The sequence below is a fragment of the Amblyomma maculatum genome, unplaced genomic scaffold (assembly GCF_055883805.1).
Source record: "Amblyomma maculatum isolate TAMU_Amacu unplaced genomic scaffold, ASM5588380v1 scaffold_13, whole genome shotgun sequence".
NCBI lineage: Eukaryota > Metazoa > Arthropoda > Arachnida > Ixodida > Ixodidae > Amblyomma > Amblyomma maculatum.
The window spans coordinates 2,918,384-2,990,472 of record NW_028146738.1 but is presented as its reverse complement, the minus strand read 5'-3'; the positions used below and the strand labels follow the sequence as shown (position 1 = coordinate 2,990,472).

Sequence of the window (72,089 nt, the reverse complement as noted above, 5' to 3'; positions counted from 1 at the left end):
TTTTTCCTTAACAGCTCAGTGTTAGCACCTACCATGAGCTGGCACTGGAGGGCAAGTGCCCTATGACTAGATTTCTTCAGCCGACAGCAACAAGTCTGGAGGACTTGTTCCACCTTATAACAAATCTGGAAGTCTAGATATATTTGGGTGTTATCTCCATCTTGTTTATATTGTTACGCCCTTAGCGTCGCGACGGAGACGTTCTAGTCGGTTCAGTACGCTAGGTACACACGGCTAGCGGGAACGACACAAGTGCCACCAGACAAAGGTCGAACGGGCGCGCACACTTCTTCCTCTTCCTTCTTTCTTCCTCCGTGCTCTGTTTGAGAACAAGTCCGTAACACTTCCCCCGTCGCAGGCGAAGCCCTCCGGGCGAGTCAATCGTCAGCACGAGGATGACAGGGTTTCAGACGCGCGACGTGGGCAAGCTCAGTTCGTGAAGAACGTCGGCCACTTTTTGTAAGGTGCGCAATCCGATAGGTGAGGTCACTAATTGCCTCGAGGATAACATAGGGACCAATATAATGCGCGAGCAGTTTCTGACTTAAGCCACGCTTCCTTAGTGGACGCCAAAGCCAGACCATATCTCCAGGGAGGTAGGTGACATGGCGATGGTGGTCGTCGTAGCGGGATTTCGAGCGCTTTTGTGAGGCGAGAGTTCTCAGGCGGGCTATCCGGCGGGCTTCTTCAGCCCGGCACAGGATCTCAGCAATCTCAGGTTCGTCATCTGTGGAGAACGGGAGGATGGTGTCGAGGATGTGTCGAGGAGACCGGGCATAGAGGAGAAAGAATGGACTGTAACTTGTTGTTTCCTGTTGGGCGGTGTTGTATGCGTATGTTATAAATGGTAGCACAGTGTCCCAGTCCTTGTGGTCGGCGGCGACGTACATCGAAAGCATGTTGGTGAGTGTCCGGTTGGTTCGCTCGGTCAACCCATTTGTTTGCAGATGATACGGGGTAGAATGTCGGAAATGCGTTTGGCACAAACGAAGGAGTTCTTCGACAACATCAGCGGTGAACTGACGCCCTCGGTCGCTGATCAACACTCGGGGAGGCCCATGGCGCAGTATAACAAAGTGCAGCAGGAAGAGGGAGACTTGGTGTGCAGTAGCCGATGGAAGGGCTGCCGCCTCACAGTAACGAGTGTGGTAATCAGTGCAGATGACGATCCAGCGGTTGCAAGAATGAGACTTGGGAAAAGGTCCCAAGAGGTCTACCCCGACTTTCTCAAAAGGGGATCTTGGAGGCGTCACCGGATGAAGAAGACCAGGAAGAGTGCCGGCGGGGCGTTTGTGACTCGCACATTGAGCACAGCTAGCCACATACTTCTCAGTGGTTTCGCGCATCCGGGGCCAGTAGAAACGTTCTTGGATGCGATAGAGCGTCCGCGCAGATCCCAGGTGTCCCGAAGTGGGGTCGTCGTGCATAACGCGCAAAACAGAGGAGCGTAGGCTGACGGGCACCACCAGAAGGTAGCGGAGACCAGTGGGAGAATAGTCCTTTTTGTACAAAAGACCACTCCGTATACAATAGGGAGTGGAAGCTGTAGGGTCCCTTGCAGCGGTAAAGAATGGTTGGAGATTCTCATCTTTCCTCTGCTCAGTGCGGAATGTACGGGTATCGGGGATTGGAGGTAAAACCGCAGCGATGTAATGATCAAAATTGTCGGCGTCACATTCCGTTGTGGGAAGCGGTAAACGTGAGAGACAGTCCGCGTCAGCGTGCCGGCGTCCACTCTTGTACGAAACTGTATAATCAAACTCTTGTAAACGAATTGCCCACCGTGCAAGACGGCCAGATGGGTCACGGAGGTTTATCAGCCAGCACAGGGAATGATGATCAGTGACCACTGTGAAGGGCCGCCCGTATAGATAACAGCGAAATCGCTGAACGGCGAAAACTACAGCGAGGCATTCTTGCTCAGTGATTGTGTAATTGCGTTCAGGTTTGCTTAAGGAACGACTGGCGTAAGCAATAACATGTTCCTTGTCGCCGTAACGCTGAATCAGCACAGCACCAATGCCAACACCACTGGCGTCCGTGTGCAGTTCCGTTGGAGCAGAAGGGTTGAAATGCCGGAGAATCGGATGTGACGTTAGTAAAAACTTGAGCTGGCAAAAAGAAGAGTCACACTCGGATGTCCACTCGAAGGGAGCGTCTTTGTGGAGAAGGCACGTAAGCGGGTTAGCAATGTCAGCAAAACGGGGAATGAAGCGGCGGAAATATGAGCACAGTCCTAGGAAACTTCGGAGTTCCTTCACGTTCTGAGGTGTTGGAAACGATGCAACGGCCGCAGTCTCTTGAGGGTCAGGTCTGACGCCTTCACGATCGACGAGGTGTCCTAGTACCAAAATCTGGCGCTCACCGAAGCGACACTTCTTCGAATTAAGTACTAGACCGGCGTTGTTGAAGCAGTCAAGCACGAGAGCGAGGCGTTCGTTGTGCTCTTCGAATGTCCGGCCAAAAATGACGACATCATCGAGGTAGCACATGCATATTTGCCATTTTAGTCCCCGTAGGATAGAGTCCATAAATCTCTTGAAAGTTGCAGGAGCATTGCAGAGCCCGAAAGGCATTACATTAAATTCAAACAGGCCGTCGGGTGTGATAAATGCCGTTTTTTCCTTGTCGTCAGGGTGCATAGGGATCTGCCAATATCCCGATCTCAGATTGACAGATGAAAAATATGATGCCGAGAACAGACAATCTATGGCGTCATCGATCCGCGGAAGGGGATACACATCCTTCTTTGTTGCAGCATTGAGACGGCGATAGTCGACGCAAAAGCGAAATGTACCATCTTTCTTCTTCACCAGAATTACAGGGGCGGCCCAGGGACTTCATGACTCTTGAATAACACCCTTTTCCAGCATATCCCGAACCTGCTCACTGATGACCTGGCGTTCTGTTGGTGACACTCTGTACGGCTTCTGTCGAATTGGGTGTGAGTAGCCTGTGTCAATGCGATGCCGGGTACGTGTCACGGGAATGCACCGTGAGCCGCTAGGCTCGGAAAAATCAAATATGGAAGAATACTTGACCAGTAAGGCCTCCAAAGCGTCACGCTGGTCCCTGGTTAGAGAGCGGCTGATCATCCGATGTAGTTGCGAGTCAGGGGCTGGAGCGGCAGCACTTTCGCCAGGTGCATCAGTAACCAAAGCCACCGACGGGGCGTCGTCTTGGCTACAGGTCGCAATCTTCATATTCACAGGCAAAACTACTGGTTGCGAAGAACAATTAATGGCCCACAGCCGTGAGCAGCCCTTGACCACCGACAGTAGGCAATGAGGAACCAGAATGTATTTCTTTGCACAGTTAGAATGAAGCGGTGCCACTGTAGCGTCGAAGGTGTCGGAAGCACGGCTGGGGCACAAAACTGGGACGCACACCATAGACAAGGCTGGCACATTGGTATCCTCTGTTACACAGAACACATCCTCACGGACGGGCGGCTTCTCTAAGAGTCCAGAAGGAAGGGAACCATCAACGCAGAGTTCTCCAGAGCGGCAGTCGACCGTAGCGCCACACATTCTCAAAAAGTCAATACCTAGAATTATGTCATGCGTGCATCGCGAAAGCACTGCAAACTCCGCTGCGAATACCGTTCCACCCAGGGACACCGAAGCACTACACATTCCCAGGGGACACAACACCTCACCACCCGCGCCATGAAAATTCACATTTCTGTCCCAAACAAACATAACTTTGCGTCCTAACCGCTTCTTAAACGATAAACTCATTATTGAAATGGTTGCCCCGGTATCCACTAAAGCCATTGTCGCCACACCATCCACAAGCACATAGACCGTGTTCTTTAACATAACAACAGATGGAGAAATTTCTTCAGGCAGCGCAGTCTCCAGCGGCCTGACCTCCAGCAGCCGCGCTGACTAGTTTTCCGGCAAAGGCGATGCCGACCGCCTTCGTGGCCGTGGTGACGGAAAGCAGCGCGCAGAAGAGGCAGGTGGTGGTGAGACACTTCGTTCGGAAGCAGGAGAGTTGTTGCGCGGTCCATTGGTCTGGGGATATTCATACGAAGATGGGGGCCATTGCCAATTAGAGTCGTAGAAACGGTTACGTGGCGGAGCATTTTGGACGGGCCGATCGTAACGGGTGAGTGGGCGGCTGCGGCAGTATCGAGCTATGTGCCCCTCAATGCCGCAGCGTCGGCACACGGGGGCTGTGCGACGAAAAACTTGTTCCCTGGAGGGCTCCGAGGAGACAGGGTGCATTGGGTAGCGAAACTCATCTTCAGGTCTTCGGGTTGGACGCCGGAAATAGCGAGCAGGTGGTGGTTGAGGATGGTACTCATAGTGCTGATCATAGGGCGACAAGAAGTTAGTCGGGCGCGAGTCGTAGCGAGGCGGATGACCAGGGCTATCGAACCTTGGCGTCGGGCTGTTGGAGTAAGTGTCCGCCTGTGCCGTATTGATAGAATTCACAACAGGCATCGACGGGAGCAAGGAGGGAGGCCCTCGAGAGCCGACAACGTCAGAGGGCAAAGATGATGGAGACCGTACAGGGGGCTCAAATCGCTGCAGTTCCTCACGAACTATTTGCCGGATCGTCGACGACAAGTCCATGAAGTTGTCTTCAATGCTCGCCACAGATGGAACGTTGGCGAGCCGCCCAAATTTTGGCGTTATGCGACGAGTCTTCAATGTCTCGAATGTGCGAACATGCCGAATGACATCACAGACGGCGTTCAGGTCACCTTTGGAAATTAGAAAATTATAAACATCATCTGCGATGCCCTTCAGAAGATGTCCTACTTTATCTTCCTCGGTCATATTAGCGCTTGCAGTTTTACATAGCTTCAGGACCTCCTCTATGTAAGTTGTGCATGTTTCCCCAGGTAGCTGAGCTCTGTGCGTAAGCGTGTGTTCAGCTCGCTTCCTTCGTGCAAGACAGTCACCGAAGCACTGCCGCAATTCAGTAACGAAACGGTCCCAGGTGGTAAGAGAGTCTTCGTGGTTTTCGAACCAAACAAGAGCGGTATGGGTTAGGAAGAACACCACGTTTGCGAGCTTAGCGGCGGCGTCCCATCGATTGTAGCGGCTCACCCGTTGGTAGTGGGTCAACCACTCGTCAACGTCCTCGCCTGCCGCTCCCGCGAAAGTCCGGGGCTCCTGATAGTGATGCGAATAACTGTTCGCTGCGCCCGCAGGCCGATCTTCAGCCTGGATCACCGCGTCACCACGGGCTGCTTGCGGGTTTGCTATAAGCAAACAGCAAAAGCCAAACATCCTTAGGAAAGTAAGGTTCCAGACATGCTCCTCACCAACATTGTGCAATATCTGTATGCACTCTGGAACGGCATTCCAGACAATGTTGCTCTAATCACTTGTTCACATCACTTCGTTGCAGATGTAAAAGCTTTCCTGAAGCTGTGGATATGTATTTTTCAATTTAACTATCGGGTTTGTAGGGTTTAATGTCCCATAATTTTACTATCTCTTTTAGGGTATTTAATGAAATGAAGTCTAGTACTGCACACCAACAGAAGATATGCAAAACTGGATATGCCAGGGCATCCCATCATAAAGGGCCAGTGAGCCTTTTTTTACATTTAAGCCTTTTACAATTTCACACCACTTTACAATAATATTGCAGCTTTCAAGACTTCCATAAGACTTTTTTGCAAGCCCTTGATGAACAGTATCAAATTGTCGATAAGGACATGAGCTGCATCGACCGCACTGCTGATGGATAGCTTTCTTCCTTCACTTTCCTGTATGCTTTAAATTCTGGCTAAGCACTGTGAACATCAGTAATACTGCATCAGAAATCCTGCTCATGCTAAAGACTACCGTTGCAATGGGCGCACAACACAGACGAAAATAAAACAAGTCGAGAGAATAACACGCAGCCAATCCTGACATGTCAACAATTCTGCACACATTCCTGCTTGTCAGCCGGTCAAGGTTAGGCAAGTAAGGAAGGCTAAATAAGTCACTCGCTTAGCCAAAGCATCTGAGGCAATGCACCTGGTGCCAAATGATACTAACCAAAGCCATTTACCATGTGAGCACACTAAATGCATAGCAAAGAGGAAATTCACAAAAAAAAAAAAAAAACTGATGAATACCGAGAGTAAAACACAGACACTTGCCAATCATGAATAAAGATAATCTCGTGGCACAACAAAGAAACCAAACATTTGTTAATACATGATACCACCTCAGTCTTCATATGTAATAATGCATACCCAGGAAATTTTTCATGTCCATGAATTGAAGTAGTACCTCAGCGTACATCACATTGTTGAAACAGGTCGCTGTTGAGGGCAATGCAAAGGGCATCTTGCATTACCAAACCTTCAATTCCTTTCTTTTACCAGAACATTGCCCAGCTTGATACATAAAAGACAGGTCTCTGTTGCACTCTTGGTCTTGATTTTGTTTTATTTTTGTGTTTGCTCATTTCATATGCATATAATCATGCTCCAGAAACATATGCACTTTGTTGATAGCAGTCTTCCTACCTTTGCGATTTGTCCTGCACTCTTGGTTCAGTATGCTTCATCACTAACTTGAGCAGCCGCACACATTGATAGTGTGGCAGAGCAGGGCCCACAAATTCTCTAACTTGCACCCTTTTCCAAAATGTCCCCTTCGGTGAAACCTTTGGTGAAAATGTTGCTCTAATCACTTGCTCACATCACTTCGTTGCAGATGTAAAAGCTTTCCTGAAGCTGTGGATATGTATTTTTTAATTTAACTATCGGGTTTGTAGGGTTTAATGTCCCATAATTTTACTATCTCTTTTAGGGTATTTAATGAAATGAAGTTTAGTACTGCACACCAACAGAAGATATGCAAAACTGGATATGCCAGGGCATCCCATCATAAAGGGCCAGTGAGCCTTTTTTTACATTTAAGCCTTTTACAATTTCACACCACTTTACAATAATATTGCAGCTTTCAAGACTTCCATAAGACTTTTTTGCAAGCCCTTGATGAACAGTATCAGATTGTTGATAAGGACATGAGATGCATCTACCGCACTGCTGATGGACAGCTTTCTTCCTTCACTTTCCTGTATGCTTTAAATTCTGGCTAAGCACTGTGAACATCAGTAATACTGCATCGGAAATACTGCTCATGCTAAAGACTACCGTTGCAATGGGCACACAACACAGACGAAAATAAAAAAAGTCGAGAGAATAACACGCAGCCAATCCTGACATGTCAACAGTTCTGCACACATTCCTGCTTGTCAGCCGGTCAAGGTTAGGCAAGTAAGGAAGGCTAAACAAAGTCACTCGCTTAGCCAAAGCATCTGAGGCAATGCACCTGGTGCCAAATGATACTAACCAAAGCCATTTACTATGTGAGCACACTAAATGCATAGCAAAGAGGAAATTCACAAAAAAATAAAAAATACTGATGACTACCGAGAGTAAAACACAGACACTTGCCAATCATGAATAAAGATAATCAATCTCGTGGCACAACAAAGAAACCAAACATTTGTTAATGCATGATACCACCTCAGTCTTCATATGTAATAATGCATACCCAGGAAAGTTTTCATGTCCATGAATTGAAGTAGTACCTCAGCGTACATCACATTGTTGAAACAGGTCGCTGTTGAGGGCAATGCAAAGGGCATCTTGCATTACCAAACCTTCAATTCCTTTCTTTTACCAGAACATTGCCCAGCTTGATACATAAAAGACAGGTCTCTGTTGCACTCTTGGTCTTGATTTTGTTTTATTTTTGTGTTTGCTCATTTCATATGCATTTAATCATGCTCCAGAAACATATGCACTTTGTTGATAGCTGTCTTCCTACCTTTGCGATTTGTCCTGCACTCTTGGTTCAGTGTGCTTCATCACTAACTTGAGCAGCCACACACGTTGATAGTGTGGCAGAGCAGGGCCCACAAATTCTCTAACTTGCACCCTTTTCCAAAATGTCCCCTTCGGTGAAACCTGACTGAATAAAACACTCGATCTGTGTGTTTCCACCTGCTCTGGCCTGCACTGCTGGAGCTGTACACCATATAACAAAAAAGCACCTGATATAAAAATGTGATGAGGCACAATGTATAGCTGCACTTGCCTTCCTGCCTGATCAAATTTTACAGCAACAATATCCAATGTTATATAATATTCGACAACTTGTAACTACCAGCTGCGCATTCTTGTCCCATGAGTGCTAACATGCTAGCAAAATGATGATGTATAGTAAGATTTCCACAGTACATAATCTTTATTGATTTGTTTTCTGATAGGGGCCTTTCATGGGTATTTTCTTCAAATTTTTTAAGTTAGGCTCTGCTGTATGTGTATAGTACTAGTATAGTACTGGGTATAGTATAGTATAGTACTACAGTCGAAACCCGCAATAACGAAATCGCCGGGGACAGCAAAAAAATTCGCTTTCGCGAGAATTTCGTTGCCGCGAAAATGAGACAGAAAAGATAGAAAACAGCCCGCAAAAAGAAAATTTATTGCCAAAAGTCAGTCAGCTTAGTTTGCCGAGCCTTGCCTTGCAGCAACTTCATGGTTCTATTCTCACACTGCAAGAAGTGATCCATTGCCACGTCGTCGTCGTGTGCGCCTAAGAATGACCAGATCGTGTCAAAGGCGTCCAACACATTCCTCGGGTTCGGGTTTACCGTCTCTCCATGTTGTGCACCTTGGTCCTCGGTGTCGTCAGTTTCGCACACGCTGCTGATGATAGCCTCATCAGTCATTTCTTCATGGACAACTACGTCGTCATCAGCGCGAACGAAATTATCGACACTGAGGCCATCTGGAACAACATAGGTGTCGACAGCACAAAGTGCACCCCATGCGTTGGCCAGCAATTGTGGCACTGCACTGGCAGCACAGTCATCGTGAAGTGTCTCTTCAAGCACGCTTTCATTTGGCGACTCGTTCACGCATGATGTCTGCTGGGTGGGGGCGAAGCTCGCATGCTTGAAACAGTGCTCAATCACGGTCGGAGGCGTCGCAAGCCATGCAGTGGCCAGCATCTCAAGCGCCATGAACAAGTCCACGTTGGTGGGGCGCTTGTGATGGAGGTTAAGAATGAGACGCTGAATTAGCCTCTCTTTGTAGGCGCACTTCACACTTCGTATGACGCCTTGGTCGAGTGGCTGCACAACAGAAGTGCACCTGGGCGGAAAAAAAAACAAGCGCATGTTTGTGAGCTAAATATCAACATGATGGGCGGTGCAGTTGTCTAAAAAAAGGCTCACCAACCTGCCTGCCTTTCTCATGTCCGCATCGAAGGCCTCAAGCCAGCTGGAAAATATTGAACGGGTCATCCATGACTTCCCGTTCGAGGTGTACTGGACAGGCAGCGTGCGGTTCCCCTTGAAGCAGCGGGGCTTCTTGCTCCGGCCAATGACAAGAAGCGGCCGTTTGTCACTGCCGTCCATATTGGAGCACAACAGTACTGTTACGCGCTGCTTGCTGTGCTTCCCTCTGTGGCATTTTTTACCTTTCAGGTCCAAGGTCTTCGAAGGCAGCATCTGATAGAATAGACCCGTTTCGTCCGCATTATACACGTCTGAGGGTTCGTACTGCCCCAGGATTTCTTCGGCAGTCAGCTGCCACAACGATGTTGCCACCGGGTCCACTCCTGCTGCTTTGCCCGAAATGACCTTGGCCACAATATCGTGACGGGCTTTAAAGCGGCCCAGCCAGCCAGCGCTTGCTCTGAATTGGTCATGCCCGAGCATGCAGGCAAAGTCCAGAGCCTTCTGTTGCAGCAGTTTGCCAGACAGAGGCACTTCGTTTGCGCGCTGTTCACAGAACCAGGCAAACACCGCCTTGTCAACGTCCGGGAACACCGCAGCCGTCACTGTTTTATGCTGTGCTCGAGCACCATTCTCAAGCGCACCGAGAATAGCTGCCTTGCTTTTCAAAATTGTCGACAGTGAGCTGCACGCAATCCCGTACTCGTCGGCGATATCCATTTTTTTCCTGCCTTTTTCTGCTTGAGCAATGATGGCAGCCTTCTCTTGCAGAGACAAAAATCTTCGTTTTTTGGCTGGCGGAGACATCTCAAACGCAAACGTGCGGACTGCTGCTCATACACACCGCCACCACACACAACGAACACATGTGCACCGCTCGCAGGCCTAAAAGTGCAGCGCTGATGATCTAGTGTCGCCCCCTGATGGTGTCGCTGCGAGGCTGCCTTCCCTGAACATAGCCTCCGAGATAAACAACCACACGGACACGCGGATCACAGAGGACATGCGTTGCACCGGTATGGTGGCTAGCGCCGGATCGACGCTGCAGCAAATTTCGTTATCGTGGGATTTCGGTACAAAAATGTTTCGTTACCGAGAGATACGAAATACATTGGCCCCTATGGGCATTTGCCGGGATCTCGGAAATATTTCGTTGCGGCGAGAATTTCGTATTCTCGAGATTTCGCTATCGCGGGTTTCGACTGTAGTAATGTCCCTACTGAAGGTGTCCACAGTAGACCTTCCGGTGAGATACCCATAAAGCTGGCAACGAGTTGGCCCGATTATGGGGTTTAGTTATTGCCCTATAGCGACTGAAGCTATGAGGGACACGCCGCAGTGAAGGGCTCCGAATAATTTCAACCAAGTGAGGTTCTTTCATGTGGACTGATATCATACATACAGGTTCGCACTGCATTTGGCCAGGATCAAACCCAGATTCCCTGATAAGTGGGAGGCTTAGCGCGGAACAGACAAGGACAAGAGAGGCACACAGGACGAGCGTTAACTTACAACTGAAACTTGGAAGGGAAAATGTACGAACTCGAGGAAAAATATGTGCGCATGCTCTATAAAGCCCTGAATTTGCATGACTGGAAAGATAATTCAAGATAATCTAGGGCCACCCAAAGGCAGATAAAACAGAAGAAATAGAGAAGAAATACCGGAAGCATACAAAAAAACTTACACAGCATTTAAAAACAATGCTTCCTTTATCAACAGAATAACCGACGTTTCACTAACACACTTAACACACTTATCGGTTCCTAATCTATGGATGAATGACGCCTCAAGAAGCTCTCTTGCTAATTGCACCCCAGATTCCCTGCCCTATAGTAGCTGAGTGCCCTATGCAACAAGCTTAGCAGCATGCCTTGGGGTTCAGAACAATGGGGAATGTACAATGCCTAAAAGCACTAAAATAGAATGAGTCACTGTTGTCATTGGTGTCACACCGTTTTCTTGAGCAGGCTGATCAGTCTTGTCACCAACACCATTACCATCTCATAGACTGTAACAGCTGTTCTGAGCAAGGCACAATGTAATTTAGGATGAATTACTGCATTCATTGGAGGGCTTCCGTACAAGAAATCGTTTCGGAAACTTCTAACCAACATCAGTGCCCCAGTTAACAGCGATCATTTAGCCCAATTAACATGCACACAACACATGCAGTCATTATCTACAATGCACCATTTTGAGTTCCATACAAGATTTTTACTCAGGAGCTCCTATCATATATATGGTGAAATAAATGAATTGTTAAAGCAGTATTGTTTTTGCTCTATACATATTTACTTCAGTGCTACTATCAAGCAGCGGTACAATTGATACAGAGCACAGTCATTTCCAGTCGCTGTCTTTAAATGACATTATTTGCGGTAAACGCTTCCGCGTTCTCCATAGAACTCTCCGCAACAATGCACTGCAGCTGATCCACAATTTGGAACGCACATATGAATTAAATGAGGCGCCAGTGTCGCAGCAATATTCCGTTGCACACATGGTCGCGTCACGAAAGGCTGAAACAACTGCGCCTCAAAGTTTTGTGCATTTCTCGAAATTGCATGTTCATCCCGCATTATATCCCAGCAGCCTTGTTTACAACGCCGCGAAAAACGGTTTAACTAAGCCAACACTTTACGACTGTCAAGTGTATCGCTCGATCTAGCGATAACCCCTTCACGGCGGCTGGCCCAGAAACGGGGCAATGTTTGCCACCAGAGTTATTTATTTAGAAAGGTCCTAACGCACACTAGTTGGTTATTCCCACATGTATTTATGTTGTCAGCGTAAGAGACTGGCATTTCTCAAATCTCGCTTACACTGGTTAGAGCCGAAAAGCACGCGCTTTAGTAACATACTCACCTTGTGAGACCCATCAACAGCTGCAAGCACGCTGTTTGCTGCGTTGTGCATCGTGTGCGTGTCGTTCATCGTTGCTGGTACGCCGACGCCAAATGAACCCCATTCCTCCAGTCCGAGGCAGACGACGAACATGCGTGACGCCATATGCATTTTGGAACGCCTAGCTGTTGCCACGGCAACCGAGAACGAAAGAACTGACGTCGCGTGACGGCGACGATGACGTTCTGCCAGTTCTGCTTTCATTTGGGCTGGGAACGGAATGTCCATGAATGTCTACTGTGTCTACTATACTTCAGTATCTTTCGCACCCCGGTGCAGGATCATTATCATGGAGGAAGGAAGTTTCCTCCGTGATTATTATTCAGTACGGCGTGTGTAGGATGCTGTGAAATTTGTGTCACCCAACGTGGGCAATCTGCTGTCTGGCCAAAACCAAAACCAGCTTTTACAGCATATGTCTTGCGTCTTGCAGTGGTGGTGACTGTTTTCTTGCTTGTCGTTTTGTTGCCGTGAACATTACGTCATACGCATTGTTCCAAGGACGGTTACCTCAGCCATTCCTAAGCGTGTTGCGCGTGCACCTTGCGCGCGAAAGGTGCTGCGCTACGTGTACACGTTTGCGCATTCCATCTACGTGTCACAACGAAAATGACGACAGTTGTGCAAGTCATGAGTTGTTGCTTCCCGCAAGCTGCGTGCTGTAATGAATTCGTTGTTACGTAAGTTGTCTTGCTGCATACGGTCTAGCGTTGTTTTTTGTTTTCTTTTTTCCTAATGACTGCCTACATTCCCGCACACCATCGCGTTCGCATGCTGGCGCTATGTCGGGTACGTCTCGTGGCTGCCGATAGTCGGTCGAAGCACTCGGCCCAGTTCGCTTATGCCTGCACAGGTCGCTTTACTGTTGATGGCTATGTCCATTCATGTGCTACGGTTTTCAGCCATGAATATCTTTCTATAACATGATGCTGTTCTGGACACTTCGACGATTTGCTGAATACATGATCAGACTTGTGTGGCCCGATCGCGTGCATCTTCATGACTGTCGTCTGCTGTTCTGCCAAAGTGCAGCGGTGGTTAGCTTAATTAGGTCTAATTCCATTGCATAAACTGGCGGGCGTTTGTTCTTTCTTGGAGGCACGTGCCAGTTTGGAATGATGACAAGTTTTGGGGTTAAGAGTGTAATCCGTTCAATGTTCCAAATATTTCTTCTTGTATGTGTGGCTCGCCCGCGTGTTTCAAGTGATCCACTTCGTCGAAAAGTTGCGGCGAGTCGCAGTGACTGAAAAACGTTATTACATATGCGCAAAACTGGTCAAGTTAGCTTTGCATTGAAATAGATGCAAACATGTTTGCATTGCAAGAACAAAAAAAAAATTATTGTCCGAACGTGAGCCAGACACCTTTGTATCCATCTCACTGCATGCAAATCAACAACACATTCTGAGCACACATGTATTCTGGGTTGCCATAACACCCTTGCGTCATGTTTAGTTTAATATTTGATGCTTCTGAATTGCATATTATTGCCTTGTGCTTTCTTCATGTCTCCATGCAGTAGACATATAAACCAGTGTTCTCCTGGCTCGCTGCTCTGCTTAATTTCTTGCATGTGGTGTTTTGTGCGCTGGTGAAGAGAAATTTTGCTTCGCAGAAAGACTGTGAATTTCCTTTAAGAACCTTTGTACAGAAAGGGGGGCGCAAATAAGTCTTCTGCCTGAAAGCACTTAGAAGCCCAATGCTTTTTTTTTTTTTTAAGTGCAGAAATAGTTTAGAGCATGGATGGAGAATAAAAATGTTTTGTAACATTTGTACAATAACAACTGTGTCAAGGCAACCTGACACAAATAAACCACAGGAGCAGTAGTTCTGAAGCATAAACTTGGAATTTTTTTATTTTTTTTTTCACATTTGTGCCTTCTTGAGTCAAGGAGGTGAATCAAAGAGTGGCTACAAAAATAGATATCGAAAACCAGCAGAGGGGCCATTAAGGCATAGATGCTCTGTCGAGACCTGTTGTCAAGCCTTCTTTGGCAAGGATGCAACAAGAATGGTAGCTGTGGTTCATTTCTTCAGGAAGTAAGAGCTACATCTGATGAATACCGACAGGGAGGGAAAATTTGTCGTGCTCGCACTCATCCTGTACCCAGTCTTGTGTGTGTTCTTTTGCACAACTACCATGTCTGAAGTCAACCTCGCTGTATATACGAATGCCACATACGGGCATCTCAAGAAAAGTATTGAAGTCACGAGGACTGGAGCTAAACACCTTATCTGTTTCTTTGTTTTCAAAATCCATACAGTGGAGATGTGAACGCAGACTTGCCTAAGAGTGATCTTCTGAAGAACCTTTCTGTTGAGATGTGCCTAAATTTAAAAAGTAGCTGTTTTTATAGCGCAGTGTAACGTGCATAGAGCTCTTTTACAGGTGAGGAGATTTAAGGTTCTTTCCTCTGTATGCCTGCAGTTCTTATCTTTGAAAATTGCCTGTAGCTTCAGTTCATATAAGAAACACCCATGCAAGGCTCTACAGGAGAAGCGATTTTGCATTTAGAACAGGTAGACATTGTTCTTTCAGTGTTTTTTTTTTGCACACCAGTAAAATCAAATGCTATAAAATGTGTCGGCTTGTAATTGTAATGGCTCGTAATTGTTGATGTGATGTGCTCGGTTTCCTTAATCATTTTAGGTGCAATTCTACTTCCGGAAATGTGGGAGGAATAATTACCTCAGTCGCTGTAATTGATGCGAAAGAGCACATGAGAGATCTTTAGTTATTCTGCATTTTGTTTGCTGGTTAGCTTAATGAGGACATTATCATAGGTTGTACAAGACAGTTATTACAAGCTCCCATTCCCGCTAGATGACCTTCTATGTGACAATCATGCTAACGCATAACATTCCATGTCCGCTGCTGTGGTATATACTAAGTGTCCCTGCACTTGGTATATTCCGACTGATGATGAGGATGATGACACTGTTCAAGGCATGCTAAGAGTAAATAAGAGAGGAGGAGAGTTTGGCCTGACTTTGTGTGAGCTGTCATGTTTTTAGGGCTTTCCATATACAGTATATAGGCTTACTTGTAATCCAGTATGTACAGTACACGAGCTATTCAGTTGCATGCCATGTGGTACTGTTACAATGATGCACGCATTATAACAGCTCTTGTACCGGTGCTCAATTTCCAAACTGATCCAGCTTTCACTGCCATTGTTCTGCCAAGCACTGGCAAATATATTTAATATCTGCGACCATGTTAAATGCATATTAGTTTGCAGTGTCCAGACATGGCTGAGAACGGAGATAAGGACACTTTTAAAAAGAATATTTCTGCTGCTCATGCTCGTGGTGATCATTCTGCACAATAGCTAGGTGGGCGAGTTAGTGATATATTTAAAAATAAAAGTAATAGAGCGAACAACGGGGATGCTTGTCCTGTGTTTCTCTAGCCTTCATCCCCATTGTTCGCGCTGTTATTTTTTTAAAGAGCTTTCTGCTTTTACACAGCATCAAGGCTCTTGTTATCAGTGCAGTTCAGTCGTTCTGTCTTGTCCGACTCTTAGTGACCCTATGGACCATATCACGCCACGCTTTCCGGTCTCTCTCTATCTTCCTAACATGACATAACTTCATCTGCAACGCCTCGAAGATGCCATCTAACCATCGTGTTTGCTGCCTACCCCTTTTCTGGTGACCCTCAACCTTTCCCAAAATCAAATCTTTCTCCAGCGATTTCTCTCTTCTCATCAGATGACCAAAGTAGTTGAGCTTTAACATTAGAATTTGACCCTCCAATGAGCAGTCAGGGTTTATGGTCGACGATATCAACTGATTTGATATTCTGGTCGTCCAAAGAACTCGCAAGAGTTTCTGCCAGCACCACAATTCAAACGCGTCAATTCTTCGGCGGTCAACCTTCTTCACAGTTCAACTCTCGCATCCATACATCACAACTGGAAAGACCATAGCGTGAGTTATACGGATCTTGGTTGGCAGTGTAATGTCTACTCTCATTATTGGGCGGTCAAGGCTAGCCATGGCTCTCTTTCCCAGAAGCAGGCGTCTCCTAATTTCATGGCTGCAGTCTCCTTCCAGGGTAATCTTGGAGCCCAAGAGAAAATCTATCGCAGCTTCCACTTCTTCTCCCTTGATGCTCCATTACTTGATAGAGCAAGACGCCATAATCTATGTCTTTTTAATGTGCAGTTTAAGCCCGAACTTCTCACTGTCTTCTTGTACGCGCATCAGAAGTCTCTTGAGTTCCACTTCACTTTCTGCCATTGAAGTGGTATCATCCGCATATCTAAGGTTGTTGATACGTTTCCCAGCAATCTTCACTCCAGCTGAAGACTTGTCCAGACTGGCCTTCCTCATGATGCACCCGGCATATAGGTTAAATAGGCAGGGCAACAGTATGCAGCCTTCTCTCACTCCTTTCTCAATCGGAAACCAATCAGTAAGACCATGCCCAGTTCTGACTGTGGCCTCTTGCCCTTCATATAGGTTCCTGAGGAGACAGATGAGGTGAATTAGAACTCCCATCTCTTGGAGAGCTTGCCACAATCTGCTGTGATGTACGCAGTCAAACGATTTCGCATAATCAATAAAGCAGAAGTAGATGGGTTTCTGGAACTCTCTTGCTTTATCCATGATCCAGCTAAGGTTGGCAATGTAGTTTCTAGTTCCTCTGCCCTTGCGAAACTCAGCTTGCATGTCCGGAAGCTTGCGATCCACATACTGCTGCAGCCTACCTTGGAGGATTTTCAACATCACCTTGCTAGCATGCGAAATAAGTGCGATCGTGCACTAGTTGGAACAATCATTGGCACTGCCTTTCTTTGGAATGGGGATGTAAACTGACCTCCAATTATGTGGCCACTGCAGGGTTCTCCAAATTTGTTGACATAATGTATACAGAATGTTAACAGTGTCGGCATGGTTGAGGTTTTGAAGCAACTCAGCTGGAATGCCATCAATTCTGCTAGCTTTGTTCTTAGCAAGGCTGGCTAAGGCCCATTCAACTTCACTCTTCAGGATGCCCAGCTCGAGATCAGTAATCACAACAGTCTTATGTTGTGTTTGTACGTCCGGGTCCTTCTTGTACAGTTCTTCTGTGTATTGATGCCACCTTTTCTTGATCTCTGAGGCTTCAATGAGGTCCCTGCCTTGTTTTTCCATTATCACGCCCAGCTTAGCGCAGAAGCTTTCTTTGATATCTTTGATTGTCGTATACAGAGCTCTTGTGTTCCTCAATTGGCTGTTGTTCTCAACTGCTTGGCACTGTATGTTCAGGAAGGCATTCTTATCTCTTCTTGCTATTTTCTGAAAATCTGCATTGAGAACCTTGTATCTTTCTCTTTGCTCCATAACTTTTGCCATCCTCCTTTCCTCAGCTATTTGCTAAGCCTCTTCAGATAACCAGTTTGCTTTCTTGCATTTCTTTTGCTTTCGAACTACCTTAGTACCAACTTCTTGTATTATATCACAAACATCAGTCCACATCTCTTCAGGCTCTCTGTCTTCTAGATCTAATTCTTGAAATCGATTCCTCACTCCCACAGCATATTCTGATGAAATTTGATCCAGATCATACCTGAAAGGCCTTCTAGTTTTCTGTGTTTTCCTCAATCGAAGCTTAAATTTGGCAAGAAGAAGCTGATGATCGGTGCCACAATCGGCCCCAGGCCTTGTTTTTACTGCTTGTATAGCACTTCTCCATCTCTGCCTGCAAAGAATATAATCAATCTGATTCGTGAACAGACCGTCTGGTGAAGTCCATGTGTACAGGTGCCTTTCGTGCTGTTGAAAATGAGTATTAGCTATGGTTAGGTTGTTTTCTTGACAGTTATTAATTTGGCACTCAGGGCACCTCGCCAAATTTGTTTTGTACTCATGGCAAAATAAAAAAAAGAAATTGATGTTATAGAGTTTTGTGTAACTTAAATTATGCTTGGGTAATCAAAGAAATTAGTAATGGAATCTGTTTAGGGGAAAGATAATTAAACTGAAAGTAGAAGAAAAAATGTGCCGATGGTGGGAACCGAACCCACAACCTCCGAATATCGCGTCCGGTGCTCTTCCAACTGAGCTACATCGGCCGCTGTCCCCCCTGCAACTTTCTTGATTATTAATGTTGTCTGTATACGAACCTTGAGAGTGTTCACCAGGGCCACCCTCAACCATAGCGGCGGACGTGGAACGTCCTGTGTTACCGCCAGCGTCACATAGAACGTGATCAAGAGCGAGGGCGAAAGCTGTGCTAGAACCCTCTTATGCTACCAATGGCTTCAAGACTGCCAGAACCGAGACCCCCGTAAGCTACAAGCACATAAATGAAGGGGAAATGAGGGTGTTCGTTATAATACATGAAGGAAAGAAGCCAACAGTCGGCGAGGCCAAGGAAAGCATTGGGGATTGTACTTTATATCTTTCTATTTTTTAATTTTTACTTGGGTAATCACAGAAATTAGTAATGGAATCTGTTTAGGGGAAAGATAATTAAACTGAAAGTAGAAGAAGAAACAATGTGCCGATGGTGGGAACCGAACCCTCGACCTCCGAATATCGCGTCCGAGCACCGGACGCGTTATTCGGAGGACGCGTTATTTCTGTGATTACCCAAGTAAAAATTAAAAATAGAAAGACAAAGTACAATTCCCAATGCTTTCCTTGGCCTCGCCGACTGTTGGCTTCTTTCCTTCTTAAATTATGCTTAAAATTTGAACACTTCTTTTTCTTTTCTGCCACGGGATCCAAGTTTGTGATCCCTATCATCATTTAGAAATGATGCAGTGACCTTGCATCAGAGATCTGGAATGAAAAAAACTGCAGTAATGTGATCGTAGTTTCTTGTAAAAAGTGGTTTTGGCAGGTGATGCCACTGTCTCTCTTTTTTCACATTACCTAGCTTAACTAATCACTGCTTTCTATGACAGCAATCTGTTTGTCAGCTGCAGCTTCAGTCTTTCTTTGGTGTCCCTAGAAAGGCTGACAGTTTGGCTGACCGGTTTGACATTACTCCTCACTCAATTTTGTGCTGTGATTTCTTGTTGCTTGTGCAGAACACCGTCGCAGCTGAAGCTCCAGCTGTCGTTGCTCGTCTCGGATAAGGAGGAGAGTCATGACTGGCATCTTACGGCACTACAGGCACCCTTGTGTGATGTAGAAGCAACATTTGTGCTCAGTGATGTGTACAGGAAGGTGGTGGAGAACCTCTACGAAGAGCCCATATACCAGATGGACTGCATAATTGAGTGGCCAGCTACGATGTGGTTCAACTGGCCTTACAATACCACCAGGTAGGGGTTTAATTTTGAACTGGTCTGCACGTGGCTTAGTTACTTCATTTTTACCTTAACTGCTAACCTGATGCACACGAGATATTTTGGGAGGGGTATGCAAAAGAAAAGTCTGAAAGGTGAATGTGAAGAGAATACTTTGTAAGTACTCGCACAAGAAGAGCGAAAAGAAGAAAAGTAGCTAATCAAACACAGCTTGGGTAGTACCAAGGTGTAAAATATGAAAAAAGGAAGTGGATTACAAAGGTTTGAAGCTGAATATAGGAAAAAAAATAATGTTTAAAAATTCAAAAATGAATATCGTGCAACTGAAAAAGTGATCAGAGGAGCACATAGAAGTATTGCGTGTGGCGTTTTGAAATTAAGAATAGGCTACATATTTATGGTTGTGGGGATTTTAGTTTCACTGAGAGCTGATGCTTTTCGAAATGCTGGTTCCAGTCATGTTTAGTTATAGCCCATTTAAGTCCGTAAACTAAAGTGCACTTTTGGGGAGTGTCTCTCACGAAAAGTGCACTCTGACTTTGTTAAACAATATAACATAAGTGCACTCGAGTAAGAGTACGTTCGCAGAATAAACTTCGAGAGCAGTCTGTAGCCTTGCGGGCAGTGATTTCTTCGTCACAGAATGTATTGTGTAAATGATATGCATACCGGTTGACATACGTGTTTTGTATGTATCTTTATTTGAGTAATTGTTTTAAGATAGCTACAAGTAAGACATCACATAACAAAAACATGATGTAAATATGTATGCAACTTTCAAATTAGGCTTTGTTCTGGCACTGTGCCGAAGTCATTTTCAGTTGTATCTGATGTTTATTGATATGCAGTCTCCGATTAATGGGACGATATCAAACTTTAGTCATTTTTTTGTGTTCTGCTATATTAGAAAGCAGTATTCTGAACTTTAGACCTGGAAGTGCACATATTTCTTTTTAAATATTTTATATAGTTGCCAATTTCTTATCTGCAAGGGCACTCTGCTCTCTCATTTAGCACTGTGCAGCGTAAAGTGTTTTGAGATGTAAAGTGCACTGCCCGTAATAACTTGTATGTTTCTCGAGGGTATAACTCCTGGTATTTGTCCGAGCGATGCCTCATGCACGAACATGCGTCCATGTGTCACAAGCATTCAGCTTCATTGCACATGTTCCCTCATTTGTCCATGTTAGGCGTCACTTTACTCTGTTGGGATGAATCAGTATCCACCTGCTTTCTCCCCTTCTTACTTACACCAACATCAGTGTCGCATAAACAAGCAATGTGACCTTCCAGCCCTTGCTGTTAAAGAGGGTCCTGCCAATCTTATCTCCCTTTTGGACCAAAGAAGTGAAAGCAGTGTCAGTAACCCTGTTACAGGAGGGCCCACAATCTTGCTTGTGTTAATGGATGGCATCTTCATTATGTCCACCGTCAACCTTCATCACAGAAAGTTTAAATGTACAGCAATCAGTTATCATCTGCCACCGCACGTTCCACTGCTCATACCCAGATCCCCTTGACTCCATAGATGGCGCACATGCTGGAAGTCAGTATATAGACCTGTTGCATCGGGACAAGTGAGCACGTATGCACTGGCCACGCACAGTAGTGTGCCACGGCAGAGTCTTTCAATACTCTAACGGTCATGAAACTGCCGCCCAAGACAAGAGCGGCTGCCAGGGGCGCCATCGCTGATCGAGGTGTCAGGAGATCGCGCCGGCGCCATGCGATAGGGTTGCACCTGGGACACTTTCATTCACACTCATGCAGTTATTTCCTCTTCTCATTACATTAAGCGAAATTGATCGCGATTTTCCAGTATCCGCTGAAGGTTCATAATAGTAGTCTGCCTGATGCTTATAGGAAAAGCACTGCCAGCAGATCCACAGCCCACTCATCACCTGTGATTTTCTGGTTGAGGTCAGGGACTTCATGCTTATAATGCGACACTGAAACTGTGCTGAAAGGTGTGGTGTGTTCTTTAACCTGAAACATACAGGTTACTCCTGCATAATACGCGGTAAGGCAACGGCCGCGTTAGCAGGTGGTTCTCGATTGATTCGCTCTGCACTTCGGTTGTTCGCGCAGCTTGTGTGCCTGCCTGTCCTAGCCATAGCATTATCCATGTTTGAACCTTTGGATTGCTCGGCAGTAATCGTCGTGTGCTTTCAATGGAAGGTTGAATGTATAACTGCTGTTGTCGCTGCTGGAGCACCGCAGCATCAGACTAAGATTACCAACTTTTGCAATGCAAAATAAAAGCTGCATTTTTTTTTAAACCTACTGCCTGTTTCCACTTGTTTTTTGGCTGGTAAGTGGATAATTTTACGCTACTCCTGTTAAGCCATAGTACCGTTTAGTACATACTTTTTCTGAGTTCCGGCCAACTACGGCTTAACAAGGTTTCACTGTAATATGAGCAGTGTGATACCACTTGGTTGGTTTCCCATAGAACTGAATGTAAAAAAAGAGTGAGAGAAGCCACATATGGTGAACTGCTTTGCATGTATATCAGTAAAGACTGAACTTTCTCATTGATAGGAAACTGCGGTGACCCTAAGTAACGGCCAAGCTCGGACCATGTTCTTGACTTGCACGTATCTCGCGTGCAACACGCTACCGATGACAGACTGTGTACAACATGCTGCCTCTGTTTTGTGGCTTAAGAAAGCTCTGGGGGCGCATTTTGAACCGGCAGTGTTGCATCGGTTAATGCTCATCATTGTGGAGCAAAGGTGGCCAGATATTTCCACAGCATGCATTGCTTGCAGCACATGGATAGGCATGTGGTGTGCACCCATGGAGAGGATAACAGCTCTGCTACAAATGGAGCAAGGTTAGAGAAAGACATGTGGCTATCCTGCCGGGCAATTTCAAAGCACTCGGAGAGGGTGAAAATCTGAAAACAAAAATAAAAACAAATGGCAGCCCCTACGTTTAGCGGTGTGAAGTGATCTGATGCCTGCATTTAGGAATGCCAGCAAGGCAAAAGCCGGCTTTGCGGTGTTGGCAATTTTTTATAGGCCCAGGTAAGGAAAGGGAATTCGGAGAATCTTCAAAATTCAACATGCCTGTAAGAAAGGCTTTGCTATCACACTACAGCAAACGTTCAAACATTTGTCTTACTCATTTGTCACTATTTCATGTAACAATGATTGTTAAACTGTGTGAGGCAGAATAAAGCCTGTAATACACTAAATCTTACAATATCATTGCCTTGTTGATCCTCGTGCTCTCAGTGGCACCAAAGCACGCCTACCACGCACTGATGCTACCAAGACAAGCACAACGTGGCTGCACATTGTTTTGGCTGCAGGTAACGTTTCAATTGATGCAGTGAAATTAATATTTTTTTTCTTTAATATTGTTCTGAGAAACTACACGAACAGTTGGTTGAATGGACCCATAGCCTTTACGGCTAGTTATGGGTGCAAATACAAAACAAGTACTATGTTTCTCCAGACCTCGTAATGAAAAACTTTAAAATTAGCACACACAATGTAATTCATTCCGACATTCCCGTGGAAATTAGTGTTTTAAAGATGCCGGAAAGTTATAACTTCATTTGGGACTTCATTCCACACATGGGCTCCACAATATTGTAGGAGTCTCCGGCCGTACATACTATAACAAGGTGGTTGTTATTTGTTAGGTTGTTATTTGCAGATCTTGTTTGTTTCTTTGGTAATCTAAATAAACTAAGGGGCAGGGGTTAGATTTTATTACAATGTTTGCTATTTCAGCTATCTTCAGTTTATATGCCATTGATAGCGGTAGGATGCGGAGCTGCTGAAAGAGTGGCTTACTGGGGTATGTACTATTTGAATAAGTTATTATACGAATGACTCGTTTTTGAAGGCGAGAAACAGGATCTAGGTATGTTTTATATGTACCACCCCATGTTTCCAGACAATAGGACAACTGACTGTGCATAAAGGTGAAACGGACCCCAGCACCCACGCTTAGCCGTGCGTGGCATCGCCGTGTCTGGGGAAAAGGGGATCCTGGTGGTTGAGCCGATGCCGAGTGTTCGGACCGTTAAGGCCCCTCGGCAGAGGCAACACACCACTTTGGCCCACGCTTCCCATAGACGGCACCTCCGGGCTGACCCACCCTGGGGAAATCGGCAGTCGCCTTTTCCTGTCCTCCCCTCCATCTTTCACTTTCCTGTCATCTATCCTACAACTCTCCTGTCCTCTACTCTCTTCTTGGTTTTTTTCCTTACTTCCCTGCGGCGAGGGTTAACCTTGTGTGGCTGACTACCCTGAGTTGAGCCATATTAGGTTATAGTTAAGGTATACAGCTGGCGTGGGCAGGGCTTTTTTTAGGCACCTGTCTCGTCCCCTTGTTGGACTCAATGGTGGGTGGCTGGTACCATAACCGTACAATAAAATAAATTTTATGGCTTCTTCCTTTTCTGCAACTGATCGCCCTCCCGCCAAGAGAGGGCGCACCGATGTGACAAACAAGTTTTTCACTAAAAATGTAAACAGCTTCCCCCGCTTTCATGTCATTCACTCTGAACAAGCAGAAAAAACTGCCCGTCAAGTCTCACCGTTCCTTGTGACAAAGACTCTCACAGACACAATAGGTCCAGGCTACAAAGTCAAAAAGCTACCAAATGGTGACCTCCTCTTAGAAATGCTGTACAACCACTAGTGCGAAAAGCTAGCAGCTGTTACATCATTCGGTGACGTCCCTGTCACAATCTCACCACACCGCTCACTCAATACAGTTCGTGGGGTCATTTCAGATAATGACCTCAAGTTTCTGACTGAAGAAGAATTGCTCGAAGGACTCAAGGACCAAAATGTCATCAACGTTTATCGAATCAAGATCAGGCGAGACAACAAAGAGGTCCAACTAAGCACATCATTTTGACATTTGCACTGAGCACCCTTCCCGGCTCCGTTGAAGTAGGATACACAAAGCTGCAACTCAGACTGTACATACCTAATCCACGTCGCTGTTATAACTGCCAGAGATATGGCCACAGCTCCCAGAGCTGCCGAGGCCGACTCACCTGCGCAAAATGTGCCTTAAATGAACATGCCACTGACAACTGCCAAACTGAACCAAACCTTTGCGTAAACTGTGAGGGCAACCACCCAGCATACTTAAGATCCTGCCCAACATGGAAGAAAGAAAAAGAAATTGTAACCTTAAAAGTCACTGAGAACATTACATTTGGAGAGGCGAGAAAGCGGCTTTCATTGGTCCAAAGCCCAACTTACTCCGTTGTGACGCAACAGGGCGCAGCGTCACAGCATGCTTCGGCACCCGCCCAGGTCACGGGTAGTGACCCTGGTGTGGAGCCATCCGCGCCCACAGTGGCTGCAGCTGGCACTGCTCCACCACCCCCAAAGCAGGCTTCGCGATCTTCCAGGTCTGCGGGGCCCAAGGCCTCTTCTCACACGGGGAGGCCTACTTCAAGCGTTCCGGTGTGTTGTCCGCGGTCATCCAGCGTGTCTGAGGACGCGATGGACACGACAACACGGGTAGTCCTGTGCCGTCATGTGAAAGACGGCGGGACTCCTTAGAGCGTACAAAAAAGGACAAGCCCCGAATCACGGGGCCAAAAACAATGTAGTCTCTATTTTACTCGTATAGCTTAAGATGGCTTTTGTAATAAACTGGAATTGCAGGGGACTGCTTAATAACTTAAGCGACTTAAAAGACATTTTAGCAACATATTCACCTGTGGCCTTATGTCTGCAGGAAACAAACCTGAGTCCTCTACATGTGAATATTCTTAAAAAATACAGTCTTCCGCCGCGATCAAGAGCAGGCATGCAGGCTCTCGGGCGGTGTTGCCATCATAGTTAAAAACAATATTGCAGCTCGTGAACATAGGCTCAAAACTCTGCTAGAAGCAGTAGCTGCCACACTTATCACGTATAAAACAATCACAATTTGCAGTATTTATATAGAGCCACACTTAAAAATAACACTCCATGATATCGAAGACCTTTTCAGCCAACTGCCAGATCCATGCGTAGTAGTTGGCGATTTTAACGCCCACTCTTCTTTCTGGGGCAGTGAAAAAACTGACACGAGGGGCCAAATTTTAGAAGACTTTATTCTGTGCAATAATATCTGCTTACTTAACACCGGAAAACCCACTTACTGCTCCCCGAGCTCCGGTAAAATGAGTTTTATTGATTTGTCTTTCTGCTCATCATCGGTTTTTAGCGATTTTAAATGGGATGTCTTAGATAATCCGCATGAAAGTGATCACCTACCTACAACAATCAGTCTAACATCATCACCATCTATAATTCAAACCAAACCAAGATGTTGGAAACTGCATTTAGCAGACTGAAAGCTTTTTAAAGAGAAAGCCGACTTAGGAAAACTATTTGCTGAAGATTTTAATGTCGACGAGTTAAATGAAAGATTTACCTCTTGTATTTTAGCCGCCGCACGCCAAGCCATCCCTCAATCATCTGGAGTTGTGAGACAGAACTGTAAAGTGTGGTGGACAAAAGACTGCAGGGAGGCAAAGAAAAAACAAAATATGGCGTGGAGTATATTTCGCAGGTACCCCACACAAGAAAATCTCCTAATTTTCAAAAAGGCTAGAGCTAAAGCGCGCTATGTACGTCGTACTGCTGAAAGAGCTTCATGGCAGCATTACATCTCTTCTATAAACAGTCATATAACATCCAAGGATATGTGGGCACAAGTAAATAAATTAAATGGCAAGTACTCCCCGTTTACAATTCCTCTCCTTACAGACCCAAATACCCAGACAAGCATTCAAGAGTAAGCGGACATTTTAGGTGAACATTTTTTCATGGTATCTAGCTCATCACATTATTCAGAATCATATTAAAAGAATAAAAGCCAAGCAGAAAGACAGAAATTACCTACTACTGGCAGCGTTCACGAATCATACAACAGTCCCCTTACACTACAAGAAATAAATACAGTTCTCTCTTCCGGAAAACGTACAGCACCAGGCCCAGATGAAATACACTAATGCTAGCCCATCTTTCTGAATCCTCAGTTGAAGCACTCTTAAATTTTTTTAACAAGGTATGGATGTCAGGAGAAATACCGCAGGCCTGGAAGAAAGCCATTATTGTTCCGTTACTGAAACATGGAAAGCCACCAACATCCCCAAGCAGTTATAGGCCCATAGCATTAACGAGTTGTATTGCTAAATTGTTTGAAAGTGTTCTAAATATCAGGCTCATGTTTACACTTGAATCTCGCAAACTTCTCGACACCCGCCAATGTGGATTTAGAAAAGGACGTTCGACAACTGATCATCTTGTGCACTTGGAAAATACGGTACGAGAAGCATTTATACGCAGACAACACTGCCTTGCCGTATTTTTTGATTTAGAAAAAGCTTATGACACGACGTGGAGGTATGGAATCCTACGTGACCTGGGAGACCTTGGCATCCGCGGCAGAATGTTAAAATGCTTGAAAGAGTTTTTGTCCGACCGTTCTTTCCAAGTTCGTCTCGGTGCTACTCTGTCAAAACGTTTCACTCAGAAGAATGGTGTCCCTCAGGGGTGCATCTTGAGTACCACGCTGTTTATAGTAAAAATGAACTCCATAGTAAAAATAATCCCAACGACCATCATGCATTCAGTCTATGTCGATGACCAAAAAAAGAGCATGTACATCCTCTAATGTATCAACGTGTGAGAGACAAATTCAATTAACAGTGAATAAACTAGCGACATGGGCAGATAGAAATGGTTTCAGGTTCTCTGCACAGAAATCAATAGCCGTTTTATTCTCACTTAGACGAGGTTTGCAAGTGGACCCTATGGTTTACCTCAATGACATTGCTGTCCCAGTAAAACACGAACATAATTTTCTAGGCATTACTTTCGACAGAAAGCTTACTTTCCTCCCCCACATAAACACCCTTAAAAAGAAAGCCTCCCAATCTTTAAATATACTTAAAGTGCTGTCACGTAAACGCTGGGGATCCGACAGGACATGCCTTCTGCAGATTTATCGTTCAGTTGTACGTTCGAGCTTGGACTACGGTTGCATAGTCTACGGTTCCGCAAGACCCTCATACCTAAAACGACTAGACCCAGTCCACAACCTAGGTCTGCGTCTTTCGACCGGGGCATACAGGACGTCGCCTGTGCGAAGTCTGTATGTAGAAACCAACGAACCATCTCTTGAGGACAGAAGAACCATGCTAACTTGTTCATACATTCTTAAGATCTGTTCGCTACCAACACACCTCTGCTACCCCATAGTAACAAAGTGCCCGTCCAGAACCCTGTTTAACAACAAACTGCAAGCAGCCAGACCCCTCCTCCTCCGCTTTGAACAGATGTGTGAAGAAATAAAAATACTCGATACACTCCCCGACATTGCACAATGCCCTGATCCATTACCCCCTTGGTATAAATTTCCCTGTGTATGCGACCTTACTTTAACACAGTTTGACAAACAACAAACTCCACACGAACACATATTACAAGAATTCCTGACATTAGAGGAAAAATACAAAGACCACAATACATTTTATACCGATGGTTCTAAAACGACCTCATATGTTGGTAGTGGTGTCGTAGAAAACAATCGCCAAAAAACAGGTTGCCCAATTGTGCATCAGTGTTCACTGCAGAAAGTTATGCCATATCCATAGCTGTGGAAAAAATAATAAAATGCAATATTGAAAAGAGTATAATCTACACTGACTCCCTCAGCTTAATCACAGCATTACACTCTAAAAATGCAAAAGAACCTTTAGTGGGAAAAATAATACATTGTATAACATCAGCCGAAACACGAGGTTACAAAATTAAATTCTGCTGGGTACCTAGCCATGTCGGAATCGTAGGTAACGAGACAGCTGACGAATGTGCAGCAGCTGCCCGAAAAGCAAAAATAGAAAAAGTAAATGTACCACGCAAAGATGTTTTGAAATTCATACAAAAAAAGCTCAGGGAAAAATGGCAAGCCTCATGGAAAAATGAAATAAACAACAAACTACACGTCGTGAAACCAGTTGTCGAAGAATGGAAGTCATGCAGTCACCAGAAACGCTTCATGGGGGTAATATTATGTCGCCTTCGAATAGGACACACGCATCTTACTTATTGTTTCATTCTCAAAAAAGAAGATGAACCCATATGTGAAGACTGTGGACATGGACTGACGATAAACCACATTTTAATTTCATGTAAAAAACTCGAAAAGCTACGGAAAAAGCATTTCACTCAATTTTACACCGAGCAGATACCATTCCATCCATCACTTCTCCTAGGAGAGAATGCAATTGCAGACATTTCATGTGTTTTTAGTTTCTTAGAAGAAACATCTTTCCTGAACAGGCTATGATATCTTAACACTTCATTCCTTCTCAAAAAAAAAAAAAACATACCTTGTGCTTGGCGCATGATAGCCTGAGTTGCTTATGCGCCATAAAACACAACACAACGCACAAAGGTGAAATACAGGATGCGTAAAATTTGAAGACCAAAGCAGTCCCTGGCTCTTAGTAAAACATGACAACCATTGGCTAATTTGGAGCAAATATTAATTTGTTCTTTCCAGTGCATATCAGTTGCAAATAGGACACCAAGATACTTGTATTGGGGTACCCTCATCAGATTCATGTTGTCATATATATATATGACGGAAAGAGTGGCCCCTGTATCGACGAGTGGAAGTGCATGAACACTGTCAACTAAAACTTCGAGAATGTTCGGTGCAGACAGACGAGGATTTGTGGTAGGCGAAATGTGCACAGTTCGTGTCCTAGGAACTGCGGGTGCTATTTTTTCTAGCCTTGTGTCACGCTGCGATGCCGCATTGGCGACAAGGGCCGACGGCAAGGGCACGGCGAGCGGTGCAATGGAATGTCCTGGCGGCGCGATGAGTTGTGCGGCTGCCCTAGAGATGTCACCGAAGGTGGGCATAAGGTGTACTGATAATTGCAGTCAGCCATAGTGCGTGTGGGGGCAGAACGCAGGGTACGGTGTTACAGGTGGGCGACGTGGCCTGGAATACCGCAGGCATAGTGGATAGGCCGGTTGTCATTTGTGCACCAAGGATTGTAAGGACCAGTCGTTGGTCAGAACCATGGAGCGACAGACGGCGGCGCCATAGTTCGCGCGTATGCAAAGGACTGTGGTGGTGGAGAGCGGGCGGTAACTTCTGCATACGTGGGAGGAATCTGTACTGGCAAAGGTAGAGGCAGCATGAGAACTGAGGGGCTGTACCTTAATGGTGCAGCACGAAGTGTGGGCTGCAGTGGAACAGCGTCTACAATAGGTGTCACAGTTGCTGGCTGGCCAAAATTGGGAAGTGGACGGGCAACCTCCTGCGTAATGGTGTGTCGGATCGTAGGGGTAAGCAGCTGGGCTGTAGACGACAGGCGTGGGCCAGACAAAAGCCCAAACTGTCGGGTGACCTCATCTCAAACAAAATCTTTGATGTGAGCCAAAAGGTCGCTGCTCACAGCCAGGCAAGAGATGGATGCAGCAGGTGCGGGAGGGCGACAAGTGCAGAGGCGTTGCTTGAGAAACTCGTCAAAACTTTGACAAGGGTTGTATACTCAGGCCACCGTGGTGGGGCTCTTTTGCCCACAGCATGTGAAATGCATCGGCATCAATGCCCTTCATTATGTTCTTTATCTTGGCAGCCTCATCCATGACGGGTCGACACGCTTGCATAAATCCACGTCTTCAGTGTAGCTTGCGAAGGTTTCATCTTCAAGCTGAGCTTGTATGCGCAAGGCTTCTTCAGCTCATAGTTTCCACACTGTGGGACGACCGAAAACATCCGTGAACTTTGCCTTGAAGTTAGTCCAAGTTGGCACGTCGGCCTCATGATTTCGATACCACAAGTTAGCAACGTCACTCAGGTAGAAGATGACGTTGTTGATCTTCATGCGGTCATTCCAGTTGTTATGACGACTCACCCGCTCGTACGAGGCCAATCAATCTTCAACGTCCTGGTCACCCTGCCTGCTGAAAACTGCGGGGTTTCGCTGCTGAATGGCACCGGAGCATGAGAGGGACTGTGAAGGGGCTGCCACTGGCTGTTGGCCTACCTCGTTTGTTGCCATAGGTATCGTACAGCTGTGGGGCTCCACGGTAATTGTGTAAGAGTCATACCCTGGCACCTCCGTCAAATGCAGAGGGGTTTATTAGGGGTTGATCGGAGGACAGGAGATGGTGACCGGTGACACAAGACGATCCTAGAGCGAAGCACAGTCTCGTCCGAAAAACACAGACCGAGCTTCCAGTGCGTGTGCCAGCTGATCGGCCAGGAACCCAGCAATCTTCATCATCGTTTGTGTCGGCGCTTTATAATCTTCCTTACAATATATATATATATATATATATATATGTATATATATATTTTGTGAAAGAAGGCTAGGTTGCCTTGTCTAGCGTTTTAATCCGATGACAAAACTCAGGCGCGTGCCGGAGGCGGCGCCACGGGACGATGATGATGGTATGTACAAATGAAAGAGGAAGATCATGGAATGTACAAATTAAAGAACATCCACGGAAGGCTCACACAATCTGCCCGGGGTGTCGGAAGCGGCCAGCCTGGCCGCTCCTAACTAAGCGATGTATCGCGGCGCACAAACGGTTTCAAGCGAGACACATGAACAATTTCAGTTCCACGGTGGCGTCGATCAGCTGGGGGATCAACAGGCGTCACTTTGTATTTCACTGGGGAAGTTTGACTTATGACCTCATAGGGACCTGCGTAGCGGTGATGGAATTTGTCACTAAGGCCAGGGGTGCGCAATGGTGTATAGAGCAGTACTTCGTCGCCAGGACGAAAAGAGATCACTTGATGTGTAGAATCATAGCGAGTCTTGCGGTATTCCTGGCACACTGCCGTGTTGAGGCAGGCAAGATGACGGCATCTGGCCACACGAGATAAAAAATGGGTGGGTACTGATGTGGAGTAGTCGGGCGTAGAGAAGAAGGAAGTGTCGAGAATTGTAGTGGGAGGACGGCCATAAACGAGGAAAAATGGAGAATAACCGTTAGTCTGCTGTACTGCTGCGTTATAGGCGAATGTGACGAATGGTAGAATAGTGTCCCAATTTTGATGATCTGGTGTGATGTACATGGATATCATGTCTGACAAGGTGCGATTAAATCACTCAGTCAGACCGTTAGTCTGGGGATGGTAGCTTCAGGTTGTCTTATGAATGGTGGATGACGCGTGAAGAACTTCGGCAACGTCTTTCGATAAGAAGGCTGTATCGCGGTCACTCAGGAGCACCCGAGGAGCGCCATGACGCAATAGAATTGATCGCAAAAAGAAATTGGCTACTTCTTCAGCGGAACCAGTCGGTACAGGTGCTGTCTCAGCATAGCGTGTGAGGTGGTCGACAGCTGTTATAATCCAATGGTTACCCCCATCGGAGAGAGGTAGGGGACCATATAAGTCGATGCCGACTATGTCGAATGGCGGGGCGGGACAAGGAAGAGGTTGTAGAAGGCCACCGGGCGAAGAAGTCAGCCATTTGCGACGTTGGCACAGAGGGCAGGATGCGACGTATTTGGCAACGGTGGAAGATAAGCCAGGCCAAAAGAATCGTTTTCTCACGTTGTTGTAGGTTTTGTCAAAACCAAGGTGACCTGCAGTAGCGTCATTGTGGAGAGCCGCCAGTATACATGGGCGAAGCACATGCAGCACGACTGGGATCCAGCGATTTCCATCAGGGCAATACACATAGCAGAGTAGAATGCCATCTTCGAGCTTGAAATTGCAAAGCTGTCGGCGAAGCCTAGCATTGGGCGGGTCGGAAGTGCCGATAAGGCGGTCGATGATAGGACGAAAATAGGCATCGGCTAATTGCTGTGAGCGGAGAGCGTGCTTGTTCTCAGAGTCGTCAAAACAAATGGTTGTGATATACGTCGGGCAAAGAGATGGTCGGCTCTGGTCAGAGGTGGAAATGCATTGGGAAGAAAAACAGCAAGTTGATTCCGAAAGGGGACAGCGAGAGAGAGCGTCGGCGTCTTGGTGTTGGCGACCAGATTTATAAGTGACGTCGAAATGGTATTCTTGCAGGCATAAAATCCAGCGGCCAAGTCGGCCTGTCAAATTTTTCAGTGAAGACAACCAGCAAAGAGGTCGATCACAACTGTGAAGTGCCGACCGTATAGGTAAGGGCGAAATTTTTGGACAGCCCAGACGACGGCAAGACACTCCTGCTCGATAATGGTGTTGTTTTTCTCAGCTGGAGTCAGAGTCCGACTGGCAAAGGCAATCACTTTCTCACGCGATGTTGCATCACGCTGCAGAAGTACAGCGCCAAGACCGTGACCACTGGCATCAGTGTGCAGGATAGTTGGAGCGCTGTCACTGAAGTGGCCAAGAACAGGATCTGATGTGAGGGCGTGCTTTAGGTCATTAAAAGCAGTTTCGCACTGTTCAGTCCACACGAAATGGCTGCATGCTTTAAGTAGCTCATGAAGTGGTGCAGCAATAGTTGCAAAATGCCTTATAAAACGCCGGAATTAAGACGCGAGGCCGAGGAAACTGCGCAAATCTGTAGTCCTTTGTGGACGAGCAAAGTTCAAGACCGCGATGATTTTTTCAGGATCTGGGCGAATGGCGTCATGGCTGACCAGAAGTCCCAATATTCTAATTTCCTTCTCTGCAAAGTGGCACTTCTTGGTGTTGAGCTGAAGGCCTGCCGAAGCGAGACAGGTGAGGACTTCATTCAGGCGCGTGAGATGGTCATTAAAGGTTGCCGAAAAGATAACAATGTCGTCCAAGTAACACAAACAGGTTCTCCATTTTAGGCCATGAAGCACAGTATCGATCATTCTTTCAAATGTCGCTGGTGCGTTACAAAGTCCGAAAGGCATAACATTAAATTCGTAAAGGCCATCGGGTGTTGCGAAAGCGGTTTTTTCTTTGTCGTCCTCGTGCATAGGTATTTGCCAATAACCTGAGCGGAGGTCCAAGGTCGAGAAATATTCGGAGCCTTAGAGAGTCAAGGGCGTCATCAATTCGCGGCATCGGATATACATCTTTGCGGGTAATTTTGTTGAGTGCGCGGTAATCAACACAAAAGCATACCGAGCCGTCCTTTTTTTTACTAGCACTACTGGGGAGGACCATGGGCTTGTTGAGGGACGGATTATATTGCGATGGAGCATGTCATTTCTATTTTCTTCAATTACTTTTCGTTCAGAGAGGGAAACCCGATAAGGCCGCCGGCGAACGATAGAGTTACTTTCAGTAATGATGTGATGGTGCACAACACTAGTCCGTCCCAGTGGTGTGGAAGTGGCATCAAAAATGGCTTGGTGGTGTCGAAGCAATGTCAGCAGTTCTTGGCGTTGGTTCGGCGTGCGTTTAGGATTAATAGTCTTTGCAAGAACAGAAAGAGAGACGTCTGACGAAACACGTTGTTGAGGTGGAGGGGCGGTGAGCACCATCAGGGAAAAAGGTTGAACATCCACCATGCAATGCAGAGAAGTTCCTTTTGGGAGCACGAGGGATTCACGTGAAGTGTTAGTGGCCACTACTGTTGCTGAGCCGTTGTGGAACCAGACAAGACTTGACGGGAAGGCGATGCCGCGTGCAAGATGACTATATGATGGTGCTATGAGTACGTCCCCGTCAGTGATGTGGTCAGAAACAACAGTAAGGAGCTTTTCGCACTGAGGAGGCTAAACAGTATCAGCGGCGGCAACAAGGGGATGATGTCGTTCAGAAAAGTCAGATGAAAAATCGCTTTCTGTCATATGGATAACACGGTCACCACAAGAAATTAACGCTGAAGCGGTTGACAAAAAATCCCATCCAAAAATCATCAGGTGCGCACAAGGTGAGAGCACAGCAAACTGCACATGATGGCGGATGCCGTCGATAACAACTCGTACGATGCACTTCGCTGAAGGGCGCAAAGGGACGTCATTGGCTCCACGGAGTTCAGGCCCATCATATGGTGTTGTCACTTTTCGCAAACGGTAGCACAAATCAGCGTGAATGACAGAAATTGCAGCCCCTGTGTCAATCAAAGCTTCGACCGGTAAACCTTCAGCGATAACAGCAATCACATTATACGGGCGATCAGGAGGACTTTTAGTAAGTTCGCAGAGTGCAGTTTGACCTCCGGAAACTGCAACACTTAGTTTTCCGGATGGCGGACAGGGAGAGCGGTTGCGGGGCGGAGAGGAGAAACTGAGCAGCGGTATGGGGATGTGGACCGGCATCGGGATACATGGTGCCCACGAGGCTCAGAGGAAGTTACTGGAGGTGGGGAGGATCGTCCAGGTGGGCTTGGAATAGACCGGCATTGATAATGAGGTTGAAGGCATGTCATTTTCGAAGGTGTCGTAACCACGGCGCTCGTTCTGAAGACGGCGACGACAGAAGCGGGATATATGTCCTCTAATACCACAGTAATAGCAGACTGGTCGGGAGGGACGCCAAGGTGCGTAATAGGGTGGTGTAGGTTGAGCCATCGTCATTGCATTGACGTGATTGTAAGTTGGTGCCGGTTGGCGCGGGGGAACCAAAGATGGGGGGGGATGCAGCGACGTGCACGTAGGTCAACGCTGGGCGGTTTGCAGAAGGGTCGGATGTCATAGGGTGGCTGATAGTTGATAACTCTTCTTTAATCATGTTGCGGAGTACGGCGTCATTAGAAAGAATGATCGCACCCATGGCGACAGAAAGGATTGAGGGCTTGGAGCTCCTCGCGGATGATTGCTCGAATCATTGCCCGCAGATCAAGGTCAGCAGAGGTCGGACCAGTTGCGAAGCCGGGCTGTAATCGAGAGGAGTGCAGCTGGTCGAGGCGTTGACAGGTCGTTATAATTGAATCAACACTTGAAGGATTCTGGGCAACTAAGGTATGATAAGCCATAGAATTGATCCCTTTTAAGACGTGGTGCACACGTTCAGGTTCTGTCATGGTGCGACTAATGCGCCGACAAAGTGCAAGAACAGCCTCTATGTAAGACGCATATGATTCATCGGGACCTTGAAGGCGGGAAGCGAGCTTGTTTCTTGCGATCTCAGTCCGAACTGCCGGGTCGGCGAAGTATTGTTGGAACTGCTGTTTGAAAGTGGTCCAGTTGGTAGTGTGGGGTTCGCGAATAATGAACCAGTTTCTGGCGACCTCAATGAGATAGAATGAAACGTTGAGAAATTTCAAAGCATCGTCCCACCGGTTATAGGCACTGCAGCGTTCATATGTGTCAAGCCAGTCATTGACGTCTTCGTCGCGACTGCCAGCGAACAGCGGCGGGTCACGTTGACGTGTGGGCAGAAACGGAGGCATCGGTGCAGCCGAGGTAGAGGGTCCGGCCGGGTCGGGATTGCTCTCGATGGACATGATTATGGTGGCAGTTGCCAAACGGCGACCAGAACATAGCTCCAGCGAGAGGCAGGGCCCAAGGCAGCAAGGGGATCGAATTTGACCTCCACCACTTGTGAAAGAAGGCTAAGTTGAGACGGCAAGGCCAGCGATGCCTTGTCTAGCGTTTTAATCCGATGACAAAACCCAGGTGTGTGCCGGAGCCAGCGCCACGGGACGATAATGATGGTATGTACAAATGAAAGAGGAAGATCATGGCATGTACAAATTAAAGAACATCCATGGAAGACTCACAATATATATATATATATATATATATATATATATATATATATATATATATATATATATATATATATATATATATATATACACAGATAGACAGAGACTGGTTGATAGGTAGGTAGAGGGCAGGGTAGGGCATGGCAGGTCAGGGCAGGTTTATATCATGATATAATACTAAAGAAGACAAACACTGCCTTCAGGCTGACCTGTATAATGTCACTCTTTGATGTAATAAGTGGCAAATGCAATTAAACCCTGTTAATTGCACTTCAATGAGTTTACAGACAAAAATGTACTACTTCTTCCTATACTCTGAACCGTATTCCGATTCAATCCCTAACATCCTACCGGTTTTTGGGTGCACTTATATCCCCGTCACTAACCTGTAAGCCGCACATCGAACTAATTATTAGCAGCACTAACCAGAAGTTAGGTTATTTACTCCGAAACTTCAGCAATGTCCCAGCCCTTTAAAACTTACTTCCCTATAAAACTTGTTCTTCCCAAATTCCAATGCTGCCCCTATTTGGAACCCTCATCATGCCACCCTTTGCGTTGTATTGGAGCTTGTTCAGGATAACGCAGCTCTAATTATAACTCTATCGCAAGTATAACAGCAATGAAATCTAACCTTTCTTACCTTCTCTATCACAGCGTAGAAATTTTTGTGCTTATGCTTTTTGTAGTGAGAGCTACATTGGCCACAGTCTCACCATTTTGCCGTGCCTGTCCAAAGAAATAAGAAAAAAAAAAAGAAAAAGAAGGAAGGAAGAATTAGAAAAGATGAAAAAGAGCCAGGAGCAGAGAAGAAGAGACACATAACTTAGTAGTTGGTGGAGTCGAACAACAACGAGTTGCTAGGGCAAAAGGTTGATTCGAACTTTGTGACAGCGGTGTGCCCCAGAGTTCGATGCAGAGATGATGTCATACTACTAGAAGTCTTCTACGCACAATTGAGAATGGTCAACGACGAGACGAAAGGGGTGCTCATATGTGAAGTGATTCCCTTATAGCATAAAGCTTAAACCATAGAGTAAACTGTTTAGTGCAAAAGCAATGTCTTTACTTTCTAGCCAACCCTAAGCGTTGCCATGCAGATTACTCTCATGTAACTCCAGGTTTAACCACAAGCTAAACCACAGCTAACTTTTTCATACACTTTATTATCCCCAGTCACACCACATAAATCTTATAAGTGCACCCAACTATCGCTCTTTTCCTGTCGATCATCAGCACAAGACTGAATCCATTTTTAGCCATACAAACACGTCCTAATATACAGTAAAACCTTGTTAATTCGAAGTTCTTGGGACCGCGAAAAACATTGAAATTAACCGGGGTGTCGAATTATCAAAAATGGACGAAAAATGGAAAACAATTGCACGATACCTTGGTTCATCAATACAGCCCCTTTATTCAGATGTTCACTTGAAGTAGTCATCGATGCGCGACTGCTTGGCACCGTAGTTCGCGGCACCATGTCATGTCCTCCAGTTGACTAATTGCACAGCATATCACTGTTACCACCACTACACTCCACAAAACTGCGCACGACGTTTAGCGACTCTACGGCCGCAGCTAAAACCTGTGCACGGGCAGGTTCAGCATCAGGATCATCGTCGTTGGAATGTCCTCTGTCAGTGATCTCTTTCGAAGTCCGCATGCGACGTTTGCACTTCACATTTTGCATTCATGTAGTCCATGAAATTGCAGCTGTCGTCTTCAGCGACGTCGTTCATCCGCACACAGAGTGCTTCCCCTTCATTGTCTAATATACTATCTGTATTAGACAAGTCATTGCAATCGTCACTCTCTTCATTGGGCGAACCGGCATCTTCTCGCTTAGAAAACCCAGCGTGCTTGAAACAACACTAAATCAGATTGCCCTTTACTTGCTTTTCTGAATATCACCGTGGGCTGGGCAGTTGTCCACTGGACAGTTGTCCACCAGCCAGAGCCACGCCCGTGATTTTTAACTAACAATGCCAATACCAGATTTTCTGTATAACAGGGCCTTTGATGCTACTGGATTAAAATATGTTATTTACTGCACTTGGGCTCGGTACAATTGCCTGTGGAAAGGGACTCCACAGTCACTGAACCCAACCGGTACTCTCAAACAGGCACGGGAAACCAAGATGACCATCTGCTGACACACGTCTGAGGGAATGACCTGCAGAAAGATAAAAAAAAAAGAAAGCATGAAGCCACACATTCAAAACATTAATACTGGAACAGTGTAAATGTCGAGTGCTTCATTAGGTGATTTCACATTATAACTAGTAAGTATGCTAGTCACAAGGACTGAGAAATAAAGAGCATTAAGCAACAGGTGAAAAACAAAGAAGTAAAAATTAGATAAATTCGATGGAAAAGAAACAGCATGGAATTATACCGACAGTGGAAAATGCAGATCAGGAAGGAAGCTTTCTTTGATAACTCAAGAGGCAGTGCCTACTTTTTAAAGCTAGATCTGGGTGCCTTAGAACACGCAGCTACAAAAAGAAATTTAACAATGAAGATGACGCATGTGCTGTATGTGGTAACTCCAGTGAAACAATTGACCATAATATACTCGAATGTAATGATATCCATCCGGAAGTTGATTCAGGTGCAGTTACTGTTCCTGAAGCTCTGGGGTTTAGAGATACCAGTGGCCGGGTGAATCTGGAAGATTGGTGGCTTAAAAGCAGAGAAGTGACATAATATTAGTAATGTAGAAACAAAAATTTAATAAATAGAATGATGGTTTAGTTAACCGATCTAAATCAATAATTAAGATATAGGGAGAAAAATGAGCATGATAGCTACTGCTACCACTCGGTTTCAAAGGGGACGCTCCTATAATCCATCCATCTATCCGCCTGCTACTGCTGTCGAGCCTCCGTGCGCTCATGACGAAAATTCTTGCCACGAGCTATGTGTTATCTTTTTGCCAATTTCAGCTATAATACACCACATGGAAGAGCCTTGCTACCATGAAGCCGATAATAAAGCCTCATCTAGATTCACCGCATAGATTCACGGCCAGAAACTGCCACAGCGAACAGAGACAAGAAATTTGCAGTTCACAAAATGACAAAGGAAATGGCATGCTCTCAAATTTACTGAAACAATATTCGGTATGTGTGTGGCGAAATCATAACTTATATGCAATACTTATTCCAATGTTTTTGGTTGAATGATGAGCAAGCAGTCAAACTACAATACATGTGTCAGATGTGTGATACCTGTGAAAGACGCTTAGCAAAAATAGTGTATTTTTAACCAGTGGTTTGTGATTCTAAGGGTTTAAATTTGTTGGAAAAAAAGTCCATTCTCAGGTGTGGATAATCAGATAAGTTGTCTAATTATCCATGATTATCATAATGCCCTCACAAATATGCCATTTACGTTATATGCATATACTGTATGCAAAGGAAATAGAGCAAATAGAACAAGCAAAGGAGGTCCTGTGCTCTAGCCCTTCCTAGAGCTAGAGATACAACAAGAGATTCCTAGAGATACACCAATTCAGGCTATGTTCGCAAGGTTGAGGCGCCGTCATTCAAAACATTATTAGTACAGATACGTACTAATAATGTAATAATTGATAATGACTCCATGGTATGTACCATACAGGATTCATCATCAATTATTGCAAGGCAACAGTCATAACATTGAAAGATATAAGCCTAATGTTTCACAAGCGTACAACTGGTTGAATTTGTGACACATAACTGGTAGCACGTATTTTCAAGATCAACTGCTGATCGAGACATATGTACACCATAGAGAATTATCCCATAAAGTAAGATCTCGAGCACCTGCTTCATTGCGTGCCTGAAATCTCTAAATAAAGCATGCTTCAGAATGAAGTTACAGCATACCATATGCCCAAATCCACCAGTAATGTAAGCTACCTGGTACCAGCTGAGCTCTAAGCATGCAGCTACTGGGCAGGCTACCGAGGTGTATTCTGCAAGTATCAAGCTGTTGAGCCTTTGGCAGCTTTTTCCTTAACAGCTCAGTGTTAGCACTTACCATGAGCTGGCACTGGAAGGCAAGTGCCCCAAGACTAGATTTCTTCAGCCAACAGGACTTGTTCCACCTTCCACCTTATAACAAATCTGGAAGTCTAGATATATTTGGGTGCTATCTCCATCTTGTTTATATTATAAGCAAAGAGCAAAAGCCAAACAACCTTAGGAAAGTAAGGTTCCAGACATGCTCCTCACCAACATTGTACGATATCTGTATGCAGACTGGAACGGCGTTCCAGACAATGTTGCTCTAATCACTTGCTCACATCACTTCGTCGCAGACGTAAAAGCTTTCCTGAAACTATGATATGTATTTTTTAATTTTAATATTGGGTTTGTAGGGTTTAATGTCCCATAATTTTACTATCTCTTTTAGGGTATTTAATGAAATGAAGTCTAGTACTGCACACCAACAGGAGATATGCAAAACTGGATATGCCAGGGCATCCCATCATAAAGGGCCAGTGAGCCTTTTTTTACATTTAAGCCTTTTACAATTTCACACCACTTTATAATAATATTGCAGCTTTCAAGACTTCCATCAGACTTTTTTGCAAGCCCTTGATGAAGAGTATCAGATTGTCGATAAGGACATGAGATGCATCTACCGCACTGCTGATGGACAGCTTTCTTCCTTCACTTTCCTGTATGCTTTAAATTCTGGCTAAGCACTGTGAACATCAGCAATACTGCATCGGAAATCCTGCTCATGCTAAAGACTACCGTTGCAATTGGCACACAACACAGACGAAAATAAAACAAGTCGAGAGAATAACACGCAGCCAATCCTGACATGTCAGCAGTTCTGCACACTCTCCTGCTTGTCAGCCGGTCAAGGTTAGGCAAGTAAGGAAAGCTAAACAAAGTCACTCGCTTAGCTAAAGCATCTTAAGCAATGCACCTGGTGCCAAATGATACTAACCAAAGCCATTTACTATGTGAGCACACTAAATGCATAGCAAAGAGGAAATTCACAAAAAAAAAAACAAAAAAAACTGATGACTACCGAGAGTAAAACACAGACAATTGCCAATCATGAATAAAGATAATCAATCTCGTGGCACAACAAAGAAACCAAACATTTGTTAATGCATGATACCACCTCAGTCTTCATATGTAAAAATGCATACCGAGGAAATTTTTCATGTCCATGAATTGAAGTAGTACCTCAGCATACATCACATTGTTGAAACAGGTCGCTGTTGAGGGCAATGCAAAGGGCATCTTGCATTACCAAACCTTCAATTCCTTTCTTTTACCAGAACATTGCCCAGCTTGATACATAAAAGACAGGTCTCTGTTGCACTCTTGGTCTTGATTTTGTTTTATTTTTGTGTTTGCTCATTTCATATGCATTTAATCATGCTCCAGAAACATATGCACTTTGTTGATAGCTGTCTTCCTACCTTTGCGATTTGTCCTGCACTCTTGGTTCAGTGTGCTTCATCACTAACTTGAGCAGCCACACACATAGATAGTGTGGCAGAGCAGGGCCCACAAATTCTCTAACTTGCACCCTTTTCCAAAATGTCCCCTTCGGTGAAACCTGACTGAATAAAACACTCGATCAGTGTGTTTCCACCTGCTCAGGCCTGCACTGCTGGAGCTGTACACCATGTAACAAAAAAGCACCTGATATAAAAATGTGATGAGGCACAATGTATAGCTGCACTTGCCTTCCTGCCTGATCAAATTTTACAGCAACAATACCAACATTATATAATATTCGACAACTTGGAACTACCAGCTGCGCATTCTTGTCCCATGAGTGCTAACATGCTAGCAAAATGATGATGTATAGTAGGATTTGCACAGTACATAAGCTTTACTGATTTGTTTTCTGATAGGGGCCTTTCATGAGTATTTTCTTCAAAATTTATAAGTTAGGCTCTGCTGTATGTGTATAGTACTAGTATAGTACTGGGTATAGTATAGTATAGTCCTAGTAATGTCCCTACTGATGGTGTCCACAGTAGACCTTCCGGTGAGATACCCATAAAGCTGGCAACGAGTTGGCCCGATTATGGGGCTTAGTTATTGCCCTCAGCGACCCAAGCTATGAGGGACATGCCGCAGTGAAGGGCTCCGAATAATTTTACCCAACTGAGGTTCTTTCATGCGCACCGATATCATACATACAGGTTCGCAATGCATTTGGCCAGGATCAAACCCAGATTCCCTGCCCTATAGTAGCGGAGTGCCCTATGCAACAAGCTTAGCGGCATGCCTTGGGGTTCAGAACAATGGGGAATGTACAATGCCTGAAAGCACTAAAATAGAATGAGTCACTGTTGTCATTGGTGTCACACCGTTTTCTTGAGCAGGCTGATCAGTCTTGTCACCGACACCATTACCATTTCATGGACTGTAACAGCTGTTCTGAGCAAGGCACACTAATTTAGGATGAATAACTGCATTCATTGGAGGGCTTTCGTACATGAATTTTTTTCGTAAACTTCGAACCAACATGAGTGCCCCAGTTAACAGCGATCATTTAGCCCAATTAACATGGGCACAACACATGCAGTCATTATCTGCAATGCACCATTTTGAGTTCCATACAAGATTTTTACTCAGGAGCTCCTATCATATATATGGTGAAATAAATGAATTGTTATAGCAGTATTGTTGCACACATAGTCGGGTCACGAAAGGCTGAAACAACTGCGCCTCAAAAAGTTTCGTGCATTTCTCGAAATTGCATGTTCATCCTGCATTATATCCCAGCAGCCTTGTTTGCAATGCCGCGAAAAACGGTTTAACGAAGAGAACACTTTACGGCTGCCTTCAAAACCAAAACCAGCGTTTACAGCAAATGTCTTGCGTCTTGCAGTGCTGGTGACTGTTTTCTTGCTTGTCGTTTTGTTGCCGTGATCATTACGTCATACGCATTGTTCCAAGGACGGTTACCTCAGCCATTCCACAGCGTGTTGCGCGTGCACCTTGTGTGCGAAAGGTGCTGTGCTACGTTTGCACGTTTGCGCATTCCATTTACGTGTCGCAACGAAAATGACGGCAGTTGAGCACGTCATGAGTTGTTGCTTCCCGCAAGCTGCGTGCTGTAATCAATTCGTTGTTACGTAAGTTGTCTTGCTGCATATGGTCTAGCGTTGTTTTTTTGTTTTTTTTTTCTGATGACTACCTACATTCCCGCACACTATCGCGACGCATGCTGGCGCTATGTCGGCTACGTCTCGTGGCTACCGATAGTCGGTCGAAGCACTCGGCCCAGTTCGCTTATGTAGCACAGGTCGCTTTACTGTTGATGGCTATGTTCATTCATATGGTACGGTTTTCAGCCATGAATATCTTTCTACAACATGATGCTGTTCTGGACACTTCGACGATTTGCTGAATGCATGATCAGACTTGTGTGGCCCGATCGCTTGCATCTTCATGACTGTCGTCTGCTGTTCTGTCAAACTGCAGCGGTGGTTAGCTTAATTAGGTCTAATTCCATTGCATAAACTGGCAGGCATTTGTTCTTTCTTGGAGGCACGTGCCACTTAGGAATGATGACAAGTTTTGGGGTTAAGAGTGTAATCATTTGAATGTTCCAAATTTTTCTTCGTGTATGTGCAGCTCGCCCGCGTGTTTCAAGTGATCCACTTTGTCGAAACGTTGCGGCGAGTCCCAGGGACTGAAAAATGTTATTACATGCGCTAAACTGTTCAAGCTAGCTTTGCACTGCATTGCAAGAAAAAAAAAGTATTGTCCGAACGTGAGCCAGACACCTTTGTATCCCATCTCACTGCATGCATAACAACTGTGTCAAGGACACCTGACACAAATAAATTACAGGAGCAGTAGTTCTGAAGCATAAACTTGGAAATTTTTATTTTTTTTCACGTATCTGACTTCTTGAGTCAAGGAGGTGAATCAAAGAGTGGCTACAAAAATAGATATCGAAAACCAGCAGATGGGCCTTTAAGGCATAGATGCTCTGTCGAGACCTGTTGTCAAGGCTTCTTTGGCAAGGATGCAACAAGAATGGTAGATGTGGTTCATTTATTCAGGAAGCATGACCTACATCTGATGAAGGCTGACAGGGAGGGAAAATTTGTCGTTCTCGCACTCATCCTGTACCCAGTCTTGTGTGTGTTCTTTTGCACAACTACCATGTCTGAAGTCAACCTCGCAGTATCTACGAATGCCACATACAGGCATCTCAAGAAAAGTATTGAAGTCACGAGGACTGGAGCGAAACACCTTGTCTGTTTCTTTGTTTTCAAAATCCATACAGTGGAGATGTGAACGCAGACTTGCCTAAGAGTGATCTTCTGAAGAACCTTTCTGTTGAGATGTGCCTAAATTTAAAAAAGTAGCTGTTTTTCTAGCGCAGTGTAACGTGCATAGAGCTCTTTTACAGGTGAGGAGATTTAAGGTTCTTTCCTCTGTATGCCTGCAGTTCTTATCTTTGAAAATTGCCTGTAGCTTCAGTTCATATAAGAAACACCCATGCAAGGCTCTACAGGAGAAGCGATTTTGCATTTAGAACAGGTAGACATTGTTCTTTCAGTGTTTTTTCTTTTTGCACACCAGTAAAATCAAATGCTATAAAATGTGTCGGCTTGTAATTGTAATGGCTCGTAATTGTTGATGTGATGTGCTCGGTTTCCTCAATCATTTTAGGTGCAATTCTACTTCCGGAAATGTGGGAGGAATCATTACCTCAGTCACTGTAATTGATGCGAAAGAGCACATGAGAGATCTTTAGTTATTCTGCATTTTGTTTGCTGGTTAGCTTAATGAGGACATTATCATAGGTTGTACAAGACAGTTATTACAAGCTCCCATTCCCGCTAGTGGACCTTCTATGTGACAATCATGCTAACGCATAACATTCCATGTCCGCTGCTGTGGTATATACCAAGTGTCCCTGCACTTGGTATATTCTGACTGATGATGAGGATGATGACATTGTTCAAGGCATGGTAAGAGTAAATAAGAGAGGAGGAGAGTTTGGCCTGACTTTGTGTGAGCTGTCATGTTTTTAGGGCTTTTCATATACAGTATATAGGCTTACTTGTAATCCACCATGTACAGTACACGAGCAATTCAGTTGCATGTCATGTGGTGCTGTTACAATGATGCACGCATTATAACAGCTCTTGTACCGGTGCTCAATTTCCAAACTGATCCAGCTTTCACTGCCATTGTTCTGCCAAGCACTGGCAAATATATTTAATGTCTGTGACCATGTTAAATGCATATTAGTTTGCAGTGTCCAGACATGGCTGAGAATGGAGATAAGGACACTTTTAAAAAGAATATTTCTGCTGCTCATGCTTGTGGTGATCATTCTGCACAATAGATAGGCGGGCGAGTTAGTGATATATTTAAAAAAAAAAGTAATAGAGCGAACAACGGGGATGCTTGTCCTGTGTTTCTCTAGCCTTCATCCCCATTGTTCACGCTGTTATTTTTTTAAAGAGCTTTCTGCTTTTACACAGCATCAAGGCTCTTGTTATCAGTGCAGTTCAGTCGTTCTGTCTTGTCCGACTCTTAGTGACCGTATGGACCATATCACGCCACGCTTTCCGGTCTCTATCTTCCTAACATGACATAACTTCATCTGCAACGCCTCGAAGATGCCATCTAACCATCGTGTTTGCTGCCTACCCCTTTTCTGGTGACCCTCAACCTTTCCCAAAATCAAATCTTTCTCCAGCGATTCCTCTCTTCTCATCAGATGACCAAAGTAGCTGAGCTTTAACATTAGAATTTGACGCTCCAATGAGCAGTCAGGGTTTATGGTCGACGATATCGACTGGTTTGATCTTCTGGCCGTCCAAAGAACTCGCAAGAGTCTCCGCCAGCACCACAATTCAAATGCGTCAATTCTTCGGCGGTCAACCTTCTTCACAGTCCAACTCTCGCATCCATACATCACAACTGGAAAGACCATAGCACGAGTTATACAGATCTTGGTTGGCAGTGTAATGTCTCTGCTCTTTACTAGGCTCTCTTTCCCAGAAGCAGGCATCTCCTAATTTCATGGCTGCAGTCTCCTTCTGGGGTAATCTTGGAGCCCAAGAAGAGAAAATCTGTCACAGCTTCCACTTTTCTCCCTTGATGCTCCATTACTTGATAGGGCAAGACGCCATAATTTTTGTCTTTATAATGTGCAGTTTAAGCCCAAACTTCTCACTCTTCCTGTATACGCATCAGAAGTCTCTTGGCTTCCACTTCACTTTCTGCCATTAAAGTGGTATCATCCGCATATCTAAGGTTGTTGATACGTTTCCCAGCAATCTTCACTCCAGCTGAAGACTCGTCCAGACCAGCCTTCCTCATGATGCACTCGGCATATAGGTTAAATAGGCAGGGCGACAGTATGCAGCCTTCTCTCACTCCTTTCTCAATCGGAAACCAATCAGTAAGACCATGCCCAGTTCTGACTGTGTCCTCTTGCCCTTCATATAGGTTCCTGAGGAGACAGATGAGGTGAATTGGAACTCCCATCTCTTGGAAAGCTTGCCACAATCTGCTGTGATCTACGCAGTCAAACGATTTCGCATAATCAATAAAGCAGAAGTAGATGGGTTTCTGGAGCTCTCTTGCTTTTTCCATGATCCAGCGAAGGTTGGCAATCTGGTCTCTAGTTCTTCTTCCCTTGCGAAACCCAGCTTGCATGTCCGGAAGCTCGCGGTCCACATACTGCTGCGGCCTACCTTAGAGGATTTTCAACATCACCTTGCTAGCATGCGAAATAAGCGCGATCGTGCGGTAGCTGCAACAATCTTTGGCACTGCCTTTCTCTGGAATGGGGATGTAAACTGACCCCCAATCCTGTGGCCACTGCAGGGGTCTCCAAATTTGTTGACATAATGTATACAGAATGTTAACAGCGTCGTCATGGTTGAGGTTTTGAAGCAACTCAGCTGGAATGCCATCAATTCCGCTAGCTTTGTTCTTAGCGAGGTTGGCTAAGGCCCATTCACCTTCACTCTTCAGGATGCCCGGCTCGAGATCAGTAATCACAACTGTCTTATGTTGGGTTTGCACATACGGGTCCTTCTTGTACAGTTCTGTCTATTCCTGCCACCTCTTCATTATCTCTGGGGCTTCAGTGAGGTCCCTGCTTTGTTTGTCCTTTATCACGCCCAGCTTAGCAGAGAAGCTTCCTGTGATATCTTTGATTGTCTTATACAGAGCTCTTGTGTTTCTCAATTGGCTGTTGTCCTCAACTGCTTGGCACTTAATAAGGCCAAGTTCCTCCTTCATCTAATGTCCCTTGTGTGTTAAAGAAGCGCTAGAAAAGATGAGTTCAAATGGTTGGCACTGTATGTTCAGGAAGGCATCCTTATCTCTTGCTGTTTTCTGAAAATCTGCATTGAGAACCTTGTATCTTTGTCTTTGTCCCATAACTTTTGCCATCCTCCTTTCCTCAGCTATTTGCTGAGCCTCTTCAGATAACCAGTTTGCTTTCTTGCATTTCTTTTGCTTTGGAACTACTCTTGTAGCAATGTTTTGTATTATATCACGAACATCTGTCCACATCTCTTCAGGCTCTCTGTCTTCTAGATCTAATTCTTGAAATCGATTCCTCACTTCCACAGTATATTCTGATGAAATGTGATCCAGATCATACCTGAAAGGCCTTCTAGTTTTCTGCATTTTCCTCAATCGAAGCTTAAATTTGGCAACAAGAAGCTGATGATCGGTGCCACAATCGGCCCCAGGCCTTGTTTTTACTGCTTGTAGAGCACTTCTCCATCTCTGCCTGCAAAGAATATAATCAATCTGATTCCTGAACAGACCGTCTGGTGAAGTCCATGTGTACAGGTGCCTCTTGTGCTGTTGAAAATGGGTATTAGCTATGGTCAGGTTGTTTTCTTGACAGTTATTAATTTGGCACTCAGGGCAGCTCGCCAAATGTGTTTTGTACACATGGCAAAATAAAAAAAGAAATTGATGTTATAGAGTTTTGTGTAACTTATACCCGAGTGAAGCATGCAAGTTAAAGTGCACTTCCGCGGAGTGCACTTCGCAGCTTGAAAGAGACTTTACGCTACGCAGTGCTAAACGGGAAAGCAAAGTGCACATTTATAAGCACTCGTTGGTACAAAACTAGCAACTGAAAAACATGTTTTAAAAAAGAAATTGGGACCTCCAATCACAAAGTTCAGGGAACTGCTTTTTAAAGTAGGAAAACATTTAAAAAATGCTTAAAATTTGACACCGGGCCATGATTCATAGACCTCTTATCAACGAACACCACGAACAATAACAGCCGCCCCCTAACTGAAAATGGCGTAGCCGCAGTGGCGCACCACTCATAATGTGGAAGTTGCATATGCGGTTACATCACGTTTTTGTTATTTTATATTTTGCCCGTCGCTATTATTAAACATTTCGTCAAATGGAAATATGTACAAAACACGTAAAATCAACTTGTATACATATCTTTTTACATAATACATTTGTGACGAAGAAATTTCTGCCTGCGGGGCTACGCGCTCAGCCCTCGAAGTCTGTTTTGTGAACGCAATCAGACCTGAGTGCACACTTTGGCAAGTGCACTGATGTTATGCTGTTTAGCAGCGGTAGAGTGCACTTTTCGTAAGTGACACTCGCCGTAAGTTCACTTTATTTTGCGCTTGACAGGGTTATTAAATTATGCTTGGGTAATCAAAGAAATTAGTAATGGAATCTGTTTAGGGGAAAGATAATTAAACTGAAAGTAGGAGAAAAAAACGTGCCTATGGTGGGAACCGAACACACGACCTCCGAATATCGCATCCGGTGCTCTTCCAACTGAGCTACCTCGGCCGCTGTCCCCCCTGCTACTTTCTTGACTATTAATGTTGTCTATATACGAACCTTGAAAGTGTTCACCAGCACCACCCTCAACCATAGTGGCGGACGTGGAACGTCCTGTGTTTTTCGCCAGTGTCACGTAGAACGTGATCAAGAGCGAGGGCGAAAGCTGTGCTAGAACCCTCTTATGCTACCAATGGCTTCAAGACTGCTAGAACAGAGACCCCCGTAAGCTGCGAGCACACAAATGAAGGGGAAATGAGGGTGCTCGTTATAATACATGAAGGAAAGAAGCCAACAGTCGGCGAGGCCAAGGAAAGCATTGGGGATTGTACTTTGTCTTTCTATTTTTTAATTTTTACTTGGGTAATCACAGAAATTAATAATGGAATCTGTTTAGGGGAGAGATAATTAAACTGAAAGTAGAAGAAAAAACAATGTGCCGATGGTGGGAACCGAACCCACGACCTCCGAATAACGCTTTCGGTGCTCGGAAGCAATATTCGGAGGTCGTGGGTTCGGCGGCACATTGTTTTTTCTTCTACTTTCACTTTAATTATCTTTCCCCTGAACAGATTCCATTACTAATTTCTGTGATTACCCAAGTAAAAATTAAAAAATAGAAAGACATAAAGTACAATCCCCAATGCTTTCCATCGCCTCGCCGACAGTTGGCTTCTTTCCTTCTTAAATTATGCTTAAAATTTGAACACTTCTTTTTCTTTTCTGCCACGTGATCCGAACTTGTGACCCCTATCATCATTTGGAACTGATGCAGTGACTTTGCATCAGAGATCTGGAATGAAAAAAACTGCAATAATGTGATCGTAGTCTCTTGTAAAAAGTGGTTTTGGCAGGTGATGCCACTCTCTCTTTTTTCGCATTACCTAGCTTAACTAATCACTGCTTTCTATGACAGCAATCTGTTTGTCAGCTGCAGCTTCAGTCTTTCTTTGGTGTCCCTAGAGAGGCTGACAGTTTGGTTGACCAGTTTGACGTTGCTCCTCACTCAATTTTGTGCTGTGATTTCTTGTTGCTTGTGCAGAACACCATCGCAGCTGAAGCTCCCACTGTCGTTGCTCGTCTCAGATAAGGAGGAGAGTCATGACTGGCATCTTACTTCACTACAGGCACCCCTGTGTGATGTAGAAGCAACATTTGTGCTCAGTGATGTGTACAGGAAGGTGGTGAAGAACCTCTACGAAGAGCCCATATACCAGATCGACTGCATAATTAAGTGGCCAGCTACGATGGGATTCAACTGGTCTTACAAATACCAGCAGGTAGGGGTTTAATTTTGAACTGGTCTGCACGTGGCTTAGTTACTTCATTTTTACCTTAACTGCTAACCTGATGCACGTAAGATATTCTGGGAGGGGTATGCAAAAGAAAAGTATGAAAGGTGAATGTGAAGAGAATACGTTGTAAGTACTCGCACAAGAAGAGCGAAGAGGAGAAAAGTAGCTAATCAAACACAGCTTGGGTAGTACCAAGGTGTAAAATATGAAAAAAGGAAGTGGATTACAAAGGTTCGAAGCTGAATATAGAAAAAAAAATAATGTTTGAAAATTCAACAATGAATATCATGCAACTGAAAAAGTGATCAGAGGAGCACATAGAAGCATTGCGTGTGGCGTTTTGAAATTCAGAATAGGCTACATATTTATGTTTGTGGGGATTTTAGTTTCAGTGAGAGCTGATGCTTTTCGAAATGCTGGTTCTAGTCATGTTTAGTAATAGCCCTTTTAAGTCCGTAATCTAAAGTGCACTTGTGGGGAGTGTCTCACGAAAAGTGCACTCTGCCTTTGTTGAACAATATTACATAAGTGCACTCGAGTGAGAGTACGTTCGCAGAATAAACTTCGAGGGCCGTCTGTTGTAGCCTTGCGGGCAGCAATTTCTTCATCACAGAATGTATTATGTAAATGATATGCATACAGGTTGACATACATGTTTTGTATGTATCTTTATTTGAGTAATTGTTTTAAGATAGCGACAAGCAAGACATCACATAACAAAAACATGATGTAAATATGTATGCAACTTTCAAATTAGACTTTGTTCTCGCACTGTGCCGAAGCCATTTTCAGTTGTATGTGATGTTTATTGACATGCAGTCTCCGATTAATGGGACGATATCAAATTTTAGTCATTTTTTTGTGTTCTGCCAGATTAGAAAACAGTATTCTGAACTTTAGACCTGGAAGTGCACATATTTCTTTTTAAATATTTTATATAGTTGCCAATTTCTTATCTGCAAGGGCACTCTGCTCTCTCATTTAGCACTGTGCAGCGTAAAGTGTCTTGAGATGTAAAGTGCACTGCCCATAATAACTTTCATGTTTTACGAGGGTATAACCCCTGGTATTTGTCCGAGCGATGTCTCATGCACGAACATGCGTCCATGTGTCACAAGCACTCTGCTTCATTGCACATGTTCCCTCATTTGTCCATGTTAGGCGTCACTTTACTCTGTTGGGATGAATCAGTATCCACCTGCTTTCTCCCCTTCTTACTTACACCAACATCAGTGTCACATAAACAAGCAATGTGACCTTCCAGCCCTTGTTGTTAAAGAGGGTCCTGCCAATCTTATGTCCCTTTTGGACCAAAGAAGTGAAAGCAGTGTCAGTAGCCCTGTTACAGGAGGGCCCACGATCTTGCTTGTTTGTAATGGATGGCATCTTCATTATGTCCACTGTCAACCTTCATCACAGAAAGTTTAAATGTACAGCAATCAGGTGTCATTATCTGCCACCGCACGTTCCACTGCGCATACCCAGATCCCTTTGACTCCATAGATGGCGCACATGCTTGAAATCAGTATATAGACCAGTTGCATCGGGACAAGTGAGCACGTATGCACTGGCCACGTGCAGTAGTGTGCCACGGCAGAGTCCTTCAATACTCTAACGGTCATGAAACTGCCGCCCAAGACAAGAGCGGCTGCCAGGGACGCCATCGCTGATCGAGGTGTCAGGAGACCGCGGCGGCGCCATGCGATACGGTTGCACCTTGGACACTTTCATTCACACCCATGCAGTTATTTCCTCTTCTCATTACATTAAGCGAAATTGATCACGATTTTCCAGTATCCGCGGAAGGTTCATAATAGTAGTCTGCCTGATGCTTAAGCACTGCCAGCAGATCCACAGCCCAATCATCACCTGTGATTTTCTGGTTGGGGTCAGGGACTTCATGCTTATAATGCGACACTGAAAGAGTGCTAAAAGGTGTGGTGTGTTCTTTAACCTGAAACATACGGGTTACTCCTGCATAATACGCGGTAAGGCAGCGGCCGCGTTAGCAGGTGGTGCTCGCTGGATTCGCTCCGCACTTGGGTTGTTCGCACAGATTGTGTGCCTGCCTGCCCTAGCCATAGCTTTATTCATGTTTTAACCTTCGGATTGCTCGGCAGTAATCGTCGTGTGATTTCAATGGAAGGTTGAATGTATAACAGCTGTTGTCGCTGCTGGTGCACCGCAGCGTCAGACTAAGATTACCAACTTTTGCAGTGCAAAATAAAAGCTGCATTTTTATTCAACCTACTTCCTGTTTCCACTTGTTTTTTGGCTGATAAGTGAATAATTTTATGCTACTCCTGTTAAGCCGTAGTACCGTTTAGTACATACTTTTTCTGAGTTCCGGCCAACTACGGCTTAACAAGGTTTTACTGTAATATGAGCAATGTGATACCACTTGGCTGGTTTCCTATAGAACTGAATGTAAAAAAAGAGTGAGAGAAGCCACATATGGTGAACTGCTTTACATGTATTTCAGTAAAGACAACTTTCTCATTGATAGGAAACTGTGGTGACCCTAAGTAACGGCCAGCTCTGACCATGTTCTTGACTTGCACATATCTCGTGTGCAACACGCTACCTATGACAGACTGTGTACAAAATGCTGCCTCGGTTTTGTGGCTTAAGAAAGCTCTGGGGGCACATTTTGAACCGGCACAGTGTTGCATCGGTTAATGCTCATCATTGTGGAGCAAAGGTGGCCAGATATTTCCACAGCATGCAATGCCTGCAGCACATGGATAGGCATGTGGTGTGCACCTATGGAGAGGATAACAGCTCTGATACAAATGGAGCAAGGTTAGAGAAAGACAAGTGGCTATCCTGCCGGGCACATTCAAAGCACTCGGACAGGGTGAAAATCTGAAAACAAAAATAAAAAGAAATGGCAGCCCCTATGTTTAGCAGTGTGAAGTGATATGATGCCTGCACTTAGGAATGCCAGTAAGGCAAAAGCCAGCTTTGCGGTGTTAGCCATTTCTTATAGGCCCAGGTAAGGAAAGGGAATTCGGAGAATCTGTTAAAATTCAACATCCTGTAAGAAAGGCTTTGCTATCACACTACAGCAAACGTTCAAACATTTGTCTTACTCATTTGTCACTATTTCATGTAACAATGATTGTTAGACGTGCGAGGCAGAATAAAGCCTGTAATACACTAAATCTTACAATATCATTGCCTTGTTGATCCTCGTGCTCTCAGTGGCACCAAAGCATGCCTACCACGCATTGATGCTACCAAGACAAGCACATAACGTGGCTGCACATTGTTTTGGCTGCAGCTAACGTTTCAATTGATGCAGTGAAATTAATATTTTTTTTTCTTTAATATTGTTCTGAGAAACTACACGAACAGTTGGTTGAATGGACCCATAGCCTTTACGGCTAGTTATGGGTGCAAATACAAAACAAGTACTATGTTTCTCCAGACCTCGTAATGAAAAACTTTAAAATTAGCACACACAATGTAATTCATTCCGACATTCCCGTGGAAATTAGTGTTTTAAAGATGCCGGAAAGTTATAACTTCATTTGGGACTTCATTCCACACATGGGCTCCACAATATTGTAGGAGTCTCCGGCCGTACATATTATAACAAGGTGGTAAATAAATCGGTTGTTATTTGCAGCTCTTGTTTGTTTCTTTGGTAATCTAAATACACTAAAGGGCAGGGGTTAGATTTTATTACAATGATTGCTATTTCAGCTATCTTCAGTTTATATGCCATTGATAGCGGTAGGATGCGAAGCTGCTGAAACAGTGGCTTACTGGGGTATGTACTATTTGAATAAGTTATTATATGAATGGCTCGATTTTGAAGATGAGAAACAGGATGTAGGTATGTTTTATATGTACCACCCCATGTTTCCAGACAATAGGACAACTGACTGTGCACAAAGGTGAAATGCAGGATGCGTAAAATTTGAAGACCAAAGCAGTCCCTGGCTCTTAGTAAAACAACAACCATTGGCTAATTTGGAGCAAATATTAATTTTTTCTTTCCAGTGCATATCAGTTGCAAATAGCACACCAAGATACTTGTATTGGGGTGCCCTAATCAGATTCATGTTGTCATATATATATGGCGGAGGGAGTGGCCCCTGTATCGACGAGTGCAAGTGCATGAACACCGTCAACTAAAATTTCGAGAATGTTCGGCGCAGACAGGCGAGGATTTGTGGTAGGCGAAATGTGCGCAGTTCGTGTCCTAGGAACTGCGGGTGCTATTTTTTCTAGTCGTGTCACGCTGTGACGCCGAATTGGCGACAAAGGCCGACGGCGAGGGGACGACGAGTGGTCCAATGGAATGTCCTGGCGGCGCGACAGTTGTGCGGCTGCCCTGGGGATGTCACCGAAGGGGGGCATAAGGTGTACCGATAATTGCATTCAGCCATAGTGCGTGTGGGGGCAGAACGCCGGGTACGGTGTTACAGGTGGGCGACGTGGCCTGGAATACCGCAGGCATAGTGGATGGGCCGGTTATCATTTGTGCACCAAGGATTGTAGGGACAAGTCATTGATCAGAACCATGGAGTGACAGACTGTGGCGCCATAGTCGGCGTGTATGCAAAGGACTGTGGCGGTGGAGAGCGGATGCTAACTTCTGCATACGTAGGAGGAATCTGTACTGGCAAAGGTAGAGGCAGCATGACAACGGGGGGCTGTAACTTAATGGTGCAGCAAGAAGTGTGGGCTGCAGTGGAACAGGGTCGACAATAGGTGTCACAGTTGCTGGTTGGCCAAAATTGGGAAGTGGACCACCGGCAACCTTCTGCGTAATGGTGTGTCGGATCGTAGGGGTAAGCAGCTGGGCTGTAGACAGGCGTGGGCCAGACAAAAGCCCAAGCTGTCGGGCGACCTCATCTCAAACAAAATCTTTGATGGGAGCCAAAAGGTCGCTGCTCACAGCCAGGCAAGAGATGGATGCAGCAGGTGCGGGAGGGCGACAAGTGCAGAGGCGTTGCTTGAGAAACTCATCGAAATTTTGACAAAGGTTGTATACTGAGGCCACCGTGGTGGGGCTCTTTTGCCCACAGCATGTGAAATGCATCGGCATCAATGCCCTTCATCATGTTCTTTATCTTGGCAGCCTCATCCATGACGGGTCGACACGCTTGCAGAAATCCACATCTTCAGTGTAGCTTGCGAAGGTTTCATCTTCAAGCTGAGCTTTTATGTGCCAGGTTTCTTCAGCACGTAGTTGCCACACTGTGGGACGACCGAAAACGTCCGTGAACTTTGCCATAAAGTTAGTCCAAGTTGTCACGTCGGCCTCATGATTTCGATACCATAGGTTAGCAATATCACTGAGGTAGAAGATGACGTTGTTGATCTTCATGCGGTCATTCCAGTTGTTATGATGACTCACCCGCTCGTACGAGGCCAACCAATCTTCAACATCCTGGTCACCCTGCCCGCTGAAAACTGCGGGGTTTCGCTGCTGAATGGCACCGGAGCATGAGAGGGACTGTGAAGGGGCTGCCACTGGCTGTTGGCCTACCTCGTTTGTCGCCATAGGTATCGTACGGCTGTGGAGCTCTACGGTAATTGTGTAAGAGTCGTACCCTGGCACCTCCATCAAATACAGAGGGGTTTATTAGGGGTTGATCGGAGGACAGGAGATGGTGACCGGTGACACAAGACGATCGTAGAGCGAAGCACAATCTCGTCCGAAAAAGACAGACCGAGCTTCCAGTGTGTGTGCCAGCTGAATATATAAATAAAGCACTATATACTTGAAACTACTGCACGTGTGATGAATGAGTAAAATGGCAAAGGTGGCTACCCTAGCAAAAATTCCAATAGAGGTTAATCAAATAGCCTATTTGCTTATTGACACCAATAGGCATATTTGCCTACAGGTCTGTTGGTGTATAATCATATTGGTGTATATGACCTCCAGGTCTGATGGCCAATTGGTTTTATACCAATAGGCCTTATTGTTTCACTGGCCTATTGGTGTCCTGGATGTGTGCCAGCTACCTCGGTAAACAGCAAAACAGAGGGAAGGGGCCTGAAACCATTTATTTATCACTTTTTTGTGCCTTCATAACGTCGGCAATCTTCATCGCGACAATCTTCTTCAAGCAGCGGTGTCGAACTGCAGCTTCCTCAGAAGTGCACCTATTTCTGAGGTAGTGCCTGAAAAAAAGCTGCAGCAAAAAGACGCAATGAGACTGAGAAGGACACACTGATGCAATGTAAGGCAACTTCAATTAAAAATTGCATGTTTGCAAAACATTCACTACAATCATTCCAATATACAGCACATGGCATTTAATGCCTGGCAAATGCTGTGATGCTGTGCTGAACTATTCATTATATTTATGATGGCTTCAAATGGAAGGTTTGAAATTGTTTGCTACTTGCATTTTAATGAGTACTCTCAAACTATGCAAGTTTCACTAAGGTGCAGGTTATACTGCAGGTCATGCACCACTGCCATGTTTCATTCATTGAGCAGAGTGATGTGTAGATATGTACACAAGTGCATATCTTCAGTTATCTGCTGTCTTATAACAATTCGTGAATGCATGATCAATAATGTTACACACACCCCATGGCCACTACATCTGGCTTCCCAGCTGTGTGCCTTTTGTGCTGTCCAAGACATTGTTTGTTGCTCAGGATCTATGCTGGCACAAATACTAGTAATTGCAGTAATGGAACTTGGGCAAGCAGTGCTGGATCCAATTCTGACAATGAAAGCAGCTGAAGTGCATCCTGGCACACATCTCACGGTACTGTATTACAGTCATAGTGAATGCCAACTTGTAGCCACTGACGGTGCAAAAATGTTTTGCTAAAACTCTCAGACAAGAAAGTGCAGGCACTTGTCAGCAAAACTTGGCTACTCCAGAGCACAAGTGATCGCTTATGAACACTGAGGCTACAAAATGGTATTTAACATTGTCTGGTGCAAGAATAGGCAGTTTTTTTTCAAATTTCAAACGTGTAAATACGTACATTCAAGGGCAGCAAACTTATTTGGGTCCAGTGCTGGCTTTGCCTCGCCTTTGGTCCGGTTAGATGCTGCGCCCGTGGCGCTCCTGTTGACGAGGCCTGTAGTTGAAAACAATTTCACGCAAGCTTCCCGAACAAATACACTGTCCTTGGGACGTGACATCAAATACTCAAATGATTCTTTGGCCAGCCAGATGCCATGGCCCAGATACACCTGAAATGAGAAAAGAGAAGTAACTTACAATGCTGGCAAAATTGCACTAAAACTATGTTTAGCACATCTATTCACCATGAGATATGCTCTAAAATTATCAATGCCAGTCTACAGCTGGAACACATGGTACAAATTCATAGCTAGGGAAACAGCAGAGAAAAATATCTTCCCAATTCTAAGCTGCTACCTCTGCTGTTCAAAAATTTTTTTCGGCATTCAAATTCTTAAACTTCATTAAATGTTAACCCCTAATAGTAAATATTTCTTGATACTGTAAACCTTACCAGGCTTCGCAAGTTATAAAAAGAAAAGAAACTAAAATAAAGAACAGTACACTATATAACACACATATACATTAGGGCACATCTAGCTTGTAAAAGTAGAATCAGCAGAACCACTGGCAAGAAATATGTATTCGGCGAGTTACATCCCCTCACCGGCCACACGACCTGTGCATAGAAAATAACTGGAATAGGATAGAAATACCATATTCCTCAGAGCTAATATCAAAGTAGAGTCTTCTGGTTTCAGAGCTCAGGCTCATATGGGAAACATTATAAGCTGCACATTAGAAACAGTGCAAAGCACAACAAAGAAATTAGTTCTGAGTCAAATAAAGAATGCCAGCAGTTCTCTCGGCCCATAAAAAGTTTACAAAATATATGTTCATGAATGTATTTGGTTAACATGACAAAGTATCAGTGCAGAAAATGACACTAACCTCGCTGCCAGTTTGTGAAAAGGGCACCTCAGTACCGGCCACTTCAGCACCATGGTCTGTATCATCATATGTTCATGAATGTATTTGGTTAACATGACAAAATATCAGTGCAGAAAATGACACTAACCTCGCTGCCAGTTTGTGAAAAGGGCACCTCAGTACCGGCCGCTTCAGCACCATGGCCTGTATCATCATTGTCAGTTGAGTCCTGACTTGCAGCTGGCATAAGCAGAGCCTCCGGCTCTGCAGTCCTCTGCTCCTCATTCGAAGGTAGCATTGCCACTGGCTCCGCAGTCCTCTGCTTCTCGGTTGAAAGTGGCAGTGCCGCTGATGACTCTGGAGGCTTAGAAAGTCTTTTTTTAAAATCGGCGACTGGTTCCGTGGTGGGTGGCAGTGGTGCGCGCTCTTTGGGTGGAGACTTTTGCTTTCGTTCTGAAAATGAGAAAACAGATGGCAGGGAGCTCAAATGGGTAGTTTTGATGAATGACAATTGTAAGCTGGTGATCAGCAAGTTAAATTTGTTACGTTAAAAATATATAGTTTATTATAGCACTATTGCTTTTACTTCTTAAATTGTGCTTCTTTGCATATAATGACAAAGCTAACAGACCTGTTCCAAATAATTTGCTGTGCAGTGCATCCTCCAGTCGTGACACCCTGTTGCGCAAGTCCCTGACGTCATCTTGCAGTCTTTCAATCTCTTTCCTACAGGCTGCATGTTTGTCTGCTTCACCATCAGAATTTAGTAGGTCCAGTTGTTGTTTCCGGAATCTCGCTTCTGTGTCCCGTTTTTTGCTGTTGCACTTGACTTTCTTTACAACCTGAAAAAAAAAAAAAGATGAAATGGGGCCTTGCCAGCAATACTGCTGATGGATTTACACCCCTGATCGTCTTTAGGCCACAGTGCCCACTTGTAATGGAACGAATGTCCTATTAATTCCCTCCATAGAAAAGTATTTAAAGCACACATCAAGCAATAAGCTCTTCTACCGCGAAAGGAGACCGTCTCTAGCATATCGAGACCCTTTGGTCTATAACAATCTTTGGGCAAAAGACTGAACAGACAGTAAAATTTTCATACTCTTCTCGCCTCTGCATTGTTTACTCAAAACACTGTCATAAAGAAAACACTGCAACAAAACTTGCTTCATTGATCCTGTTTTAAATAATTTTGCCCGCAACTGCCTATCTGCGTTGTGAATGAATGAAATTTTTTGTTGGCACAAGGTAAACCTGACTATACTGCGCCATAGCACAAGGTATTCCGTTACAGAAGGTGGGGCCTCAGAAAGCCAACTGCATTATCTTTTCTTGCACAAGCCGAGCATCAGGCCAAGTGAAGGCTTGCAGTACAGGTGGGTACTGCAAGCTTTCATTTGGCCTGATGCTTGGCTTGAGCAAGAAAGGTTATTGCAGTTGGTTCTCCGATGCCCCACTGTCGCGAAATTGTGCCTGCCCTGTTCTTTTCTTTCTTTTGCGGCAGCGAGGATCCCGGCACTGTGGTGCCGAGTTCAATCCCCTATATGGGGACTGGGCCTTTCGCCGTGTTCCCTCTCAGTTTCCTTTCTTTTCTGCCTTGAGCGCCTTAGTTTTGTAGGGACGACTGGCCCTAGCTTTGCGGGAAGGAAATTCGGTCCCAGCCAACCAATCTCGAATGCAGACTGCGGCGACTGTCGGTTACAGGGAGGGAGAATAGACGACCTCCTTCTGTTGGGCTATTTATGCGTTCGGTGGATTCAGCATAGGCCTTTGTCCTGGGTGTCTTTTTTTTTTCCGAGTCATGTCCGTGCTTTCGCTTGCTGACCCCCGGCCTCGCGTTACAGCGGGTTGTGCTGCGAGGAACTGGCAGGGATAGAAATGCGGGCCAGTCGGTGCGAAAAAATTGGTGCATGCAGACGGATGCGTGAGGTCAGCCACGGTGTGCGAGGGCAAGCCAGGGTCGGACAGCAAGTTTAAGCAGGGGCTGTCGCGGCGAGTGCGGTGACGGTGGCCCTGAGAATGCGTGGCCCCAGACCGCCTGAGCCCACGACATCGCCTCAGTCCCGCAGCGAGCATTAGCAGCTAAGCCACCGTTTCCCACCACCACTCTATCGAACTCTTTTCTTTACCTCTTGCTCTTTTGTTCACATCTAGCTCTTTGGTGTTGTAGGCATTCCCGCATGTAAAGCTGTAGTGTTACCTCTTCGTTTTTTGCCTGCTTTATGTTAATAGTTAATGCCTGCGTCACCTTTCTTTCCAATACTTATATTACGCTATTGTTATCTTGCTATTGTGCATTGCAACTTTTCTTTTTCTTTGTGTGCGTATATAAGTAAATTTCATTGCCCCGATCTTGAATATGCTCATGCCTCCGGCCAACAGCCAATCAGGCGTGGCCTTTATCGCCGGTCAACGTCAGAGTCTGATTTTGCACGCGGGGAAGAAGTTTGTCACTCCACCCCCTCCTACGTACAGAGATTGCAATGGTGGGCAGGTTGGCCCGAATAATTATAATCAACCGACCAGCCAGCCACCCACCTTGTGTAATGAAATACCTTGTGTCATGGTGCAGTTTAGTCAGGTTTCCCTTTAGCCAATAAAAAATTTCCTTTATTAACGCAGATAGGCAGTTGCAGACATAATTATTGAAAACAGGATCAGTGAAGCAAACGGCACTGCTGATTGAACTCCGTACCTCTCGCAAACGAGACAGCTGCTCAATCCTTAAGGTGTGGATGTATGAATCCACTCTGAAAACTTCACCGCCACATTCGTTCTTTCCGGAAATGGTGACTTGCGCTGCGCGGTTTCGCTACCGGTAACGGCTGTAACCCACGTGGATGAAGCAAGCGATTTTAGCTTGCTGGCCTACAGCACTTTTTGTTTAAGGCATTGCGCTTGCATCACCAGTTTGCAACGAAACCGCGCTGTAGTGCGTAGGCGCTGTGCAAGTCACCATCTCTATAAAGAATGAACGTGACGGTCCAGTAGCACAACGGGAAAATGAACGAATTAGAAAACAGTCGAAAACCGAGAAAAAAAAACCACGCCTATCCCTGATGAAAACAGGCAGACTGGCTCTGATAGACCTTTTTCTACGCGATTTGATATTCGCATTTCATTTGACGCCGCTATTACCTAGCGCGTCGAAGAAATGCACAATACTGTCAGTAACACAAGGCATTCAGTGACAGTCCCAAAACATATGCAACAATCAGGCACAGGTGCGTTTGGAATCGATGTTCGGGCGTAAACACTGAGGCATCACAATTAAGAAACCAGCACAACACGAATATTTCCCACTCAAAAGTAATGGTTAACAAAATTAATTCTGACCTCACGTGGGGAGTCCTCGCTCGATTCCGTCGAGGCGTCAAGGTCCTCGCTGTCGGATGGCGGTGGCGGTATGGGCACGCGTTTGCTTCTTTGTTCTGCCTCATCCTTTGATGCTAAAATGAAGATTAAGCATCTGAATATCACTGAAATAAAAGACGCAGGGCATATGTTTTTCTTACCGAAGAGTCTCAGGACTTGCGCCTTGAAATAGCCGTTTTGCTTGGAGTCTTCCCAGTAGACATCATACCACTTGCTTCTTTCGAAGTCGTGGAGGTGGGATGGACGAAAAGCCTTAAAATCCCGTACGCTTACTACCACCTTTAAATCATCATCGCGGAAGCGAACGTACGCGAACATGTTTTCACTACTCGCACGTTCCTGTATCACAACGCGAAGATAGGCCTGGAAGTGAATAAGTGAATAGCACGTGGTTGCGACTTGCAGGCGATCACGATTCACGACGAGACCTTGCATGCATCGCCATGGCCTCGCCAGCATGTTTGCCAGAGCGGCTGGCTTTGGCTTTGGCTTGTGTCGGTTGAAACTGCTTATAAACTTTTGTGCTTAACAAATTGAAATAAAATATTAAATAAAACCTTTTGTGCTCTAAATAATTCAAACACAGTAATAAATAAATTACAGTCAAGTTGTTACCCATAAACTTGACTAGATCCCGCGGGTACCGTCGCTAATCCAGCCAACCCTGGCCAATCCAACGTCGGTTGTTTTTGTTTTTGGCTTTCTTCGCGTTCGCTCCTTCGCGCTTTGTCGTTCCAGTGGCGAAATTGTGTGTGTTGTGGAATTGTGTCTGTACTACACGCATGTCAGTAATATCATAGCGTCTTGTGTAGTGCTACGGCAAACGCATGTTTTATAGCAATGGGAGACAATGCATATTCAACAGTGACGAATGATGAAGCTGCCACCTCGTCTAAAAACCCCCGCGCTAGAAAACGTAAGCGCTACTTGGAACCAGGGCAGCCTTGTTTGGTTCCGCGAACAACGCTTCTTTACCGACAAGACAGAAATGAACAGAAATTTTCAAGCTCTAGTGACAGTGCGGCATGTGACATCAGAAGTGTGTCTCCGCCTCCTCTAACAGGTGATGGTGTGCACGCTACAGGCGACCAGTGGCAAGATTTCATCAATGAAGAGCCATCGATCGAGAACATTGGAAATGCATCTACTGGACTGCATAGCAGCAGCGCTTCTTGCAGCCTCACTTCAAGCAGTGAAGCAGAAAATCTGGAAAACGAAAACACTGACAGTGATTCGGATGTGAATAGCAATCCAGAGCATTGTAGCGATGCTGATGAATTTTGTAATCTATTTGCTGATGAATGCCTGCCAAATTCTGACATAACAGTAAAAGATGCAATGTTTATTTTGATGGCATATGCTACCTCTGCAGGCTTGAACTGGGCGAACACAGAGAAACTTGTTTCTGTAGTTAACCTTTTAGTTGGAAAACAAGTCCTGCCTGCGTCGCAATATAAGATCAGAAAGGTATGGAAACATTGGAAAGAAGAGCTTGTGACACAGCACTACTTCTGTGAAAATTGCGACTCCGTTTTTCAGAATCCGAGTCAAGGCTCTCAAGAGTCTGCATGTTCAAACTGCAATACTGTGAGTTCACAGAACCTTTTTGCTAGCTTAAGCATAGAGAAACAAATAGAGGCTCATCCTTCCGACAATAAAGTTGCTAGAGCATTGGCAACATCACTGAAGGATAAGGCAGCAGCTTCCAGCAGGGACACTCTAAGCGATATCACTGATGGCAAACTCTACAAGCGCAGTATGAGACGAGCCTCCTGGTGTGACATTTCAGTAACATTCAATACTGATGGAGCCAGTGTCTTCAAAAGCAGCAAATCTACCCTTTGGCCAATACAAGCCATCATAAATGAACTGCCAGTAGCTGTACGATGGAAGAACATTCTGCTTTGTGGCCTGTACTTTGGGAAAACTCACCCAAAAATGGAACTTTTCATAAAAACATTTGCCGATGCCATCCACAAACTGAGGCCTGTGAAGTGGGAGTGTGATGAGCAGCAGTTTGTGTCGCAGGTAAACGTGATCTGCTGCTGCGTTGACGCACCAGCTCGAGCAGCTACGCTCAATATGAAACAGTTTAATGGTTATTATGGATGCAGCTACTGCTACCACAAGGGTGCCTATGTTGGTCGTAAGTATCAATCCTTGATGCCTTCTATGCTCATAAATGCAAATTCTGCTACATGTAGCACAGCTTACTCATGCAAGTGGGTAATGTTTTAAAAAAAATTGCTGTTTTGTCTTTAAACATACCTGCTTTTGGTTAAACAAAAGAGGTGCAGACCAACAGATTCTGCAGGTTTTCAGACAATATTTGGTACGTGATTTTATTGCAGGTATTTTAAAGAGTTTCTGTTTTTCAATTCAAGGTTCTGTCAAGTACCCAGTTTCAAAAAGTGGTCGTCAACCAGCTCTGAGGACCGACAAAGCCATGAGAGAGGACATGCAAGCTGCTGTATCTACAGGCAGGCCATCCCACGGTGTAAAAGGGCTGTCGCCACTTTCTCATTTGCCAAACTTTGACCTAGTGTGGGGCGTGTGCCCCGATTATATGCACTGTGTGCTTGAAGGTGTCAGCCGACAGCTATCAGAGCTATGGTTCAGTGTAACCAGCTCTTTGGCATACATTGGTGAGCCTGCTGTGCTGCGGCAAATTAATGAACGGCTGCTTAGCATTAAGCCACCTCTGTGTGTAACGAGGCTGCCTCCAGCAATCAATGAAAGAGCCATGTGGAAGGCCAGCGAATGGCGCTGGTGGCTACTTTTTTATGCTGCACCATGTCTTAATGGCATCTTGCCACATTCATATCATGAGCATCTGTGTTTCCTTGTAACAGGGATTTTTCTCCTGTTGAAGGACACTGTCACAAACTCTGACTTGTCTTCAGCAATGGACCACATTTCCACTTTTGTCATCCAGATGGGGAATTTGTATGGAGATGCATGCATGACGTTTAACGTGCACCAGCTCCTGCACCTTCCCAAAAGTGTACTGCAGCTCGGCCCCCTTTGGTCACATTCTACTTTTGTTTTTGAGTCTGGTAATGGAATGCTCCTCAAACTTATAAGTGATGCAAATGGTGTGCCTCTTCAAGTTGTAGAAAGATTTGCAATGAAGCTTATGGTTGAAAAGCTTGCAAACAGCCTAGAATTGGCAAGCTCTGTTAGGACTTTGTATGAGAACGTTTTGAGGCCAAAAAGTGCCAACAGCAGTATAAGACCATTAGTGCTTGGCACTGGAATTGTTGACTTCCTAGAGCAGGACGAACAAGAGGCCTGTCTTGAAAAGCTTGGCCATGTACCCAGCATGGTAACAAAATACCAGCGCATAAAGGTTAACGGCCAGTACCTGCACACAGTTAATTACATGCGAACAAAGAAAACATGCAATACTACTTTCAAATGCACACAGGGGCAGCATTATAAATTGCAGAAAATCTATGAACTACCTGACGGCACATATGTACTGTTATGTGCACAACTTCTCTGTGAACCCTACAAGAACCTTCCACACATATATACCTGTGTAGAAGCCTCTCGAAAAGTTGCAGTTTTTCCTGTTTATGTTGAAAAAATTTGTTTCTACATGGTTGTTGGTGCCACTTGCTATGTTGGAAACTTGCCGAATATCTATGAGAAAGACTAAATAAAGTGTTTGTTATGATTTTCGAATCCTGCATGTCTTGTAACAAGAATTCAATCCTCTGTATACCTTTTATAGGTATCTGACAGGTGGCAACATCAGTGCAATGCTATAAAACCTACCAGTTGTTCTGAAAAATGGAAGCATGGTTTTGAAACAAGCTCAGCAAGTATATAAGTCATATAGGTTGCAAGATGAACAATATTTGTACATTTCTCACATCAGTGGGCACTGTAATGCCCTGCAGATAGCTATTGTGACACATACTTGGACTGATGTAGATTTGAACTGGTTGTCACTGTTTAGGCAAGATACATGACATATATGAATGCCTGTACTTTTCATTATTGCAGGTTACCTAAACTATACGTTAGATATACCAATATGTAAGGTGGATCAGAGAAACACTCAAAAATGGGTGGTTGGTTGGTTTCTGGGGTTTAACGTCCCAAAGCGACTCAGGCATAGTGGAGGTTGCCCCGCCGGGGTGGTGCAGTGGTAAGACGCCCGACTACTGTGCCGGAGTTCCCGGGATCGAATCCCGGCCTCGGCGGCTGCGTTTCGATGGAGGCGAAACGAAGTGGCGTCCGTGTGCTGTGCGATGTCAGCGCACGTTAAAGATCCCCAGGTGGTCTAAATTACTCCGTAGCCCTCCACTACGGCTCCTCTTTCTCTCTTTCCACTTTCATTCCCACCTCCCTCCCTTCCCTTACGGCGCGGTTCGGGTGTCCACAGAGCAAGTGTGACAGTTACTGCGCCTTTCCCTTCCTGTGAACCAATTTAATTTAATTTAATAGTGGAGGACTCCGGAAATTTTGACCACCTGGGGTTCTTTAACGTGCACTGACATCGCACAGCACACGGGCGTCTTGCTTTTCGCCTCCATCGAAAAGAGGCCGGCATACACTCTCAAAAATGACCCGGTCAGAGAAACAACTCGTGCTAAGAAATTCGAGTGGAAGAATGGGATAAACAGGACATGTAGTGCCGAAATTCGGGCTTGCTGGTTCATACTTCCAAGCTGTAGTGCACACAAGACGAGGGACTGAGAATGAGAGGCCAGCGCTGTGTGTGTCCTCTTGTTCTCAGTCCCTCGTCTTGTGTGCGCTACAGCTTGGGAAACAGAGGATGATAACCGATGGTCACTTAAGGTAACAAATTGGATTCTGAGGGAATTGGAAAGCATAAAGGCTGGCAGGAAGTTACTTGAATGAGTTAAAAGTTCACAGGGGTCAAGTGGATGCAGCTAGACAGGACAGGGCTAATTGGAGGACTGGGAGAGGCCTTTACATGTTATATATACTCAAGCTGATGATAATGCTACCTAATGGCCATATTTGTATTGGGTCCAGCATGCCAATGGTTATTGGTCTGCTTGACACTGCAACCAATACGCTTATTTGAATTGGGTCCATAAGACCAATGCTTATTGGAGTATTTGACCAATGCCCCAATATACTTATTTTTATTGGACCAATATCTGCTGGTCTATAGGACCAATTCATTATTATATTGGCCCTATACAATGTCAAATAAAACCAGTACGAACCCAGTAAGATCCCTATAAAACCAATAAATATAATGCATTGGTCAAATACAGATTTCTATTGGAATTTTTCCTAGGGTAGTAACTAGATCGAATAGCTCCACCAACTAATAGGCAACTGCAGGGCTATGGTGAGAGAGCAGTGCAACAACACTTTTGAATGTCGAAAGAATGGAAGGTGCCGTACATATTCGTCATGTAGCTCGGTTCATTTTGTCGGGCCTTCTTTCCCAGTTACCTTTAGGGTTAACTATGTGTACTTGCCGCTTGCATATACATTTTTCGTTTTATGTTTTCCCAATCCTCTCCATAATGCCTCGTTGCTTGAGGGTACAGAGAATAAATAAAAATAAATTACGCAAAAATTCGAAAGGAAGAAGGTAATTTTGAAATTGACCCAGACAGTCTTGGATAAATTTTTTAATGGTTTCTGTGATGCCGAAGGCAATGCTAGTCACGAATATTTAAATAAAGCACCATATACTTGACAATACTGCACGTGTGATGAATGAGTAAAATGGCGCAGGTGGCTAGTCACCAGATCGAATATCTCCGTCAACTTATAGGCAACTGCAGGGCTAGGCTGAGAGAGCAGAGCAACGACACTTTTGGACGTCGAAAAATGGAAGGTGCTGAGCATATCTGTCTTGTAGTTTGGTTCATTTTGCAGGGCCTTCTTCCCCAGTTGTCTCTAAGGATAACTGGAAGAAATCGCCTGCCTGCGAGGACCCATAGTCCCAGTCTTCCTACAGGGCTCGGGCACAGGCTCAGAGACGTTTCCGATTATATTTGCTAGTAACCTTTTAGTGCAAACCGAAATTATTGTAATTTTCTTCCCATGTAGACAGAGCCACACTAGCAGCAGCGGCAAGGGTTTTAGCCACGAATACGTGCAATGCTGCAGTGCTTATCAGCCAACTTAGGTGTGCCGTATTGTGCCAAAGAAGTGTGTGCCTCCAGATGTGATAACTGAAAGTTGCCTGACTATTGAATGACCCTTACACTTTAGGTGTACACATACACCCGCCTTTTTCAGAAAAAAAAACCCAAACTAAACCACCAGAAAGGCACAATCACGTTGCCTGATAACTACTGGGATGTGTAGAAAAAAAAGACAACTTCATCTCCCAGAAAGCAGTTGATTGCATTGTTGTTAACTTTCTACTCGAATCGGGTGTTTTTATAAATGCAATACCCTTTTTCAATGCAGGTGGAAGCCGGCTCTGGGGCCTCCTTGAACCCGCCATGTTGGGGATAATGGTAGTTTCGAGGACTGCCTTCCAAGGTGTTTTAATATATGATAAACGTATCGTTTTCTAAATATTTTATTGTTTGAATAAAATGACGTATGAACTTATGAAGCACGTTCAGACTGAACTGGTATGAAAATAATATTTCGTGGAAAAGTAGGAGACATAATCACGTTACAATACGCGCATTTATTATATTTGTTTACTTTTCTGCAACCCCACCGCAGTGGTTAAGGTGCTCGAGTGGTTTGCCCAAGAATGCGGGATAGAATCCCAGCCTAGGTGGCAGCTTTTCGATGGAGGCGAAAAGCGGCCACCGAGCCCCAGATGGTCGAACGTCCCTGAGCCTTCCACTACATCATCTCTTATAGCTGGAGTTGCTTTGAGACGTTAAACTCCCCAAACCCAAAACTTCTCTGCAAAACTTTTCACTAACTAGAAAAGAAATCTGTTCTAAGTGTTGCCGAATGTGGAAAATAAGCAAAATTTTATCAGTTACAGTTTGTTACAAATCTTTGTTAGTACCGCAGAGAGCATGAAATACATCAGACAGAACTTTTCTTGGCCTGAAGCAGAAGTTCAGAGTAAGTGGCATCTGATGTGTCCCCATTGTTGCACCACATATCGCACCATAATATACCCTCTTCCTTGGTAATTTCGATGCAGTGAACAGCTTCTAGTTTTTCAATGAGGGCACCAATCTTAGCACGGCTCAAATGCTTCTTACTTGCATGACGCAGCTGGAGAAATGATGGAATAGTAACAGTGAGTAAATTTCGCTATGAAAAATGCTCGAACATTTGAGGAACATATCTTCCCATTGCCTAGCTGTTACACCAAATATTACATAATACACCTACATCAATATACATCACGAGTAGAAAATTAAAATCCCTTTTCATATAACTGCTACTGCTGTCTCTCGAGCCAACTCATTTCTGACAAGGGGAGTAAAATATAGCTTCATATGGGGCTAAATATCGGGGTTTAGTTCAGGAATAAATACAACTTGATAGTCGCAAGATAAGGTGAACTCTTTGTTTTGGGATAGTTTAATATATCCTAGATCGAATTGGCCGAGATATCAAAGCTAATCAATAAGCGCAAGGTGGCCGATATAAGGAAGTATAACATGGAGAAAATTGAGCATGCTGTAGAGAACGGGGCAAGCCTTAAAGCGGTAAAGAAGAAATTGGGCATAGGCAAAAACCAGATGTATGCGATAAGGGACAAGGCGGGCAACGTCATCACTAATATGGACAAGATAGTCAAAGTAGCCGAGGAGTTCTATACAGATCTCTACAGTAGCCAAAGTAGTCAGGACCGTAATGAGATTGGCGCTAGGGAAAAACAGTCAGACGTTCCACCGGTGACGAAGGACGAGGTCAAGAAAGCACTAGAAACTATGAAAAGGGGGAAATCAGCTGGAGAGGATCAGATAACTACAGATTTGCTGAAGGACGGGGGGGATATCGTGCTAGAAAAACTGGCCACCCTGTATACGCAGTGCCTGGTGTCATCGACGGTACCGGAACCATGGAAGAATGCAAACATTATCCTCATTCACCAGAAAGGGTACTCTAAGGACCTTAAAAATTACAGACCAATCAGCTTACTGTCTGTTACGTATAAGGTATTTACCAAGGTAATCGCTAATAGAATCAGGACAACCTTAGACTGCAATCAAGCAAAGGATCAAGCAGGGTTTCGGAAACGGTACTCTACTATCGATCATATCCATACCGTCAATCAGGTGATAGAAAAATGCTCGGAATATAACCAGCCTTTATACATAGCATTCATTGATTACGGAAAAGCATTTGACTCAGTTGAAACCTCGGCGGTGATGCAGGCATTGCGAAATCGGGGGGGGTAGACGAGCCGTACGTGAAAGTGCTGGAAGATATATATAGTGGCTGCACAGCAACCATAGTTCTGCATAAAGAAAGTAACAAATTCCCATAAAGAAAGGTGTTAGGCAAGAAGACACAATCTCCCCAGTACTATTCACAGCTTGTTTAGAGGAAGTATTCAGAGACTTGGAATGGGAGCAGTTAGGGATAAGGGTAGATGGAGAATACCTCAGTAATCTGCGATTTCCTGGTCATATTGCCTTAGTAAGTAACTCGGGGGATGTACTACAAATAATGATTGATAACCTAGACAGGAAAAATAGAAAGGTAGGCTTAAAAATCGATATGCACAAGACTAAGGTAATATATCGCAAATAGCATTCTTTGAGAAAACCTCTTGGGCGTTATAATGAGCTGCGCGGTGATGACAAAGTGAAATATCGGATAATTCAGCGCCTCATAGCCCGAGTCGCTTTGGGACGTTAATCAATTCGCATACTTTCAGCAAGTTTTGCGGATTGCGCCGCGCGTAGCATCTTGTTATGCCATCTTTGCTGGCGACACTTTACTAACTTTACTGCCTCTCCTGTAACAGAAAGGGGCATGAAATAGTTACCGGCTCCATGGCGGCCTTGTGGCCTTCTTACGCTGTCGCATAATGTTGGCGTTGCCGTGGTTCGGCGTAACACGCAAAGCGACTGCGTCCCGGAAGATGCTTCCTACATATCATTCACAAAAAAAAAACAAAAACAAGGTCCTTGAAAGTACAAGGTCACGATGCGACACTGGTCTGCCAATAATGTAGGGGAAGCAGGGCATTCCAGTTCTACACAAGCGTGTATACATCCACCAGCCAATAAGAAACGAGATGAACTGACGCCGCAGCACCACGATTGACTTGATTTCAAATGCCCGAGCGCTCTTCAAACTGCTGCCGCCTCGACCGCCGGAGTCTAACGGGTTTCAATATGCGTCTGTGTGGGACCGTGCGCTATTCTTGGGGATGGCACAGAAACCGTTGTTCTGCACAAAGCCCTTTTTGCCTTGGAACGGAACTCCCTCAATGGCGATTGAAAGCCAGAGGATGAGGAAGCGTGTGGTGCCATGTATAAACCGTTGGCACAGCATTGCTATAAATGGCAAACTAAACTTTAACAGAAACAGAACGATGTGATGACATGACAATGAAATATGCTTTAATGGCCAGCGGGCCTGGCGCGAGCGCTCTGCCCCGCGCCACTGCCCGCTTCGTCATCTTCGCAGCAGTATTTTAAAAGCACAGCTTCAGCGATATCTCCGCGAACATTGAACATAAATTGGGGAAAATGACTATAAAACGATTGGGTAACAGTGTTTGTATGCCGGTTCTGTACAAGGCCCAGAGAGCAGAGAACTCTCCTGGTTATAGCTCGTTTGGTGACCGGATGTTGATTCGACGTCACCACAAGGTCGCCGACAACTAGAGGTAAAATCATTTCATTTAAAGTAAAAGACAAGTGCGTGCCCAGCAGCGTTCGAAACGTTCGATGCGCTCCTCATCGTAGCCGCGGGATAACGACGTTAGGCAAACAGAAACTATGCCACTGAGCTGCGCTTAGGAAGTGGGGAACTTAAACCACTGTGCCTACCATAGCATGCACGAGTGCTTGTCCACCACTGTTGCATAAAATTAAGATTCAGGAGGACTATCAGAAGTATGCACCTACGTCACGGTCGCCGTTTTGTGGTGCCAATAGCACAGTGAAATGCTGCATCGCATACCTAATTCCCTTATCACTCCCTCCACTGCTGAAGCTGTGAACTACACTGCAAAGTAGCGCCCGTGATGTCACCAGAATACCTCATATATTGGCGATACCTGGTTTCACGGGTAGTAATGCGACCCACACCACTCCGACCGAATTAAACGGCGCGAGAGTCCCCATGCCCAGGATAACGAGCGTCCGACGTTAGACTTAAGCGGGGCTGGACCGTGCTGCTAGTCCCAATTTTGAGAGTCAAAAATGACAAGATTTTACAAAGTTGGTGCTTCATTAAAGCACCCGCAAGAGCACATGTATGCTTTGTCCATTCCGCGACATTCACTAGAAGCCTTCCCCTGGGGTCGCGTCTCTCATGGCGCAGTGATAAAAATGATCGCAGTACTGGCACTTGTTCCTGTTCTATATTGCACATCACCACACTTTGATTGCACATATCACCAGCTGGTGCCGCAGCACTGGCTTTCGATGCAGGCCGTCGCTTTCTTGCCTAACCAGCAGTCCGCGCATTTCAATTTTACGAAGGTGAGTCAGTTCACTAGTGTGGCAGTAACATTTTTCTCGCGTCTATTGACAATATCTTGGCATCACTAACTGACGACGGAACTGTCCTAAAACTCTTTAAATTTGTAGATGATTTCTTAGTTATTTTAAACAGACATGACACAGGCCGCTATGAGGTAATTGCTATGAGAATATTAGAAATGTTTAAGCAACATGGGAAGGGGCTCTCTT

The 72,089-nt window shown here is 45.0% G+C and overlaps 2 protein-coding genes across 2 annotated transcripts; both read left to right on the top strand.

Annotated features, from left to right (window-relative positions):
- The first annotated feature begins 12,246 nt into the window (after positions 1-12,246).
- Positions 12,247-67,844, top strand: LOC146172103 (uncharacterized). The gene is made up of 4 exons (XM_084585829.1): positions 12,247-12,800; positions 19,146-19,382; positions 49,780-50,017; positions 67,702-67,844. Exons 1-4 carry the CDS (start codon positions 12,730-12,732, stop codon positions 67,747-67,749), a joined length of 594 nt encoding a protein of 197 aa, XP_084441955.1. The 5' UTR covers positions 12,247-12,729; the 3' UTR covers positions 67,750-67,844.
- On the top strand, positions 61,733-65,367 carry LOC146172104 (uncharacterized). The gene is made up of 2 exons (XM_084585872.1): positions 61,733-63,433; positions 63,672-65,367. Exons 1-2 carry the CDS (start codon positions 62,128-62,130, stop codon positions 64,946-64,948), a joined length of 2,583 nt encoding a protein of 860 aa, XP_084441998.1. The 5' UTR covers positions 61,733-62,127; the 3' UTR covers positions 64,949-65,367.
- Positions 67,845-72,089: the final 4,245 nt, after the last annotated feature.

What these genes read in the sequence shown, in the direction of transcription:
- LOC146172104 (XM_084585872.1), top strand. Translation starts at nt 62,128, where the DNA reads ATGGGAGACAATGCATATTCAACAGTGACGAATGATGAAGCTGCCACC. An exon ending in CAAGGGTGCCTATGTTGGTC is followed by an intron (nt 63,434 to 63,671) that starts GTAAGTATCAAT and finishes TTTCAATTCAAG; the next exon opens with GTTCTGTCAAGTACCCAGTT.
- LOC146172103 (XM_084585829.1), top strand. Translation starts at nt 12,730, where the DNA reads ATGACGACAGTTGTGCAAGTCATGAGTTGTTGCTTCCCGCAAGCTGCG. An exon ending in TGTAATGAATTCGTTGTTAC is followed by an intron (nt 12,801 to 19,145) that starts GTAAGTTGTCTT and finishes TTGCTTGTGCAG; the next exon opens with AACACCGTCGCAGCTGAAGC. An exon ending in TGGCCTTACAATACCACCAG is followed by an intron (nt 19,383 to 49,779) that starts GTAGGGGTTTAA and finishes TTGCTTGTGCAG; the next exon opens with AACACCATCGCAGCTGAAGC.